The sequence below is a fragment of the Lepidochelys olivacea genome, assembly GCF_965140295.1.
Source record: "Lepidochelys olivacea isolate rLepOli2 genome assembly, chromosome: 1".
Taxonomy (NCBI): Eukaryota; Metazoa; Chordata; order Testudines; family Cheloniidae; genus Lepidochelys; species Lepidochelys olivacea.
In genome coordinates, this window is record NC_140411.1 from 34053802 (window position 1) to 34114788 (window position 60987).

General features: G+C 42.8%; 1 protein-coding gene across 1 annotated transcript; it reads right to left on the bottom strand.

Moving 5' to 3' along the window:
* Nucleotides 1-32106: 32106 nt before the first annotated feature.
* ANGPTL5 (angiopoietin like 5) lies at nt 32107-53294 on the bottom strand. Its single transcript, XM_084651847.1, has 8 exons — nt 52952-53294; nt 50825-50972; nt 49932-50035; nt 49409-49502; nt 48714-48814; nt 42575-42695; nt 36143-36328; nt 32107-33304 (listed from the first exon to the last, which is right to left on the bottom strand). Exons 1-8 carry the CDS (start codon nt 53048-53050, stop codon nt 32985-32987), a joined length of 1173 nt encoding a protein of 390 aa, XP_084507973.1. The 5' UTR covers nt 53051-53294; the 3' UTR covers nt 32107-32984.
* Nucleotides 53295-60987: the final 7693 nt, after the last annotated feature.

Consider the following 60987-nt stretch of genomic DNA (forward strand, 5'->3'; position numbering starts at 1 on the left):
TGGGTTAGTGGTTCTGTTGTGTGGTATGTGGTTGCTGGTGAGTATTTGCTTCAGGTTGGAGGGCTGTCTGTAGGCAAGGACTGGCCTGTCTCCCAAGATTTGTGAGAGTGATGGGTCATCCTTCAGGATAGGTTGTAGATCCTTAATAATGCATTGGAGGGGTTTTAGTTGGGGGCTGAAGGTGACGGCTAGTGGCGTTCTGTTATTTTCTTTGTTAGGCCTGTGCTGTAGTAGGTGACTTCTGGGAACTCTTCTGGCCTATCAATTGTATTTGGTATTGTAGTTGTAAGAATGCTTGATAGAGATCTTGGAAAACGGAATCTTCTGAAAACTGGAAGAACCAAGAAACAACATTTTACATTTGTGTTCTTTAAGCAATAGATCAAGTGGAATGCTATCCTCCACATGGTGTACTTAAAGATCAGCCAAAACAAGGAGTGAACTCTGAAACGCCTAATGCCAACCTTCAGAGGTTTGGATAAATTGGGACCCACTTCCAAACCCCCATTGGTATTGGCTGTGCAAAACCAATAACCAACTGAAAAGTTTTGCAGAACTAAAGCCACTGTCAGTTTGGTCCATGCTGACTTGCAATGTAGTTGCATATCCAAAAAAATACTGATGTGGCCCTGAAGCTAGATGTGAGGAAGATTTATTTGCACCACTACAGTTTTCAATCAGGTTTAGTCCTGCCAACTTGTCTTCTGTTCGATTTTCTAGATGGGTCTCCATCCAGGCTTACACTACAGAATGCATTATTATTTAAAAGAAACATTTGCACTGAGGCTTGGATACTGCAAAGCAAAATGCCATATAATGACCCCACATCAGCTCCTCAAATGTACTGGAAATAAAAGCAGCTGTGTCTTATGAATCAATAAAGAACACTGATACTAAATAAAATTAACTATGTGGTTGTATTTATATAAAACAGTTATAACTGAGGGAAGCAAATAACTCAGTGTTTTTGATTCTAAGGCTACTAAAACTCAGATTTAAAGTGTCTCAAGTTGGGATTTCAGATATCTAAGCACACTACATTAATAGACACTTTTGAAAATTTTGATTTAGGTCTGGGCGGCACCAGCCTCTTCTGGTGGTGGGGGCTGAGGTGGGCTAGACAGAACATTGGCGGGGGCTGTGCTATATTGACACAATTAGCAAGACTGCTGTGGATAGATGGGGGCGCTGTTTACAGGTACAGCCCAGCATGGCTGCAAGTTCCGTTTGAAGAGACAGTGAGAGGGGAGGCCAGCCAGGGAGGAGCTGGCCACTGGGAACTGGAGGAGGTGGAGCGAGAGGGGAGAGTTTGGAGTGATGGCCTGGGGAGCTTCAGAGGAAGGGTGCTACAGTCTCAGAGAGAGCTCAGCCCACTGAACACTCCCCCAGCATTGCTCTCCGGCTCTGCCCTTCAGTGACACATAGTAGGGGGGAAGCACAAACCCTGCAGTCGTGGCTCAATTGTGCGTTTTATCATGAGGATCCCCAATAGCTCCCCTGTCAATTGCTGTGCCCTGGGGTGCTTGGAAAATCCCTGAGCTGGGTGCCATCTGGCAGGCCTTCTCAGCAGAACTAGGTCTGGTTTGCTTCCTCTGACTGTCTCTTCTCCACTGCTGCTGGCGGTGGCGTTGCCTTCAGAGCTGGGCAGCCAGAGAGTGGCGGGTGCTGGCCGGGCACCCAGCTCTGAAGGCAGCACCGCCGCCAACAGCAGTGCAGAACTGCGGAATTAAGGGTGGCAATGCCATACCGTACCACCCTTATTTCCATGCTGCTGCTGATGGTATCGTCTGCCTAATATTTGACCTTTGCACTGGGAGGGGTGGCTACTGGGGGGCTAAGTCAAATTTTGGGTTGGCTGGAGCCCCCCTAGAGCTGGCTCTGGTTTAAGTCCAATATCACACACAAAGTCTCTGGCAGAATCCATGTCTCTAGACTCCAAATCCCATGCCTAAAAAAAATTAGTATCCAGCGTCACTCCTTGTAAATGTTAGCAAGGTAATTTATTAATTTTAATGTAACCTTTTCTCTCTTTTATTCCACTTGTTACTGTTGCTCAGCATTCTGGCTACGTTCATCCAATTCTCTTTTAAACCAATTGCTTGGTCGTAGCTTACTATCTAATTACTAATGTATGTGGTTGTGCTGCCACCATCTGGTTCATTTCTTATAGCAATGGAATTGTACATGGTAAAGAGAGTTGGGGAAACTATTTGCATTAAAAGAGGCAAACAAAGTGAAACATGTTACCAATCAAAAATTGATCCAGGTTTTCTGGGATCTATCAGCTTTGGGAAAACCTGGACAGACATTCCAATTTTGGTCTACTCACTCCTTCCTCATTCAGGTCCTCCCACACCCTTTACCTTCTGTTGACTTTTTGGGTGCCCAGTGTCCTGTAGCTCTTCTCTGCTGCTATCTTAAGAGGCAATTAGCTGACCCACTCGCAACCTCTTCACCATCATCAGCCTTCGTAGAGCTAGTGCAGCCTGCCTGGAGGATCTTCAGGGAAACAGTCTGTTTTTTCACTTCAAGTAGGCAGCAGTGGCAAGACCTAAAAGGGGCTTCAGAATGTACTGTGCTATCATGGTCCTATGATAAGTTATTAGGTCCTATGATAAGTTATGAAGGGAATGGGTGATTTCCCCCACCCCCCACCCCACAACAAAATAATCAAGAGATAGTGGGGAAAGCTTGGGCCTATTGAGGAGATACAGGGGCCTTATGGAGAACAGAGTTGTTTTAATAGACATGAATGGTGTGACCAGCACACAGAGGTGTAGGAGTATATTGAATGGCCAGTGCTACAGGCTGGGGTCCTACAATTTGAGACAAAGCAGCTTGATACCGGTTTGCATTCCTGAGGGTCCTGGTATCACAGCAAACTAGGTCCGTCTTCAAACCTGACCCCCTTCCTCCAGTTCCACTCATTATACTACAATCCTGGCTATAGATTTGTGTAGAAGCCATGCAGAGCTCCCCAGCATCACATTAAATTCAGCTTTTCACTGCTGCTGCTTAGGAAACAGGGGAATATGAGCTGTAGGACTAGGAGGAAGAGATTTTTAAGGTTTATAGACATTAAAATATTCCTTGAAAATCGGTTGTTGAAATCTACAGTTCTCTCTCTCTCTCTTTTAGCTATCTGGTGGCAATCACTCCCAAGAAGTGGGACATCTTGACTCGGGAGCATTAATGAAGCTAAAATATACAATTCCCAGGAAAGGAACTCACTGATGCTTGACAAGTAAGTTTCCCACTATTGTTATTTTCTCAAACTAAAGACTCCCATAATTTACTTATGGGCAAAATTTCCATCTCCCTTAGTCTAGAAAGGAGAACCACTGCAAGGCAACAGACAAGAATACCAGCTCAAATTCCTGTGTAGACCCCTACTATTTCCTATATGTTAATTAAGAACCAGAGGAGTGGAAAAACAAAATGTAGGTTTAAACCAGTTAGGAGTTGGTGACCCAAAAACCTGAAAGTTCCAAAGGTCAAACTTCCTGATACCTCAAGAAGTCTCTGTGTATCATAGAATCGTAGAATCGTAGAATATCAGGGTTGGAAGAGACCTTAGGAGGTCATCTAGTCCAACCCCCTGCTCAAAGCAGGACCAATCCCCTACTAAATCATCCTAGTGAGGGTTTTGTCAAGCCTGGCCTTAAAAACCTCTAAGTATGGAGATTCTACCACTTCCCTAGGTAACCCATTCCAGTGCTTCCCCACCCTCCTACTGAAATAGCTTTTCCTAATATCCAACCTAGACCTCCCGCACTGCAACTTGAGACCATTATTCCTTGTTCTGTCGTCTGCCACCACTAAGAACAGCCTAGCTCCATCCTCTTTGGAACCCCCCTTCAGGTAGCTGAAGGCTGCTATCAAATCCCCCCTCACTCTTCTCTTCTGCAGACTAAATAACCCCAATTCCCTCAGCATCTCCTCATAAGTCATGTGCCCCAACCCCCTAATCATTTTCGTTGCCCTCTGCTGGACTCTCTCCAATTTGTCCACATCCTTTCTGGAGTGGGGGGCCCAAAACTGGATGCAGTACTCCAGATGTGGCCTCACCAGTGCCAAATAGAGGGGAATAATGACTTTCCTCAATCTGCTGGCAATGCTCCTACTATGGTAGCCCAATATGCCGTTAGCTGTCTTGGCTACAAGGGCACACTGTTGACTTATATCCAGCTTCTTGTCCACTGTAATCCACATGTCCTTTTCTGCATAACTGCCACTTAGCCAGTCGGTCCCCAGTCTGTAGCAGTTCATGGGATTCTTCTGTCCCAAGTGCAGGACTCTTTATCTTTCATCCCAGTATAGAAGATACACATTTTGTTTGCCTGTTGAATCAGATAGACATATCTCTTTGTTCAATTATCTGTCTTGTTCCTCTAATATAGTGTCTCAGTCTATCGTAAGTCTCTAAGGTGCCACAAGTACTCCTTTTCTTTTTGCGAATACAGACTAACACGGCTGTTACTCTGAAGGACACCATCACAGGGCCTAATAACATCAGCCACACTATCAGAAGCTCGTTCACCTGCACATCTACCAATGTGATATATGCCATCATGTGCCAGCAATGCCCCTCTGCCATGTACATTGGTCAAACTGGACAGTCTCTACGTAAAAGAATAAATGGACACAAATCAGATGTCAAGAATTATAACATTCATAAACCAGTCGGAGAACACTTCAATCTCTCTGGTCATGCGATTACAGACATGAAAGTTGCGATATTACAACAGAAAAACTTCAAATCCATACTCCAGCGAGAGACTGTTGAATTGGAATTCATTTGCAAATTGGATACAATTAACTTAGGCTTGAAAAGAGACTGGGAGTGGCTAAGTCATTATGCAAGGTAACCTATTTCCCCTTGTTTTCCTAACCCCTCCCCCCCTCCGCCCCCCCGATGTTCTTGTTAAACCCTGGATTTGTGCTGGAAATGGCCCACCTTGATTATCATACACAGTGTAAGGAGAGTGATCACTTTAGATAAGCTATTACCAACAGGAGAGTGGGGTGTGGGGAGAGAAAACTTTTTGTAGTGATAAACACCCATTTTTTCATGATTTGTGTGTATAAAAACAAACATCTTCTGTATTTTCCACAGTATGCATCCGATGAAGTAAGCTGTAGCTCACGAAAGCTTATGCTCAGATAAATTGGTTAGTCTCTAAGGTGCCACAAGTACTCCTTTTCTTTTTGTTTAAAAAGAGGGATCCCAAATAATAGTTAGGGAACGTGAACTACAATCCATTAAATGAATTAAACCTTCGATCTAAAACAAGCATTAAAGAAGTTTGTTATACACTGGCACCATCTACTGGATAGCAACAGAAACAGCACAAAAACTGAGAAACTTGAAAGCTGAGAGCCATTTGGCAAATGGCCAATAGAAATCACAGGATACCCCCATCCAATGAACCCTGATATCAGGGTATATAAAACTGAGGAGTCAGTGAAAATCCACCCAGTATTCCCCATCCCACTACTCAGTCAGGCCTAAGTAGACGATAAAGGTTAGAGAGATTTCAGTCACACAGAAGGAAAATAATTAGGGCTGCCTATTTATCACAGTTAACTCACTCGATTAACTCAAAAAAATTAACGGCGATTAAAAGAATTAATCATGATTAATCGCATTGTTAAACAATGGTATACCAATTTAAATTTATTAAGTATTTTTGGATGTTTTTGTACATTTTCAAATGTATTTATTTCTATTACAACACAGAATACAAAGTGTACAGTGCTCACTTTACATTATTATTTTTATTACAAATATTTGCACGGTAAAAATGATATACGAAAGAAATACTATTTTTAATTCACCTCATACAAGTACTGTAGTGCAATATCTTTATCGTGAAAGTGTAATTTACAGATATAGATTTTTTTTTGTGACACAACTGCACTCAGACAAAATGATGTAAAACTTTAGCGCCTACAGGTCCACTCAGTCCTATTTCTTGTTCAGCCAATTGCTAAGACAAACAAGTTTGTTTACATTTATGAGGAATACTGCTGACTGCTTCTTATTTGTCACCTGAAATGTCACCTGAAAGTGAGAACAGGCGTTTGCATGGCACTTTTGTAGCTGGCTTTGCAAGGTATTTACCTGCCAGATATGCTAAACATTCATATGCCCTTTCATGCTTCGGCCACCATTCCAGAGGACATGCTTCCATGCTGAGGATGCTCATTAAAAAAATGCATTAATTAAATTTTTGACTGAATGCCTTGAGGGAGAATTGTAAGTCTCCTGTTTGTTTTACCCACATTCTGCCATGTATTTCATGTCATAGCAGTCTTGGATCATGACCCACTATATGTTCATTTTAAGAACACTTTCACAGCAGATTTGACAAAACGCAAAGAAGGTACCAATGTGAAATTTCTAAAGATAGCTACAGCACTTGACCCAAGGTTTAAGAATCTGAAGTGCCTTCCAAAATCTGAGAGGGGCAAGGTGTGGTGAATGCTTTCAGATGTCTTAAAAAAGCAACAGTCCGAAGCAGAAACTACAGAACCCGAACCACCAAAAAAGAAAATCAACCTTCTGCTGGTGGGATCTGATTCAGATGATGAAAATGAACATCATCGGTCCACTCTGCTTTGGATCATTATCAAGCAAAACCCATCATCAGCATGGATACATGTCTTCTGGAATAATAGCTGAAGCATGAATCTTTAGCACATCTGGCATGTAAATATTTTGTGATGCTGGCTACAACAGTGCCATGTGGAAGCCTGTTCTCACTTTCAAGTGACATTGTAAACAAGACGTTGGCAGCATTATCTCCTGCAAATTATAACCAAACTTATTTGTCTGAGCGATTGGCTGAAGTAGGACTGAGTGGACTTGTAGGTTCTAAAGTTTTACATTGTTTTATTTTTGACTGCAGTTAAATTTAGTACTTAATTCTACATTTGTAAGTTCAACTTTCATTATAAAGAGAATGCACTACAGTACTTGTAATAGGTTGTAATCAAAAATAAATATAAAATAAGCACTGTACACTTTGTATTCTATGTTCTAATTGAAATCAATATATTTGAAAATGTAGTAAACATCCAAAAATATTTAAAGAAATGGTATTCTATTATTGTTTAACAGTGCGATTAATCACAATTCATTTTTGTAATTGCTTGACAGCCCTAAAAATAATCCAATGCTGATGAATCCAGGGTGTAGATTCAAACTAGCTTATGTTGGAGATCATGACATTTTTTTAGAAATCAGGTTGTGACAATCCAGCTGCCTTTTTTCTTCAGAGCCATAACACCTCAGCTAAGGGCAGGCAGCAGACAGGCAGCAGAGATCCCATGATCCCCAAGGACTTTCATTAGAAGTCAGGGAATGGGCCCTTCCTTTTTAGGCACCGGTGTTTGATAAACTCTTTTTCTAAAGAAGCTCCCAGGCTTTTAACCTTGAGGGCTTCTTTTCTCACCATCCTCACAAGGAGAATGATATGTGAAGGGGGATCCTGCCCCTTTATCCCAGTTCCTATTCCTCACCTTTCTCACTTCCTTACCTGTATTCTAGGCTGCAGCACAGATCCCATGGCCGAAGGGGATGCATCACCTCAACTGAGTCTAGTACCTCTTTGCAGGCTGACATTTTGGAAGACTATGAGCAATATTATCTGCTCCTTCACACCAGAGATTGCCACCATCACCATGTATCATTCCCATGCACAAGGAATGCATTTTGCAATTATCTCTGAGCATTATTTGGTCCATTTCAGATCTTTTTCCCCATCAGTAACATGAGAGGCTGATAGGAAAGTTGTGAGTAATACCAAGTGTAGTTACAAAACAGAAATCCTGGGTTGTGGATGATGCTTCTGGACCAAATGGGTTACTCAGACATTCAGGAAAAAATCTGCAAGAATGACATCAAATAGACTTCAGGGCAAGTTTCTCCTTCAATGTAAACGCTCATGTAGCACCCCCTATCCACCTGGTTTCCTCCTTTAGTGACAATCTCCTAACAGGTTTTGATGGGCAAGCCTGGGTTCATCTGGATCCAGCCTCCTGCTCAGCAGGGTGTAATTTGTTTATTGTCTTCCCAAGTGAATTTATTTATCGGTACCTCCACCCCCATCATTCCTTCCTGGCAGGGTCCCCAGGGCAACTTGGAAAGAAAATTCTAACCACAGAATAACCCCCACTTGCTTGCCAGAGAATTGGAGACTCCCAAGAAATAACACAAACACACACAATATATTCAACAAAGCAATTAATATTAAACAGGAGGTAACTATGACATAACAGGGTAAAACTCTATTCTCAGGGTCAGCTGTCCGCTGTCTGACTCAGGCACCATGAGGGCAAGTAGTGAGGGCAGTGGCTTTATGAAAGACCATTTGTCCTTTGTGGGGTGGGAGAAGCTGAGCCATAGGATCAGAAAGCAGGCTGTTTTCTCCTAACTTTAAAGCATTTTGCAGCAGGAGCTTTTAACTCTGTATACTTAACTGCGTGGTTGGTTAATTAGGTAGCTGACTTTACTATCTGGGTGATTTCAGCAGAGGAGGAGGGAGAGTCCGCTTGGATTCCAGCTGAAGATTTCTACGAGGAAGCTGTGGGAAGATGTTGTTGTAGTGCATTTGGCTCAGCAGACTGTATAGATTTTGGTGATCAAACACTGTAACTGAGACTCAGGTGAACTCAACCTCAGCTTTTGGGAACTCCAAGTTACAGCTCAGTGTGTTTCTGTGGGGACTGACCTGTTCAGATTTAAATTGTTTTCTTTATTTCTGTTTATATACACCTGTGACGATAATGTATGTGGATTATAAAGTAGCCATGTTATGCTGTAGAAATTAAGTAGTTATTATTACTATTATTGTTATTATTACTATTATGTTTCTTTATCTTTATAAAGTTGGTACTTAAGAATTAATTTCATTCCTTTTGTTCTCTTTGAACCTGAATGTGGGGAGGTTGACTCTGTGCAATACTTGCTGAAAATCCTCAGTGACTGAATTCTGAGTCTCCCAGTGATTTTCTAGGGGAGTTGGGTTTTATTTTAGGCACTGGAGAAGGGGAGTGAAGTAAAGTCTAGCCCACCCAAAGGTTACACAGATATGCCTGCTATCCTCCCCCGAGCTGGCAGGGGCCCTTTTGCTTCTAAATAGTGTCTCTCCTCTCTCTCTCTCTCTCTCTTGGTTGCCTCCAAGACTCTGAATCTGCCCTGGGCTCCCCTTTCCTACCAGGGATGGTGCACCTCTCCCTGAGCTACCAGCGCAAGGAGTTTCAGGGACGTAGGTGAGCTCCTTGGGGTTACACTCACCTGATTCTGAAATATGTTAGGGAGCATCCTCAAACTTACTATGCCTTGAGACACCTCACACGACTAGCTGTAGTTGTACTGCAATTGTAACATCAGACCCAAGTTCAATTTTTCTCTCCCCTGTGTTATCCTTTTGAATTTGAGAGAATGAATGAGTGCTATGGAAGAAAGAAAACACAATCAGCCTGTCCTGCCAAACCAAAATCACAACAGACTCAGCTATTTCCAACTTGCCATTCTGCTGTCACTTAATTCCACCCAAGCTGCCCATTTCTATCAACAACCTAACAGTCTTTGTGGCTAATATCTGTGTCACAGAAATGCTTGCAGGTATGTCACCATTCTGAAGCTAACCTTAAAGTGATTATGTCAGAAGACATATTTTACAATATTATACACACACACAGACACACAAAGAGAGAGGAACAAACCAAAATTTTAAATACAAAACATTGCAAAAAAGCCTGCTTTATTAAATATATTCAATATGAAGGTTTTTTTAAAGGAATTGACATTTCTCACTCTTTAAAACATTATATCCAATTTTAATATATTTTAATTTTCAAAAACTCTTTTCATAGAATCGTAGACTATCAGGGTTGGAAAGGACCTCAGGAGGTCATCGAGTCCAACCCCCTGCTCAAAGCAGGACCAATCCCCAACTAAATCATCCCAGACAGGGCTTTGTCAAGCCTGACCTTAAAAACCTCTAAGGAAGGAGAATCCACCACCTCCCTAGGTAATGCATTCCAGTGCTTCACCACCCTCCTAGTGAAAAAGTTTTTCCTAATATCCAACCTAAACCTCCCACACTGCAACTTAAGACCATTACTCCTTGTTCTGTCATCTGCTACCACTGAGAACAGTCTAGATCCATCCTCTTTGGAACCCCCTTTGAAAGCAGATATCAAGTCCCCCCTCATTCTTCTCTTCTGCAGACTAAATAATCCCAGTTCCCTTAGCCTCTCCTCATAAGTCATGTGTTCCAGCCCCTTAATCATTTTTGTTGCCCTCTGCTGGACTCTCTCCAATTTTTCCACATCCTTCTTGTAGTGTCAGGCCCAAAACTGGACACAGTACTCCAGTAGCATTCAGACTAATTTTATTCTACTGAGCTTTTCTGTTCTAAAGTCTCAGTATGTTGGAATGGAAATAGGGCTGCATCAATTAACACAGGGATTCTCAAACTTCATTGCACCACGACCCCCTTCTGGCAACAAAAATCAAAATCCTAAAAAAAAAAAAAAAGCCCCTGCCACTTTTGTCTCCAGACAAATGGGTAGAACACCCCCCCTATTTACTTTTAGGAAAAAAAAAAACTTCTGGTTTATCAAGACTGTGAATTTCCCTGCAAGAGGTTAAGTACCCTGCCTCCAGGCAAAGAAAACCGGCAATTCACAAAGATAATCCCCTTTTGTCTCCGCTCTGGCCCCAAAGCAGAGAAAAAACAAGCTGCTTTCCAACAGCTCCAAAGGAAAAAAAAATTTCCTTTTTAAAATCTGTATTTCAAGTTCAAAAAATCTCAAATTGATCTCAAAATGATTTCAGGTTAATCCCACCACTCTGCCACCATGTCAAGGTTCCTCCCCCACTCTGAACTCTAGGGTACAGATGTGGAGACCTGCATGAAAACCTCCTAATTTTACTTTTACCAGCTTAGGTTAAAACTTCCCCAAGGTACAAATTAATTTTATCCTTTGTCCTTGGAATATCCACTGCCACCACCAAACTCTAACTGGGTTTACTGAGAAACGTAGTTTGGACACGTCTTTCCCCCCAAAATCCTCCCAACCCTTGCACCCCACTTCCTGGGAAAGGTTTGGTAAAAATCCTCACCAATTTGCATAGGTGACCACAGACCCAAACCCTTGGATCTGAGAACAATGAAAAAGCATTCAGTTTTCTTACAAGAAGACTTTTAATAGAAATAGAAGTAAATAGAAGTAAAGGAATCACCTCTGTAAAATCAGGATGGTAGATACCTTACAGGATAATTAGATTCAAAACATAGAGAATCCCTCTAGGCAAAACCTTAAGTTACAAAATAGACACACAGACAGAAATAGTCATTCTGAAGAGCACAATGCTTTTCTCATCCATTTAAAGAAATCATAATCTAACACATACCTAGCTAGATTACTTACTAAAAGTTCTAAGACTCCATTCCTGGTCTATCCCCGGCAAAAGCAGCGTACCGACAGACACAGACCCTTTGTTTCTCTCCCTCCTCCCAGCTTTTGAAAGTATCTTGTCTCCTCATTGGTCATTTTGGTCAGGTGCCAGCGAGAATACCTATTCTCTGATAGTGATTGTCAGTCTACAGAAAAAGACAATTTCCTTTGTCTCTGCTCTGGCCCCAAATCAAAGCAAAAAACCTCCAACTACTTGGAAACCTGCTTACCAGCAGCCCAAAGGAAAAAAAGTTTCCTTTTCAAACTTTTGTAGTGGATCCAGTCCCAGAGACCCAGATGGAACCAGTCCCAGAACCGGAACCAGCGGAACAACCAGCACCAGACCATTTGCCAGCACTGAATCCAGTACTTGCAACCTCAACACCAGAGGGCCTCACTGAACCTGAACCGGCAGCAGCCAATAACCCTACACAAGAGGCTCAGCCGGAGCCTGAATCCCAACATAGTGCACCAGCGGAAAGCGGTTCACAGTCAACGGAAACAGCCCCATCCCCTACTTCGCTTCCAGAGGGACCAAGCATAGGTCCACAATCCAATGAGGAACTGATATCTCCAGCATCAAGGGAACAGTTCCAGACCGAACAGGAAGCAAATGAAAGCCTCCAGAGAGCTTGGACGGCGGCACGGAGCAACCCACTGCCTCTCAGCTCTTCTAATCGATCCAGGTTTGTTGTTTTATACAAGGAAACTCTTTTTGGTGGACACCAGGAAGACTGGCATCCTCAGAGACAGTTGGTAGTTCCAACTAAATACGGGGCCAAGCTCTTGAGCTTAGCCCACGATCACCCTAGTGGCCATGCTGGGGTGAACAGGACCAAAGACCGTTTGGGGGGGTCATTCCACTGGGAGGGAATGGGCAAGGATGTTTCTACCTATGTCCAGTCTTGTGAGGTGTGCCAAAGAGTGGGAAAACCCCAAGACCAGGTCAAAGCCCCTCTCCAGCCACTCCCCATCATTGAAGTTCCATTTCAGCGAGTAACTGTGGATATTCTGGATTCTTTTCCAAAAAAGACAGCCAGAGGAAAGCAGTACATACTGATTTTCATGGATTTTGCCACCCGATGGCCGGAAGCAGTAGGTCTAAGCAACACCAGGGCTAAAAGTGTGTGCCAGGCACTAGCAGACATTTTTGCCAGGGTAGGTTGGCCCTCCGACATCCTCACAGATGCAGGGACTAATTTCCTGGCAGGAACTATGGAAAACCTTTGGGAAGCTCATGGGGTAAATCACTTGGTTGCCACTCCTTACCACCATCAAACAAAAGACATGGTGGAGAAGTTTAATGGAACTGTGGGGGCCTTGATACGTAAATTCGTAAATGAGCACTCCAATGATTGGGACCTAGTGTTGCAGCAGTTGCTCTTTGCCTACAGAGCTGTACCACACCCCAGTTTAGGGTTTTCCCCATTTGAACTTGTATATGGGTGTGAGGTTAAGGGGCCATTACAATTGGTGAAGCAGCAATGGGAGGGATTTACACCTTCTCCAGGAACTAACATTCTGGACTTTGTAACCAACCTACAAAACACCCTCCAAACCTCTTTAGCCCTTGCTAAAGAAAACTTACAGGATGCTCAAAAAGAGCAAAAAGCTTGGTATGATAAACATGCCAGAGAGCGTTCCTTCAAAGTAGGAGACCAGGTCATGGTCTTAAAGGCGCTCCAGGCCCATAAAATGGAAGCATCGTGGGAAGGGCCATTCACGGTCCAGGAGCGTCTGGGAGCTGTTAATTATCTCATAGCATTCCCCTCCTCCAACCGAAAGCCTAAGGTGTACCATATTAATTCTCTAAAGCCCTTCTATTCCAGAGAATTAAAGGTTTGTCAGTTTACAGCTCAGGGAGGAGAGGACGCTGAGTGGCCTGAAGGTGTCTACTATGAAGGGAAAAGTGCTGGTGGTGTGGAAGAGGTAAACCTCTCCATGACTCTTGGGCGTATGCAGCGACAGCAGATCAAGGAGCTGTGCACTAGCTATGCGCTAACGTTCTCAGCCACCCCAGGACTGACTGAACGGGTGTACCACTCCATTGACACAAGTAATGCTCACCCAATTAAAGTCCAACCTTACCAGGTGTCTCCTCAAGCTAAAACTGCTATAGAACGGGAGATCCAGGATATGTTACAGATGGGTGTAATCCGCCCCTCTGGAAGTGCATGGGCATCTCCAGTGGTTCGAGTTCCCAAACCAGATGGGGAAATATGTTTTTGCGTGGACTACCGTAAGCTAAATGCTGTAACTCGCCCAGACAACTATCCAATGCCACGCACAGATGAACTATTAGAGAAACTGGGACGGGCCCAGTTCATCTCTACCTTGGACTTAACCAAGGGGTACTGGCAGGTACCACTAGATGAATCTGCCAAGGAAAGGTCAGCCTTCACCACACATCTCGGGCTGTATGAATTTAATGTACTCCCTTTCGGGCTGCGAAATGCACCCGCCACCTTCCAAAGACTTGTAGATGGTCTCCTAGCGGGATTAGGAGAATATGCAGTCACCTACCTTGACGATGTGGCCATATTTTCGGATTCCTGGGCAGACCACCTGGAACATCTACAAAAAGTCCTTGAGCGCATAAGGGAGGCAGGACTAACTGTTAAGGCTATGAAGTGTCAAATAGGCCTAAACAGAGTGACTTACCTTGGACACCAGGTGGGTCAAGGAACTATCAGCCCCCTACAGGCCAAAGTGGATGCTATCCAAAAGTGGCCTGTCCCAAAGTCAAAGAAACAGGTTCAATCCTTCTTAGGCTTGGCCGGTTATTACAGACGATTTGTACCGCACTACAGCCAAATCGCCGCCCCACTGCAGACCTAACCAAAAAGAAACAGCCAAATGCTGTTCAGTGGACCGAAAAGTGTCAGAAGGCCTTTAACAAGCTTAAAGCGACACTCATGTCTGACCCTGTCCTAAGGGCCCCAGACTTTGAAAAACCGTTCCTAGTAACCACAGATGCGTCCGAGCGTGGTGTGGGAGCAGTTTTAATGCAGAAAGGACCTGATCAAGAATTCCACCCTGTAATGTTTCTCAGCAAAAAACTGTCTGAGAGGGCAAGCAACTGGTCAGTCAGTGAAAAAGAATGTTACGCCATTGTCTACGCTCTGGAAAAGCTACGCCCATATGTTTGGGGACAGCGTTTCCACCTGCAAACCGAGCATGCTGCACTGAAGTGGCTTCACACCGTCAAAGAAAATAACAGAAAACTTCTTCGGTGGAGTTTAGCTCTCCAAGATTTTGATTTCGACATCCAACACATCTCAGGAGCTTCTAACAAAGTGGCTGATGCACTCTCCCGTGAAAGTTTCCCAGAATCAACTGGTTAAAATCGTCCTTGAGATGTGGAAAATATTGTTAGTCTTTATGTACTTGGTAGTATATTTAGAGATGCATGTGTCTTATTAACTCTGTTTTTCCTAGAGCTCCAGGAAGAAATCCCAGCCAGTGTTTCACCCTAGCTGCGATTTGGGGGGCGTGTCATAAATATAAAGGGAAGGATAAACCCCTTTGAAATCCCTCCTGGCCAGGGGAAGGCTCCTCTCACCTGTAAAGGGTTAAGAAGCTAAAGGTAACCTCGCTGGCACCTGACCAAAATGACCAATGAGGAGACAAGATACTTTCAAAAGCTGGGAGGAGGGAGAGAAACAAAGGGTCTGTGTCTGTCGGTACGCTGCTTTTGCCGGGGATAGACCAGGAATGGAGTCTTAGAACTTTTAGTAAGTAATCTAGCTAGGTATGTGTTAGATTATGATTTCTTTAAATGGCTGAGAAAAGTATTGTGCTGAATACAATGACTATTTCTGTCTGTGTGTCTATTTTGTAACTTAAGGTTTTGCCTAGAGGGATTCTCTATGTTTTGAATCTAATTATCCTGTAAGGCATCTACCATCCTGATTTTACAGAGGTGATTCCTTTACTTCTATTTACTTCTATTTCTATTAAAAGTCTTCTTGTAAGAAAACTGAATGCTTTTTCATTGTTCTCAGATCCAAGGGTTTGGGTCTGTGGTCACCTATGCAAATTGGTGAGGATTTTTACCAAACCTTTCCCAGGAAGTGGGATGCAAGGGTTGGGAGGATTTTGGGGGGAAAGACGTGTCCAAACTACGTTTCCCAGTAAACCCAGTTAGAGTTTGGTGGTGGCAGTGGATATTCCAAGGACAAAGGATAAAATTAATTTGTACCTTGGGGAAGTTTTAACCTAAGCTTGTAAAAGTAAGCTTAGGAGGTTAACACAGGGATTCTCAAACTTCTTTGCACCACGACCCCCTTCTGACAACAAAAATTACTACATGACCCCAGGAGTGGGGACCGAAGCCTGAGACCACCTGAGCCCCATAGCTGAGGGTTGAGAGGCCAAAGCCCAAGCCCCACCACCCTGGGTGGGGTTCGGGGGACAAAAATGAAGCCCAAGAGCTTCAGCCCCAGGCACAGGGCCTGCAACCTGAGCCCCGCCACCCAGGGCTGGAGTCTTTGGGCTTCAACCCTGGGTGGTAGGGCTCAGGCTTTAGCTTTAGCCCCCGACCCCAGCAAGTCTAAGACAGCCCTAGTGATCGCATTAAAACAGGGTCGCGACCCACTTTGGGGTCCTGCCCCACAGTCTGAGAACCACTGATTACATCATTTGGGGCTGGGCCTTTCTGCATTTGGAATGTCTTGCTATTCTTATTTGTATATCTCCACCTCTACCCCTGCGCACCCAGTGTATTCTGGCATCTATGGACCTCTGCCCAGCCTGGGTGGAGACATCCTTACGTAGATCCCACCACCCATGTGCAGCAGAACTGCCCTGGCTCCTGTCAAGGGACTGAATGGTGGAAATTTGATGTCATTTATCTGAACTAACAACTTTGACAAAATGTTTTGCTTTTGTGGAAAGAGAGTCCCTCAAATTTGAATGAAAGTATTCACAGGGGTTTAATGCAGTTTAACTAATTACTTTAAATTCACACCTTTAGTTAATTTGGATTAATTGTCCAAAGTGTCTCCATGTAGACAATCCCCTAGACACTTAAATGGAAGTGGTCTGATTTTCAGAGGTGTGGCAGTTCCTGTCAACTCCACTGGGAACCAGACTTGGTCAGCACCTCTGAAAATCTGGCCTCTTTTGTTTAGGTTCCAAAATATGGATTTCAGTGACCCACATTCAAATATTTTGACCCAAAAGTATGTAGGGTCCAACCTCTCATTCTTGCAGTTCACCTCCCACAACCTCCCGAAGGTCCTACCCTCTCGCCTCTTCCTGCTAGTCCTTTTTACATGGAGCTTGTTGCCATAAGCATCACTGAGCAGACAGCAGGCCAGGTGCCCCTCTGCATCTTTTGGGGACATCTCCTCACACTTACTCCCTGCTGTGGGTGAGGACTTCCCCTTCTAGCTCTTCCCCAAGGGAGATTAGGAGCTTCTTCCCTCTCTCTGTCCTTTTAGGTAGTCTGGAGCTCCAGGGGCTTTTCTTTCACCCTTTGTCTCTCCACTTATGTCCCCACTCCATGGCTATGGTAAAGGAGCTTCTCCTCTCTCACTCTCTCTCTTTGTTGGAGGGGGTTCCCCCCACATTTCTTGCTCATGGGTATAGAATCATAGAATCATAGAATATCAGGGTTGGAAGGGACCTCAGGAGGTCATCTAGTCCAGCCCTCCTCAAAAGCAGGACCCATCCCAAATTAAATCATCCCAGCCAGGGCTTTGTCAAGCCTCACCTTAAAAACTTCTAAGGAAGGAGATTCCACCACCTCCCTAGGCAACGCATTCCAGTGTTTCACCACCCTCCTAGTGAAAAAGTTTTTCCTAATATCCAACCTAAACCTCCCGCACTGCAACTTGAGACCATTACTCCTTGTCCTGTCCTCTTCCACCACTGAGAATAGTCTAGAACCATCCTCTCTGGAACTACCTCTCAGGTAGTTGAAAGCAGCTATCAAATCCCCCCTCATTCTTCTCTTCTGCAGGCTAAACAATCCCAGTTCCCTCAGCCTCTCCTCATAACTCATGTGTTCCAGACCCCTAATCATTTTTGTTGCCCTTCGCTGGACTCTCTCAAATTTATCCACATCCTTCTTGTAGTGTGGGGCCCAAAACTGGACACAGTACTCCAGATGAGGCCTCACCAATGTCGAATAGAGGGGGACGATCACGTCCCTCGATCTGCTCGCTATGCCCCTACTTATACATCCCAAAATGCCATTGGCCTTCTTGGCAACAAGGGCACACTGCTGACTCATATCCAGCTTCTCGTCCACTGTCACCCCTAGGTCCTTTTTAATCCAGAGACACTCAGGTTTTTCTGCAGTATCGTACTGGAGCTCTGAGCAGTCATACTGCTCCCTTACATACAGTGCTACTCCCCCACCTTTTCTGCCCTGCCTGTCCTTCCTGAACAGTTTATAACCATCCATGACAGTACTCCAGTCATGTGAGTTATCCCACCAAGTCTCTGTTATTCTGTAGAGATGTAGAGATCTGTAGAGATGCCCCTTTCTGAAGTTCTCTCCACTTTCGTGAGGTGCAAAGCTTCATCTATTCTTGCGTCCACTGCAGAGGATCAAAGGGAAACGAAGAACAGACTCCTTGGCTTTAGGTCCATTGGTCACCTCTTCTGCTCTGCTGGGAGATTGGGAGTAGTGATTAGTTCAGGATGTGTTAACTACCAAGCCCCCCATTTTACCATTATCCCCAAGTGTTATTAAGCCATGTTGCATCTTGTGCCTCCTCCGTAACATGGAGGGCAGACAGGATCACAAAGTTGGGAAATCCCTTTCACCTCAGTGTTAGCTGTGTGTGTGGCTTTTGAGTCAATGTATTGTCAGACAAACCGGAACAGATCATAGAATCATAGAATCATAGAATATCAGGGTTGGAAGGGACCCCAGAAGGTCATCTAGTCCAACCCCCTGCTCGAAGCAGGACCAATTCCCAGTTAAATCATCCCAGCCAGGGCTTTGTCAAGCCTGACCTTAAAAACCTCTAAGGAAGAAGATTCTACCACCTCCCTAGGTAACGCATTCCAGTGTTTCACCACCCTCTTAGTGAAAAAGTTTTTCCTAATATCGAATCTAAACCTCCCCCACTGCAACTTGAGACCATTACTCCTCGTTCTGTCATCTGCTACCATTGAGAACAGTCTAGAGCCATCCTCTTTGGAACCCCCTTTCAGGTAGTTGAAAGCAGCTATCAAATCCCCCCTCATTCTTCTCTTCTGCAGGCTAAACAATCCCAGCTCCCTCAGCCTCTCCTCATAACTCATGTGTTCCAGTCCCCTAATCATTTTTGTTGCCCTTCGCTGGACTCTCTCAAATTTATCCACATCCTTCTTGAAGTGTGGGGCCCAAAACTGGACACAGTACTCCAGATGAGGCCTCACCAATGTCGAATAGAGGGGGACGATCACGTCCCTCGATCTGCTCGCTATGCCCCTACTTATACATCCCAAAATGCCATTGGCCTTCTTGGCAACAAGGGCACACTGCTGACTCATATCCAGCTTCTCGTCCACTGTCACCCCTAGGTCCTTTTCCGCAGAACTGCTGCCTAGCCATTCGGTCCCTAGTCTGTAGCTGTGCATTGGGTTCTTCCATCCTAAGTGAAGGACCCTGCACTTATCCTTATTGAACCTCATCAGATTTCTTTTGGCTCAATCCTCCAATTTGTCTAGGTCCCTCTGTATCCTAGCCCTGCCCTCCAGCGTATCTACCACTCCTCCCAGTTTAGTATCATCCGCAAATTTGCTGAGAGTGCAATCCACACCATCCTCCAGATCATTTATGAAGATATTGAACAAAACCGGCCCCAGGACCGACCCCTGGGGCACTCCACTTGACACCGGCTGCCAACTAGACATGGAGCCATTGATCACTACCCGTTGAGCCCAACAATCTAGCCAGCTTTCTACCCACCTTATAGTGCATTCATCCAGCCCATATTTCCTTAACTTGCTGACAAGAATACTGTGGGAGACTGTGTCAAAAGCTTTGCTAAAGTCACGATACAATACATCCACTGCTTTCCCTTCATCCACAGAACCAGTAATCTCATCATAGAAGGCGATTAGATTAGTCAGGCATGACCTTCCCTTGGTGAATCCATGCTGACTGTTCCTGATCACTTTCCTCTCATGTAAGTGCTTCAGGATTGATTCTTTGAGGACCTGCTCCATGATTTTTCCGGGGACTGAAGTGAGGCTTACTGGCCTGTAGTTCCCAGGATCCTTCTTCTTCCCTTTTTTAAAGATTGGCACTACATTAGCTTTTTTCCAGTCATCCGGGACTTCCCCCGTTCGCCACGAGTTTTCAAAGATAATGGCCAATGGCTCTGCAATCACAGCCGCCAGTTCCTTTAGCACTCTCGGATGCAACTCATCTGGCCCCATGGACTTGTGCACGTCCAGTTTTTCTAAATAGTCCCTAACCACCTCTTTCTCCACAGAGGGCTGGCCATCTATTCCCCATGTTGTGATGCCCAGCACAGCAGTCTGGGAGCTGACCTTGTTCGTGAAGACAGAGGCAAAAAAAGCATTGAGTACATTAGCTTTTTCCACATTCTCCATCACTAGGTTGCCTCCCTCATTCAGTAAGGGGCCCACACTTTCCTTGGCTTTCTTCTTGTTGCCAACATACCTGAAGAAACCCTTCTTGTTACTCTTAACATCTCTTGCTAGCTGAAGCTCCAGGTGCGATTTGGCCCTCCTAATTTCATTCCTACATGCCCGAGCAATATTTTTATACTCTTCCCTGGTCATATGTCCAACCTTCCACTTCTTGTAAGCTTCTTTTTTATGCTTAAGATCTGCTAGGATTTCACCGTTAAGCCAAGCTGGTCACCTGCCATACTTACTATTCTTTCGACTCATCGGGATGGTTTGTCCCTGTAACCTCAACAGGGATTCCTTGAAATACAGCCAGCTCTCCTGGACTCCTTTCCCCTTCATGATAGTCCCCCAGGGGATCCTACCCATCCGTTCCCTGAGGGAGTCGAAGTCTGCTTTCCTGAAGTCCAGGGTCCGTATCCTGCTGCTTACCTTTCTTCCCTGTGTCAGGATCCTGAACTCAACCAACTCATAGTCACTGCCTCCCAGATTCCCATCCACTTTTGCTTCCCCTACTAGTTCTTCCCGGTTTGTGAGCAGCAGGTCAAGAAAAGCTCCCCCCCTAGTTGGCTCCTCTAGCACTTGCACCAGGAAATTGTCCCCTACGCTTTCCAAAAACTTCCTGGATTGTCTATGCACCGCTGTACTGCTCTCCCAGCAGATATCAGGAAACTTAAAGTCACCCATGAGAACCAGGGCATGCGATCTAGTAGCTTCCGCGAGCTGCCAGAAGAAAGCCTCATCCACCACATCCCCCTGGTCCGGTGGTCTATAGCAGACTCCCACCACTACATCAGTCCTGTTGCTCACACTTCTAAACTTAATCCAGAGACACTCAGGTTTTTCTGCAGTATCGTACTGGAGCTCTGAGCAGTCATACTGCTCCCTTACATACAGTGCTACTCCCCCACCTTTTCTGCCCTGCCTGTCCTTCCTGAACAGTTTATAACCATCCATGACAGTACTCCAGTCATGTGAGTTATCCCACCAAGTCTCTGTTATTCTGTAGAGATGTAGAGATCTGTAGAGATGCCCCTTTCTGAAGTTCTCTCCACTTTCGTGAGGTGCAAAGCTTCATCTATTCTTGCGTCCACTGCAGAGGATCAAAGGGAAACGAAGAACAGACTCCTTGGCTTTAGGTCCATTGGTCACCTCTTCTGCTCTGCTGGGAGATTGGGAGTAGTGATTAGTTCAGGATGTGTTAACTACCAAGCCCCCCATTTTACCATTATCCCCAAGTGTTATTAAGCCATGTTGCATCTTGTGCCTCCTCCGTAACATGGAGGGCAGACAGGATCACAAAGTTGGGAAATCCCTTTCACCTCAGTGTTAGCTGTGTGTGTGGCTTTTGAGTCAATGTATTGTCAGACAAACCGGAACAGATCATAGAATCATAGAATCATAGAATATCAGGGTTGGAAGGGACCCCAGAAGGTCATCTAGTCCAACCCCCTGCTCGAAGCAGGACCAATTCCCAGTTAAATCATCCCAGCCAGGGCTTTGTCAAGCCTGACCTTAAAAACCTCTAAGGAAGAAGATTCTACCACCTCCCTAGGTAACGCATTCCAGTGTTTCACCACCCTCTTAGTGAAAAAGTTTTTCCTAATATCGAATCTAAACCTCCCCCACTGCAACTTGAGACCATTACTCCTCGTTCTGTCATCTGCTACCATTGAGAACAGTCTAGAGCCATCCTCTTTGGAACCCCCTTTCAGGTAGTTGAAAGCAGCTATCAAATCCCCCCTCATTCTTCTCTTCTGCAGGCTAAACAATCCCAGCTCCCTCAGCCTCTCCTCATAACTCATGTGTTCCAGTCCCCTAATCATTTTTGTTGCCCTTCGCTGGACTCTCTCAAATTTATCCACATCCTTCTTGAAGTGTGGGGCCCAAAACTGGACACAGTACTCCAGATGAGGCCTCACCAATGTCGAATAGAGGGGGACGATCACGTCCCTCGATCTGCTCGCTATGCCCCTACTTATACATCCCAAAATGCCATTGGCCTTCTTGGCAACAAGGGCACACTGCTGACTCATATCCAGCTTCTCGTCCACTGTCACCCCTAGGTCCTTTTCCGCAGAACTGCTGCCTAGCCATTCGGTCCCTAGTCTGTAGCTGTGCATTGGGTTCTTCCATCCTAAGTGAAGGACCCTGCACTTATCCTTATTGAACCTCATCAGATTTCTTTTGGCTCAATCCTCCAATTTGTCTAGGTCCCTCTGTATCCTAGCCCTGCCCTCCAGCGTATCTACCACTCCTCCCAGTTTAGTATCATCCGCAAATTTGCTGAGAGTGCAATCCACACCATCCTCCAGATCATTTATGAAGATATTGAACAAAACCGGCCCCAGGACCGACCCCTGGGGCACTCCACTTGACACCGGCTGCCAACTAGACATGGAGCCATTGATCACTACCCGTTGAGCCCAACAATCTAGCCAGCTTTCTACCCACCTTATAGTGCATTCATCCAGCCCATATTTCCTTAACTTGCTGACAAGAATACTGTGGGAGACTGTGTCAAAAGCTTTGCTAAAGTCACGATACAATACATCCACTGCTTTCCCTTCATCCACAGAACCAGTAATCTCATCATAGAAGGCGATTAGATTAGTCAGGCATGACCTTCCCTTGGTGAATCCATGCTGACTGTTCCTGATCACTTTCCTCTCATGTAAGTGCTTCAGGATTGATTCTTTGAGGACCTGCTCCATGATTTTTCCGGGGACTGAAGTGAGGCTTACTGGCCTGTAGTTCCCAGGATCCTTCTTCTTCCCTTTTTTAAAGATTGGCACTACATTAGCTTTTTTCCAGTCATCCGGGACTTCCCCCGTTCGCCACGAGTTTTCAAAGATAATGGCCAATGGCTCTGCAATCACAGCCGCCAGTTCCTTTAGCACTCTCGGATGCAACTCATCTGGCCCCATGGACTTGTGCACGTCCAGTTTTTCTAAATAGTCCCTAACCACCTCTTTCTCCACAGAGGGCTGGCCATCTATTCCCCATGTTGTGATGCCCAGCACAGCAGTCTGGGAGCTGACCTTGTTCGTGAAGACAGAGGCAAAAAAAGCATTGAGTACATTAGCTTTTTCCACATTCTCCATCACTAGGTTGCCTCCCTCATTCAGTAAGGGGCCCACACTTTCCTTGGCTTTCTTCTTGTTGCCAACATACCTGAAGAAACCCTTCTTGTTACTCTTAACATCTCTTGCTAGCTGAAGCTCCAGGTGCGATTTGGCCCTCCTAATTTCATTCCTACATGCCCGAGCAATATTTTTATACTCTTCCCTGGTCATATGTCCAACCTTCCACTTCTTGTAAGCTTCTTTTTTATGCTTAAGATCTGCTAGGATTTCACCGTTAAGCCAAGCTGGTCACCTGCCATACTTACTATTCTTTCGACTCATCGGGATGGTTTGTCCCTGTAACCTCAACAGGGATTCCTTGAAATACAGCCAGCTCTCCTGGACTCCTTTCCCCTTCATGATAGTCCCCCAGGGGATCCTACCCATCCGTTCCCTGAGGGAGTCGAAGTCTGCTTTCCTGAAGTCCAGGGTCCGTATCCTGCTGCTTACCTTTCTTCCCTGTGTCAGGATCCTGAACTCAACCAACTCATAGTCACTGCCTCCCAGATTCCCATCCACTTTTGCTTCCCCTACTAGTTCTTCCCGGTTTGTGAGCAGCAGGTCAAGAAAAGCTCCCCCCCTAGTTGGCTCCTCTAGCACTTGCACCAGGAAATTGTCCCCTACGCTTTCCAAAAACTTCCTGGATTGTCTATGCACCGCTGTACTGCTCTCCCAGCAGATATCAGGAAACTTAAAGTCACCCATGAGAACCAGGGCATGCGATCTAGTAGCTTCCGCGAGCTGCCAGAAGAAAGCCTCATCCACCACATCCCCCTGGTCCGGTGGTCTATAGCAGACTCCCACCACTACATCAGTCCTGTTGCTCACACTTCTAAACTTAATCCAGAGACACTCAGGTTTTTCTGCAGTATCGTACTGGAGCTCTGAGCAGTCATACTGCTCCCTTACATACAGTGCTACTCCCCCACCTTTTCTGCCCTGCCTGTCCTTCCTGAACAGTTTATAACCATCCATGACAGTACTCCAGTCATGTGAGTTATCCCACCAAGTCTCTGTTATTCTGTAGAGATGTAGAGATCTGTAGAGATGCCCCTTTCTGAAGTTCTCTCCACTTTCGTGAGGTGCAAAGCTTCATCTATTCTTGCGTCCACTGCAGAGGATCAAAGGGAAACGAAGAACAGACTCCTTGGCTTTAGGTCCATTGGTCACCTCTTCTGCTCTGCTGGGAGATTGGGAGTAGTGATTAGTTCAGGATGTGTTAACTACCAAGCCCCCCATTTTACCATTATCCCCAAGTGTTATTAAGCCATGTTGCATCTTGTGCCTCCTCCGTAACATGGAGGGCAGACAGGATCACAAAGTTGGGAAATCCCTTTCACCTCAGTGTTAGCTGTGTGTGTGGCTTTTGAGTCAATGTATTGTCAGACAAACCGGAACAGATCATAGAATCATAGAATCATAGAATATCAGGGTTGGAAGGGACCCCAGAAGGTCATCTAGTCCAACCCCCTGCTCGAAGCAGGACCAATTCCCAGTTAAATCATCCCAGCCAGGGCTTTGTCAAGCCTGACCTTAAAAACCTCTAAGGAAGAAGATTCTACCACCTCCCTAGGTAACGCATTCCAGTGTTTCACCACCCTCTTAGTGAAAAAGTTTTTCCTAATATCGAATCTAAACCTCCCCCACTGCAACTTGAGACCATTACTCCTCGTTCTGTCATCTGCTACCATTGAGAACAGTCTAGAGCCATCCTCTTTGGAACCCCCTTTCAGGTAGTTGAAAGCAGCTATCAAATCCCCCCTCATTCTTCTCTTCTGCAGGCTAAACAATCCCAGCTCCCTCAGCCTCTCCTCATAACTCATGTGTTCCAGTCCCCTAATCATTTTTGTTGCCCTTCGCTGGACTCTCTCAAATTTATCCACATCCTTCTTGAAGTGTGGGGCCCAAAACTGGACACAGTACTCCAGATGAGGCCTCACCAATGTCGAATAGAGGGGGACGATCACGTCCCTCGATCTGCTCGCTATGCCCCTACTTATACATCCCAAAATGCCATTGGCCTTCTTGGCAACAAGGGCACACTGCTGACTCATATCCAGCTTCTCGTCCACTGTCACCCCTAGGTCCTTTTCCGCAGAACTGCTGCCTAGCCATTCGGTCCCTAGTCTGTAGCTGTGCATTGGGTTCTTCCATCCTAAGTGAAGGACCCTGCACTTATCCTTATTGAACCTCATCAGATTTCTTTTGGCCCAATCCTCCAATTTGTCTAGGTCCCTCTGTATCCTAGCCCTGCCCTCCAGCGTATCTACCACTCCTCCCAGTTTAGTATCATCCGCAAATTTGCTGAGAGTGCAATCCACACCATCCTCCAGATCATTTATGAAGATATTGAACAAAACCGGCCCCAGGACCGACCCCTGGGGCACTCCACTTGACACCGGCTGCCAACTAGACATGGAGCCATTGATCACTACCCGTTGAGCCCGACAATCTAGCCAGCTTTCTACCCACCTTATAGTGCATTCATCCAGCCCATACTTCCTTAACTTGCTGACAAGAATACTGTGGGAGACTGTGTCAAAAGCTTTGCTAAAGTCTAGAAACAATACATCCACTGCTTTCCCTTATCCACAGAACCAGTAATCTCATCATAAAAGGCGATTAGATTAGTCAGGTATGACCTTTCCTTGGTGAATCCATGCTGGCTGTTCCTGATCACTTTCCTCTCATGCAAGTGCTTCAGGATTGATTCTTTGAGGACCTGCTCCATGATTTTTCCAGGGACTGAGGTGACTCTGACTGGCCTGTAGTTCCCAGGATCCTCCTTCTTCCCTTTTTTAAAGATTGGCACTACATTAGCCTTTTTCCAGTCATCCGGGACTTCCCCGGTTCGCCACGATCTGGATCTGGAGGAGCAAGAGAAAAGAAATGTCAGGTCAAGTTTCTCTCAGTGTAACTTCTCATCTGCACCTGAAACAATCTGAGTGGCATCCTCAGGCCCCCTATGCCCTGACATTATACTTTTTAGATTACAAACTCTTCAGAGCAGGGATTTTCTCTTATCGTGTCTTTATACAGTACCCAGCACAATAGGGTCCCCAATTTTGATTAGGATCTCTGCATGCCACTTTAATAATAATGAATTTAATTAATGATGAATAATACATTACATTAGACTGTCATTAAATGACATTGCATAATTGTTGCAAATTATTGATTGTAACCAAATAAAAAAATTTTAAAATATCAAGAATTCTGCATCACAAAATGTATTTGTTAATTTATCTTTACAACTGTAGTTCTTTTGTAACACTTCATAATCTACAGGTAAGTGTACTATACAATATTGTGCAAAAATAATAAAGTCTCAGTATAATTTGCCCACCTTCATTGCACTACTTTATGAATCCTTAATCCAGCATAATATAAACATATAGGCCATTAATAAAGTCTTAAATGTAAATTCACTCTAATGGAATACATTGGATAATTCAAAATTATTTTATAATGTCTCAATTTACAGCAAAGAAAAAATGCTAGTAATCTAAGTAAGTTTGCAAATATTTTACTGTCCAGTTAGAAGCTTTCCTAAGTGGAAAATGAAATGCCTTTGATTATACTGTTATTTCCAGATGTTTAACACACGATGAATGCTCCACTGCCACGTCAGATGTATTCAAGCTACCTAGTTGCTATGGAATCCCTGTTGTCATTTTTTTATGACTGAACCATGCACGAATTGGGTCAAAACCTTTGCATTCACCAAAGGGAGATTTACCAGTTTAATTCCATTTGTTCATAGCAGCACAAACTACATGTCCTTTAAAGGTGATTTTTATAGTCTAGACTGTCGTTCCTGGAACAGATATTAAATATCATTACCAAGCTTCATTTGACTTGGAACATTAAAGCTGCTTTCTCTGAATGTGTCATAGTCTAGAAATGTATTTTACTTTCTGTTCAGGAGAAACAAATCAGTATGTGGGCTGATGGCCTTTTGGTCACTGGCTTTAAATATCTGGCTACCAAAAACTTGGGTATGGTTATTAGCCATCCTTTAAAATATTGAATACAAAACACTGGAATCAGTTTTGTGCCCCTTAATTCTCCATTTTAGATAAGTGCAAGAAAAACAGGCCAAGAATATTTAGAATGCATCTCATTTAGAATCGCTCATTTCTATTATGCTATCATTATGTCTCACAGTCCCAAGCAGTAATATTGGTCCTTGGTGCTTGATATGGGCTAATTTCCCAAATTTGAGGAAGACTATGAGCAAAACGGACTGGGAGAAAATATTTAGTCAGAAAAATGAGAATGAAAATTGGGAGTCCCTTAAGAAGAGTCCATTAGATGGCCAAAAAGCCACAATATCACAATCAAGAATGAGACAACTTTGGCTAAAAGCGCATCCTGGTACAGTGCCAAAGTTAAGGCAGCAATTAAAAATAAAAAAATATATACAGCAAATGGAAAAAAGGGGAAATACATAGCAAGGAATACAAGTTATGAGGTGTAGGAAATGAATAAGGTAAGCTAAAGACAGAGAAAAATCCATGGCTGACATGACTAAAACAATAAAATGGAGTTTTTAGTACATCAGGAACAAAAGAAATCCTAGCAATGGTATATGCCCATAGATTGAGATGGTAAAATTGCTAATAACATTGCAGAGAAGGGAGAAGTGTTCAATACATATTTCTGTTCTGTATTTGGAAAGAAGCAGGATGATGTTTTTTTATCACAGGAAAGTGAGGTAGTACTTTCTAGTGCATGAATAACCAAAGAGGATGTTAAACAATGTCTACTAGATTTCAGAGTAACAGCCGTGTTAGTCTGTATTCGCAAAAAGAAAAGGAGTACTTGTGGCACCTTAGAGACTAACCAATTTATTTGAGCATAAGCTTTCATGAGCTAAGTGAGCTGTAGCTCACGAAAGCTTATGCTCAAATAAATTGGTTAGTCTCTAAGGTGCCGAATGTCTACTAGGGATAACTTCTCCTTGGGCTGCCACCTTGACATGGTGGAGAAGCTTGTATATACTTGAGACCCTAAGAGCAATGCCATCTGGAGTCCTGTACTCCTGGGAGGGGTCACCCATGGCAGTAAGCTCAAAAGCGGGGTACTAGACAAAATGCAGCGCAGCACAACACAGCCCAGTATAAGACCTTAATGGCAGAACAGGCCGATGAAGCAGGATCACCTCTCAATGTCTAAGAAGGCAGACAAAGGCTGCAATGGAGGAGACACCCCCAGTCATCTTGGATCTCCTTGCCACTGGACACAGGGGCCTCTTCCACCACAATTTGTGTGGCTGTTGGTGCGCAACAGCTCCCCCACATTAAACTACTCATGAGCAGGCTTCTTTCACAGGAAGAACTTTTTCCCCACCTCTATCCATAAAAGTCCCGTGGTGACGAGTGAGTGGCGATGAGTATAGGTGAAGTGATCACCAGGAGTCCCTAGTCACAGACCCACATGCAATCTTGCCCTCCTCCGCAATGGCCCCAGACTCGTCCCTGGACTACAGTGGTATTAGCTCCTTAAATTTGAGCATGGAGTTCCATGAGATAAAATTATATCTGCTCAGGACTGACAGCTGATGAGCAATCCTGAGCTATAGGCCCCTCGTGGAGTAGACCTTTCTACCAAAAAGGTCACGTTTTTTAGAGTCCTTGGACTTAGGCTTGGGTCCCTGCTGCCCCTGCCTATCATGTTCATTAACTGCAGACACCACCGAGGAGCAGGGCTGAGGGTGGGAGTATAGATACTCGTAACCCTTGGAGAGAATGAAGTATTTGCGTTCTCGTCCCTTGGCCGTTGGCAGGATAGAGGCCGGGGTCTGCCACACAGTTTTGGTGTTGTTTTGAATGGTGCAAATGAGTGGCAGTGCCACTCGGGATGGACCTTCTGGGGCCAAAATGTCCACCATTGGGTCCTCCTGTTCCACCACCTTCTCGGCTTGCCCATGTTGCACGCCACTTTGTGGAGTAGGTCCTGGGGGCATGGCTATCTATGGGTGGTGGTCCTGAGACCGAAGTTCCCGCAACCTCCTCATCCGGGGAAGAGGACGAGGATGCAGGCAGGGGAACCGGGTCATCCTGGGCCTGTTGGTCTGGGGATCTCCTGCTCGACCTGCTGTTCTGGGTCAATGATCCCCTGTTCCACCATAGGGGCAGGGGTCTGTGCTGGTGAAGGTGCTATAACCGAAATCCCTTCATCACCTTTTGGTGCAGGGAGGCTGGCTGAGGCTATCGGCAGCCTGGGCTCGGATGCCACTGACCAGGAGCCCTTGGACAAGGTACTCTGGGGCTGGTGATATGCCAAGGGGGTCCAAAAAGACTATTGTGCCGGTCCTTGGTGGTCATGGCATATACCCCATTAGAAATGGCCTAGAACCCCGGCCAGGGTCTTCTCATGAACAAGGTGGCCCACAGAGGGGATAACATGAGCCAATGACGTGACTTTGCACCTATGAGGCCAGGGAATGAGGAGGTGTGACCAAAATTTCCCCATCTGTCAGTCTTTCTCCAGCCAGTACAGTAATTTTTCCTGGAATTCAAACCGAGGTGCTGCTCTGCTTGCTGTGGGTCTATCACTTACCCATTAGCCAATGGCAGCTGGTCATAAGCCCAGATCAAGGTTTCATCCTCCCTCTGATCCTTGATGACGTTAGTAACTCTAATTAGGATGTTCCCTTGGGAACATTTCATTTTTAGGTAAACCTTCTGAGGGAACTTCTCGTTGGCCCTCTAGCCAGGTCACTTTAAAGTCTCTCCCCTTACAGTGTTGTCCACAAACAAAATGCAAGGGGAATGAATACAAAAAACCTGAGTTCATAGGAAATAGAGGGGAATAATTCCTTCCCAGGAGGCAACAGAATCTGGTCCTTCCTCCCCTCATGGGTGTGGCCTTTGGGAAGCAGTCATCTGCAATGCTCCTGCCTTCAGTCAACCTTTTGCTCAGAAGCTGAGGGTTGGAGGTCTATTCTCTTCCCTGGTCTGCCAACAAGTGAGCTGCTCTGCTCCCCTTTAAAGCTCCTCCTCCAGCCTGTGTCCAGCAGGTATGGCAGGACGGAGCTGCCTGAGCCCAGAACAGCTTCTTAACCCTTTGTTGTTCATTCTAAAGTTAGTTTACTCCTTCACAAACCATATTCCAATATAAATGACCCTGGAAAAAAGGGAATTTCAATTACAAACTCAGTAGCTGTAGAATGGCCATGGAGTGCATGTAGGGTGGGCTGAAATCTCATTGGCTCTTGCCTGAACACCCATCTGGATGCCAGTATGGCCAAAACCATTGACATAATTATCACTTGCTGTGCACTCCATAATGTTTGTGAGGATAAAGGGAAGTGTTTACGTCCCGATTTGGCATAGGACAAGTATGGCTTACAAACTCTGGATAGGTAGCTGGATCCCACCTACGTGCACAGTGGTCCTGGTTCCCAGCAGGCATGGAAAATCAGGGATGCCATATGTGCACACATCATGGAACAGCAGGGAGGCAGAGGGTGGCATCTCTCTGTGCTGAGGAACACCTTCACATCCTGTGCTGCTACTGGAAAAGCACATAGGGGAACATTGGCATATCCATGTGGGGCTATATAGCATTATGAGGGTTTTGTTCTGTTGACTGATTTTAGGAGATGAATATTATTGTTTAGATAATATGGGTTATAGGCTCACCAATTAAGCTGATCAGAAGATAATAAGGGTCTTGTCAGAGACAAGATAGCACTGTAAGGTTAGGATTAAAAATTTATTGAAGATGACTGGCGTTTAGATGTGACTCTCTACACTTATAGGGCCTGATTTCCCTCCGCCTAGTCCCCTGTGTAGTTATCTACATCTGTGGAAAGAAAGTGTAAAACATGATCTTTATGAACTGATCATGTTTTACACCAGTGGTTCTCAAAGCTGATCCGCTGCTTGTGCAGGGAAAGCCCCTGCTGGGCCGGACCAGTTTGTTTACCTGCTGGGTCCGCAGGTTCGGCTGATTGTGACTCCCACTGGCCGCGGTTCACTGCTCCAGGCCAATGGGGGCTGCGGGAAAGACGGCCAGCACATCCCTCGGCCCACACCGCTTCCCGCAGCCCCCACTGGCCTGGAGCAGTGAACCGCGGCCAGTGGGAGCCATGATCGGCAAAACCTGCAGACCCGGCAGGTAAACAAACCGGTCCGGCCCAGCAGGGGCTTTTCCTGCACAAGCGGCGGACCAGCTTTGAGAACCACTGTTTTTACAAAAAGAAAAGGAGTACTTGTGGCACCTTAGAGACTAACCAATTTATTTGAGCATGAGCTTTCGTGAGCTACAGCTCACTTCATCGGATGCATACCGTGGAAACTGCAGCAGACTTTATATACACACAGAGAATATGAAACAATACCTCCTCCCACCCCACTGTCCTGCTGGTAATAGCTTATCTAAAGTGATCATCAGGTTGGGCCATTTCCAGCACAAATCCAGGTTTTCTCACCCTCCACCCCCCACACACAAATTCACTCTCCTGCTGGTGATAACCCATCCAAAGTGACAACTCTTTACACAATGTGCATGATAATCAAGTTGGGCCATTTCCTGCACAAATCCAGGTTCTCTCACCCCCTCACCCCCCTCCCAAAAACCACACACACAAACTCACTATCCTGCTGGTAATAGCTCATCCAAAGTGACCACTCTCCCTACAATGTGCATGATAATCAAGGTGGGCCATTTCCAGCACAAATCCAGGTTTTCTCACCCCCCACCTCCATACATTACACTTACTTTTTACAGATGTAAATGATAACCCAGGGTGCAAGATAGTGGAGAATGTGGCCCATAGACACCCTTCTTAGGTTTACAACATTGCTTATGACAGTTACTCCTGACTAAAACTGAAGCAAAAGATGGATGAAATAGGGACATATACTTTGTGCAACAAGGATGCCAGACTCTGAAACAACAATTGCTCTGACAATATTCATATTTTTATTGATAGGCCTGCATTTTTACTGACAGAAAAAAATACAAACCATCCAGATTACTTAATATAACTGGCACTTCTATAGAACGAGAGATGCAGGATCAAGTCCATAGTTCCAAAAATTACAATTTCAAAGACATTTTGAAATTCCTACAAGTTCTGTTGGTGATCATGCATGTCGTGCATGCATTCATTTTTAGTGAATTCATAATTTAGGCCATTCAAAAGCCCTAAATCTGTTTTACATATTAAGGACTCATTTGTTAACCCTAATGGGGCTTCTATTGAAGTCCATGAGAGTCTTGCTTAAATAAGGATTGCAGGAGTCTGGAAATTTATGCCAGATAAAAGAAATTTTCTAAATTATCTTAATGACAAACGTGTTTTGCTGCATTTTACTGATAATACTTTTTTTTCTCTGATTGTTTCTTGGTAACTCAGATATGCAGAGAAACTAATTTCAAAAGTCAGCATTACTGTCACTTTATTATTTTTAAAAAATGTGAAATGCAAAGACGTGTGTTTTAAAATGCTGCCACCAGTTCTGAGAAATTTCGTAAGAGGGAGCTGAATAGAGATTAATGAATGATAAAAGCCTTGTGCTCATATGATATATATTACACGTAGGACCTTCTCATTCAGAGGTGAGGGTGCTAACCCACTGAGCTATACTGACATACAGTAGTATAATATCAGGCATAATTTCATAATGGAAATAAAATTGATTAAGTAGTACTGCATGTAAATAGTTAAAATAATTCATAAGACTGCATTAACTACAAGTGAGAATCTTTAAGATTATGCTGATATATCAACCAGTATAATTGCTAGAAGAGCTATAATTCTATCCTAATAGGCTGCTATTTGAAATATGGATTATAGGTTCTTCTAATTTTCATTGAAACTGATTTAATTCTGATTGGTTTATTATTTTCTGCCCATGTATCCCAATGAATCCCTGTTGCAAGAAACTTTCCTGTGAAACGATGAACACCATTGAGATTTGCAAGGCCACACTGATTGAACCACCAGCCAGTGTTATCACTGAAATTACTGCAGCTCTTCACAGGCTGCTCTTGGAGATAGCATACTGGGTTGCATCCATCATTATCTACATCAAATGTGCTGAAGGGCATTGCATTCTGGTTATCTTCCTTTCTGTATCCTCGAAATGCATCACCTGAGTGAAACAGACCAGAAAGAAACTGCCATAGACGTTAAGATAATTATTTTGTACAAAAACAAAGCCCTCTAAATTAATGCATAAATTGCCTTTTTTATCCTCATTTGTTAGAAAGCTGTGCTTCTTCAAACATCCAGGGTGATGTGTTGTGGCATGACACCACAATTGTGTGTGTGAGAGAGAGAGGAGGAGAGGGAGAGTTATGTGCTGGAGAGAGAGGGAGAGAAAGAAATAGTTATAACTGAAACCAGGAGGGATACTGAGAAATGCTGGAGAAGTTGAAAAGAGACAGAACAGATTGTGGCTTTCTAACAATAAGAACTTAGCATGCATGTAATCTAGAGCTTTCTGTCCTGAAAGATAGAAACAAAAAATGGGGAAACGGGAAAAAAGAGAAAAGGAGTACTTGTGGCACCTTAGAGACTAACAAATTTATTTGAGCATAAGCTTTCGTGAGCTACAGCTCACTTCACCGGATGCATTCAGTGGAAAATACAGTGGGGAGATTTATATCCATAGAGAACATGAAACAATGGGCGTTACCATACACACTGTAACCAGAGTGATCACTTAAGGTGAGCTATTACCAGCAGGGGGTAAAAAACCTTTTGTAGTGATAATCAAGATGGGCCATTTCCAGCAGTTGACAAGAACGTCTGAGGAACTGTGGGGGGGGGGGAATAAACAAGGGGAAATAGTTTTACTTTGTGTAATGACAAATGGCCCACCTTGATTATCACTACAAAAGGTCACCCTCCACACACCCTGCACTCTCCTGCTGGTAATAGCTCACCTTAAGTGATCACTCTGGTTACAGTGTGTATGGTAACACCCATTGTTTCATGTTCTCTATGCATATAAATCTCCCCACTGTATTTTCCACTGAATGCATCCGATGAAGTGAGCTGTAGCTCACGAAAGCTTATGCTCAAATAAATTTGTTAGTCTCTGAGGTGCCACGAGTTCTCCTTTTCTTTTTGCCAATACAGACTAACATGGCTGCTACTCTGAAAGCTGTCAGAAAAAAGACGTTGTGATTCAGATTTTCAATGGTGGCCTCTAATTTTGAGTGCCCATTTTTAGACAGCTAAAGCCTGGTTTTCAGAGGTGCTGAGCAACCACAGCTCCAGGTGAGGACTGTTTCAAATTGGAATCTAAAATATGAGATCACTTTTGAAATCTGGTCCATTGTGAGTAGCTTCGGGCCCCAGAGAGAGTCAGTCTGTAAACTATGTTCATTACAACACAGGAGTTCTTGACAACCAGTCCTGTACATTTAACCTGATGTAGTAATATTTCCTGGTTAAAAAGACAAAGGACTGTCTACTGATGGCTACCAAGAGAGACAATGTGTGAAGAGAAGTGAGCAACCATCAGTATAGTTTTGGAGGAATACTGATACATTTTAATAAATGTGAGGGGGGGGAAGGTCTGAAATAAGAGGAAGTGTACTGTAGGATTGTTAATAGAAAATTGAAATACCTTTACCCATTTGGAATTGCCTTAACTCTTCTTCGATACAAGTACTTAAGTTGTGATTTCATCTGCTACTTTTACAGAACTGCCAGTGATATCAATGGAAGTTCTGCACACTCTGGGCTTGATTTGCTCTATTCAGTTTCTTTTTTCACCCTCATCAGCATGGCATCAAACCATCTTCCAGTAGTCCATTAAACAACGTGACTAACATCTGAAAGACTCTCACTGACTTCAGTAGGCTTTAGTTCAAGCCCAGAGCAACTAAAGAATCAGACCTTTATTGCATTATATATCTCACACTTAACTTGAATTTACTCAAATTCCTTCTTGGGGTGTATCATAAATATAAAGGGAAGGGTAAACACCTTTAAAATCCCTCCTGGCCAGAGGAAAAACCCTTTCACCTGTAAAGGGTTAAGAAGCTAGGATAACCTTGCTGGCACCTGACCAAAATGACCAATGAGGAGACAAGATACTTTCAAAAGCTGGGAGGAGGGAGAAACAAAGCCTCTCTCTGACTGTCCGTGTGATGCTTTTGCTGGGGACAGAACAGGAATAGAGTCTTAGAACTTAGTAAGTAAGCTAGCTAGATATGCGTTAGATTCTGTTTTCTTTAAATGGCTGAGAAAATAAGCTGTGCTGAATGGAATATAGATTCCTGTTTGTGTCTTTTTGTAACTTAAGGTTTTGCCTAGAGGGATTCTCTATGTTTTGACTCTAATTACCCTGTAAGGTATTTACCATCCTGATTTTACAGAGGTGATTCTTTTACTTCTATTAAAATTCTTCTTTTAAGAATCTGATTGCTTTTTCATTGTTCTTAAGATCCAAGGGTTTGGGTCTGTGCTCACCTATGGAAATTGGTGGGGACTTTTATCAAGCCTTCCCCAGGAAAGGGGGTGGAGGGTTTGGGAGGATTTTGGGGGGAAAGACGTTTCCAAACGGGCTCTTTCCCAGCTATATATCTCTTAGACGTTTGGTGGCAGCGATAAAGTACAAAGGTAAAATAGTTTGTACCTTGGGGAAGTTTTAACCTAAGCTGCTAAAAATAAGCTTAGGAGGTTTTCATGCAGGTCCCCACATCTGTACCCTAGAGTTCAGAGTGGGGAAGGAACCTTGACAGGGTGGGATGGGAGGGATTATGCCTACATAAAAAATAAACCTTGGTCCAACCAATCACCATAACATTAACAGTTACTCACTTTCACAGCTTTAAAATTCATCATGCGCAGAAATTTATTTTATAGAAAAACACAAATTAGAAATGGACATTTTTCATATTATCCTAACTTAATATTTCATCATCTCCACCTTTTTTAGACAGACTTATTTTAATACTTAGGAGTGTGATCTTACCAGCAGTTCCTGAATAACGGCCTAAATGGATTTTAAAGGAACATGCTTCATCCTCTAGCCAAAAGTTGTCATAAGATGCATAGGCATATGTGTCATCTTCAGATTCTAAACCCACATAAAGCATAAAGCTTGTTGTTTTCTGATTTAATATAAGAAACACTTTCCTCAGTCCAAGCCAAAAGTCCCCTGTGAAATAAAGAAAATACAAATCAAATAAACTTTGTAAAAAATATCTATAGAAGCAAAATTATCTCTTCCATTTTCCCTACTCTATTTCCCTTCCTGGACCAAAAGTAATGAATATTGTGCTGGTTGAAAGGAACATACTTACTTAAAAGGCTTAGGAAGGAGAAGAAGGTTCTCTAGTTCATCATGAAAATCCATGAACTGGATTCTCCTGCACACACGTCCTTACTTAGGGCTGGTCTACACTAACGCAGTTAGTTGACCTAATTTACGCTAGTTCAGATGCACTCCCATCGACATAGCTTCCGCCTCTCGGGGAGGTGGAGTACAGACATTGACAGGAGAGCGCTCTCCTATCAACTTAGTGTGTCTTCACCAGACCCGCTAAATCAACACTGCTCCATCAATCGCAGCGGTGCCCATTTAGCCAATAGTGTAGACATAGCCTCAGTGACACATATATATATAGAAGCAAGAACTGTCCTCAGTATACATTGCAGGTGTACAAAAAATCGGGTGGATTGTCTGCTTGGCCACACATAATCCAGTGTCAACCTTAACAGTAACGTTGCTAAATGTTAGAGCAGCATCAAATCTCAAACCATCTTGATGAGAACGTGTTTGAGGTTTGATGCATTTATGAGCTTCAAACCATGAAAGCTTGGCCAGCATGGGTTGTGATGGTTTCTGAAGCTGAAAAATTGAGAGCTTTCCTGCCTTTAACAAGACCTGGTACTCCTCTGAAGGAGGATCTGTCCTTAGCGATCTTCCATTTTCTGATCTTTTCATTTGCTCACAACTTTCAGAAACTTGCTGCTATTGGGATGAAATTTTACAGGGCCTCAGCTCTGCTTCAGGAGAAAAAAACCGGTGTATGAGCAAAAACAGTAGAGCCTTTTTAAGTATGAAATGAATTGGGGGGGAATACATTTGATCCTCCAGCCCTTTTGCAGCTAAAAATCCCATGGAATTCAGTGGGAGTTGTGACAGTGTGTGCCCCAAAGAGACACTCGGCACCCCAAATTCACCATATTAATACATAATTGTGATATATTTTGTACAAAGTAGGCCTTGTGAGATATCATTTTAGAAGTCTTAATCTGTTGAACATTAATATCCTGTTAAGTTGTATGTGCTCTCACTGTATATGAAGCTATGAAGTTTCGCTATGTATGTGTCACTGAAACATGTTGAGGTTGGGAACACTCACAAGCAGCCTTTCAGATACAACAATATAAAGGCCAAACAAAATGGCTGTCTCACTGAGGAGAATACAAACACTCACAAGGATTACCTCAAGAACTGTGTATAACAGGAAAGGATTTACCCCAAAAAATACCATGCCATGGCACGGGGCCCCCAACAACAGGGGTGCTGCAGCACCCCCACATTTTATGCAGGGCTCTGCTGCCACCCTGCGCCCGGGGTCCCAGCTGCCGCCCCACACCACTTAAGATAAAACATATTGTTAAGGGCACAGAACCACCCGGGCACTTGGGGAGACAGGGAGGTGCCCAAGCCTGGCCACTGGGGCTGCAGCGCGGCCACGATGGCTAAGGGGTATAGGCAGCCGCCTACTTTGCAAGACCCAGCTGCCAAGGGAGGCGAACAGAGATCAGCGTGCGGAGACAGTGGGGTGCTCAGGTGGCTGCCGATGGAACTGTGCCCCCGCCCCTCGCCTTCAGGTGGCTGTTCAGCCTACGCGGGTCTCTGCCTGCTTCTCCAGGCTGGCCAGCGCAGGACTGCCGGGGTGTCCGAAGCTGTCCTCAGCCATGAAGATCTTGGTGTCACCTTCTCCAGCCCCATGGTGGCTCTGCTCATGCACTGTGTCCGGGGCGCCCAGGGTTCCGGCTGCCGCCCCACACCCAAGGCTCTAAAGGGCTTTGCTGCCGCCCCATGGCCCATACCCAGATCTGGACCCGTGCCTGGGGCGGACAGGGGTCTGGCTTTCAGCACCCCTGCTATTAAAAATGTTCCAGTGCTACTGGCGTTAAACGTAATTGGGTGGTCCACGGCCCACACAGGACCACCTGTGGCTATGCCCTGGATCTTTCGGACATTTTTAATCTGCCTAAAATCAAGGTCAGTTTTTTTTAGCAATAATGAAGTGACACTATGAGTCTGGCAGTCAAAAATGCAAAAAAAATGAAGGCAAGGCAAGAAGACAAACCTAAGCAAAAAGACAGTTTGTCATTTTATTTTAAAAAGCTTGAAGTATTGAATAGTGGACATTCATCAAAAAGTATGGGCGAGGAAACATCTGAATTATCTGATCACTTGCCAAGTTATGGGGATACCACGACGACTGCAAAAGTTGAACAAGTGGACTCTGAAGTGACAATGGAACCACAAAATATTGGTAATTTTGTCAAAGTAAGGGAAGAAACCTTCCCTGAAGACATTGCATTTTGGCTAAAATCTGTTTCATTGGATATGACAGAATATTTCTTAGAAAATAAACCAAAAAATGTAGGTAATATGGAAAATTTGAGAAAAGAGTATGAGGTTGGAGGACAAAAACAATTTAGAGGTCTTCATGAGTCCCATTTTCTGAGGATGAAGAAAAATGGGATGACAGAAATGAGAAATTGGTTGTTTTTTTCGGAAACCAGTAAGGCAGTCTCCTGTTATGTTTGCAAATTATTCCCTAACCCTAGTAAAGGAAAGCAAACATTCGTCAACAGGCACTCTAATTGGAGAAACATTGCAAGACATATTGCTGATCATGAAACTCCCAAAGCTCATATTAATGCTATGTGTAAGTTCGTTCAAAGGTGTAAATTATCTGGAAGAATTGATTCTGTGTTGTCGGCTCAGTTTGAAAAGGAGTGTGCTTATTGGAGGAAAGTGCTGAGACGTGTTGTTGCCACAATCAAACTCCTGTCATCTTTGGGACTGAGTCATCACTGTCAAATCAAAAAGGTAATTTTTTACCCTGTCTTGAATATCTTAGTGAATTTGATGATTTTCTCAAAGAACATTTGAAAAATTATCAGTATTGTGGCTCAGGGAAGACCAACTTTTTAATGCACCAAACCTACGATGAATTCATCACTATAATGGCAGAGCGGCTCAGAAACCAATTCACTGATGAGGTAAAGGATGCCAAGTACTATTCCATAATAGTTGATTCAACACCAGATGTGAGTCATGTAAACCAATTAACATTAATTTTAAGATATGTGACCGGCAATGGTGAAGTTGTAGAGCGATTTCTTTGTTTTGTCCCGCTAAAATCCCACACTTCTGAATGTCTAGAGACAACTGTTTTGGAAATCATTGCAAATTTAGGTTTGGACATCAAACACTGTCGTGGGCAGAGCTTTGATAATGCCGCAAATATGGCAGGAAAATATTCAGGTCTACAGGCAAGACTGAACCATGAAAGCCCATCTGCTTTATTCATACCATGTTCCAGCCATTCCTTAAATTTAATCTGCAATGCTGCAGCCAAATCTTGTGAGGGAATTACACATTTTTTTGACTTTGTTCATAATGTGTATGCCTTTTTTTTGGTTGCCACACATCGGTGGAGTATGCTACAATCATGCTTGGAGCAGGCAAATGGAAATATTTGACAGTCAAAAGAATTTGTAACACCAGGTGGTCTGCTCATGCAGATGCTGTTTTGGCTTTGAAAATGAGCTATGATGATATAAAGAAAACCTTATTAGACATAGTCACACCAAATTCTGAAAAACCACCTATGAAAACTGAAGCAAAATCCTTAGCAGAAAAGTTTGAAAAGTATGATATTGCTGTTTTTAGTCTTTTGTGGAACCGTTTACTTCAAAAAATTAATGCCGTCAGCAAATTGCTGCAAAAGGTTGATACAAATTGATTGAATGAATGCTGCACAATTGTTAGCCTCAGTTAAAAGTTTTGTCATAGTAGTTTGAAATGACTATAGCTTGGTGGAAGCAGAACAGAAAATATAGGTTCCTCTAATATATCTGACGAGAAGCGTAAAAAAAACCCCAGGAAGTTATTTTTTGATGAAACTAGAGATAAATAAATCAATTTAAAAGGGAAAGAGAAGATCATCGTTGAGACGTCAATGTTATTTGGGACACAATAATAGTGCAATTGCAGAGTAGAGATGAATCTCTTAAAAAAACTGTTTTATTTTGCATGTTTTTTGACAGAAGTATGGATGAAAATGCTAAAAGCCACTACAGTAAAAAATTAAATGAATTCTACCCAGAGGACATAGACACAAATCTTTCTGAAGATAAAATGAATGAAATGTTTCACTTTATCGAAAAGTTGTAGAGCAATTTCTTTGTTTTGTCCCGCTAAAATCCCACACTTCTGAATGTCTAGAGACAACTGTTTTGGAAATCATTGCAAATTTAATGAAAAATGAAATAAAAAACTGTTTTATTTTGCATGTTTTTTGACAGAAGTATGGATGAAAATGCTAAAAGCAACTACAGTAAAAAATTAAATGAATTCTACCCAGAGGACATAGACACAAATCTTTCTGAAGATAAAATGAATGAAATGTTTCACTTTATCGAAAATGATGAGGTCTGTGCTTTGAGATCACCAGCTGATTTGTATAGACTTGAACGTGACGGTTTGCAGGCAACCTTTCCAAATATAGAAACCATTCTGAAAATATTTTTAACAATACTGGTCACAAATGCTTCTAGTGAACATTCTTTTTCTGTATTGAAACGAATTAAAAATTATTTGCGAAATATGATGAGTCAGGAACATTTGACAAGTTTGGCAATATTGACAATTGAAAATGCATCTTTACAAAATATTACTTACAATGACTTAATTGATGATTTTGTAAAGAAAGTGTAGAGAAAAAGCTATTCAAATAATTGTTTTTTTCAAATTTAATAAGTTTCTTCAGAGGAAGTTTAACTTTTATTTTTCCATTCATGTATCATCTATACTTTTTATTTTTACACATTTTTCACATTAGCATAATGCAAATTAAAGTTTTCATATAGACCAGAAGTTCTCAAACTGTGGTCCAAGAACTCCATTCAGGTGGAGTGAGGAAAAGTTAGGTTTTTTTTTTTTTATAAAGCACTCTTATCCGAAGCACTTGACAATAGTTAGCTAACGGTACAAACAACATTTGGGAAGATCATTAAGCGGTCCGCTGAGACCCTCAGCAATTTTCAAGTGGTCTGTGGAAAAAAAAGGTTAGACTACAAAAACAATCAAGGTACCTCACTTTATTTTCATTTACTTCCTATTACTTATAATATAGCAGGAAAGTGAAGGAAAAAAGAATGAAAAACAGGGGGAGATAAGAGAGAATGTTCTTTTTCTTGGCTGGGTCCCAGGGGGAGGGGCGAAAACGAAGCTGCGCACAGGGCCTCACTAACTCTAAATACACCACTGGCGTACAATGCAAACTTTCAGAGATAGCACATACTCAAGGGAGACTGTGTGACATATGTCACAGCAAAGGATCTTTCCAGTAAGTTGGAAGACTATATAAAAGGGGGAAGTGACATCAGGAATTGGCTTCACTCCTCTTACAACACAGCACCTGAAAAGGCCTCAGGAACAAAGACTGAACTGGGGAAGGGGGGCCCTAAGCCTGCCTCTGTATGGAAGCTTGGTGGGTTGTTTGTACTATCTAACAGGGTGAGTGAGACACTGCTTGATTCAAATCCTATCCAGTTCAGAGAATTTGGATTGTGTTTTTGTTTGTTTCCTAGGTGATCTTCTTTGATCTGTACACCTATCACTTATAATCACTTAAAATCTATTTATATTTTACATAAAAACAGTGTGGTTTGAGTGAAGTGCTTGAGGAAAAACCTCAGCTCAGTTAACAAAGGCTTTTACACATTCCTCTCCACATTCGGGGGCGGTGGGGGGTCAGACTGGGTAATAAATTTATACTGGTCAGGCTTTCAACCAGGGCAAGACAGTACAGCTCTGGAGTCCCAGGCTGTGGAGCTGAGGAGAAGCCTTCATGTAACTGCAGCTGGGTGGGGCCCTGCCTGTGTAAAGGTTTGTGAGAGTGCAGAACTTGGAGTGGTCTGCAGCTTGTCCAGTAGCACAGGGTGAGAGGGCACCCATGCTGGTGAGACAGAGGACTCAGTGGTACCCCAGTTCTAGGTTGCATCCCAGGCGGGGTCATCACAAGAGTGTCATCAGCATTAGGACATCATGATTGGGTCCAAAGCCCTTTTTTTCTTACAATAAGAAAATATATTTAGAATCTGGAAAATGTAGAACATTTATCTCTTTAACATATTAAATTAGTACCTGAAAGATCTCCAAATCCATCCAAGTATTCTGACCAATTTCTTTGGAAGTCAATTACCCCATCGGTTCTTTTCTGAATCACAGTCCATCCACCTCCTTTAAAATCCATATCACACAAAACCTAGAACAGAAACATGAATGGCTAGAGAATATCCTCTGATGAACCACTTACTGATGCAGCTGCAACATGGAAAATAACTTTTAAAAAGCAGGACATTCAGAATTTTCCAAAATAACATCCCTTTAAAATGTATCAGCAAAAGTACTCTAAGATAAATGCCTGGAACCAATAATGTTATAAGAATTTTCTATATTGCCTGTTAATTGATCGGAAGGCTTGATCAGAGAATTACTGAACAAGTGAAACCACCTTTCATATATATCAATAAATATATTATCAGATGTGTTGGGGGAAGTATGTATGTAGACACAGACACACACACCAATAAACATTCTACTACATTTGTATTTATCTCCGTTTGAATTGGAAATATTTGCCGTGGGTATGTAATAATTACATATATGTGCAAGAATATTCAGTATTACATTTCTACTTCAGCAGAACAAACTTGAAAAAAGGTTTCAGAGTAACAGCCGTGTTAGTCTGTATTCGCAAAAAGAAAAGGAGGACTTGTGGCACCTTGGTTAAACTTGAAAAAGACATTAAAGGCAACAAATATTTCATCACCATTTTGTGCATTTTTCTCCTTTGCTTCCTACTGGTCCTCTTAATTTAGTTTTCCAAACAACTTCTTATCTGAATTTTTTTTTCCTTTCCAGCATTGTTTGTTATGCATGGGAAACACAGGCTCCTAACTGAAGGACTCACCAGATATAGGAAGTAAAGAAAGAGCTTCTTTTCAGAGACATCAGAATCACACTAATTCACCCTAGTGGGATGGAAAACTCTGCATAAAATAGAACCTGATCCAATCAAGCACTTAAGTACATGCTTAACATAGGCAAGTGTGTAGTCCCATTGAATGCCATGGGACTACTCACATGCTTAAAGTTTTTTGCTGTATTGGGACCTTAGTAAAATTTATGTTTTCGGGTGTGTTAGAACTAGAGCCAATGCATGTGAGATCACATTCCCCAGTAGGGAATATCACATAGAATACCAGGGTTGGAAGGGACCTCAGGAGGACATGTAGTCCAATCCCCTGCTCAAAGGAGGACCAATCCCCAATTTTTGCCCCAGATCCCTAAATGGCCCTCTCAAGGATTGAACTCACAACCATGGATTTAGGAGGCCAATGCTCAAACCAACGAGCTATCCCTCCCACCTGCCTGTGCTTCACTTTCTCCTGCCATTCAAAACCTTTTGAACCCCAATATACCCTGACAATATTGGCACACTCACCCATTGTCAGGGCTTTTGTACACTAAAGACATTTTTCAAATATTTCCCACCATAGCCAATGCTAGTTCAGCTGCACAGGTGTTATCAACATTAGGAGCCCTAGTGCAGAATAGTGTACACCATTTTGGATACCACATCACCTAAACTTGTTCACAGGGCTTAAAATGATGGCTGCAGACAGTGACTTACATATTTCAAGACTCCCAATGTTACTAACACTAATGGAACTGAACGTCTCAGAGACATAAGTCAGTGGGTGTACTCATTACAACAAGGGTAAGTACTGACTACACTGTTGTTGCTCAATAACTGATAAGAAGATAAGTAAAGGAAAGAATCCTGGAGCGAGTTTAGTAAATTGTCTCCATTTTCTGCTGAGTGAAAGCAGCAGAAAGTTTATGAGCCAGATCCTTAGCTGTGCCACAGCAGCATCCAGCAAAGCAAAGGAGAGGAGCTGTAACGTTGGCCACCTTTGCCACTCCCAGAGCCTGAGCCTGAGCCTGAGTCTGGATGGGAGCCAGTTTGGACAAATTACAGCAGCCTCAGGGCTGCACTCTGCTGCACCCAGCTCTTATGGCCCCAACTGGGTTTTCCTGCAACCAGGGACTGTAGGAACACTGCAGCGCTCTATCCAGGCCCTCTTTCCTCTGGAAATGTCCCCTATGTGGGAGCCAGGAGGGGGATAGAGCTCATTATGCTGACTCTACACAACCTGGGGATTTCTGAATCCTCAAGTAGCTGAGTAAGTCAACTTCCTGGATGCTTTGAGCTGGCCCTAACCCTTGGAAAGAAAGCACAATGCAGGGGCTAGAGCAAGTCAGACCTGCTTGCTGGGAGAATCACAATGAACTACAGAGGCAGCCTAAAAACCCCAATCTGAAGAGAGAAGGATACAGTTCTCTACCCATAGAGAGGTGATGGCCTGAGAGCTTAATGGCATTCCTAGAGCAGACCACAGGAGGGAGACAAAGTACAGTCACCCCAAAACTGTGAGAAGACTAAAGATATTTTGTTTTCTATTTTCGTTCCTGATTGTTTGAGGGGCTTTTTGTTTATTGTTGTTGGATAACTGGTTACTGAAATTAATACTGTCATGCTGGCTTTGGTATTTTTTTTACTGGGACATACTGTCTTTTTTGTAATTTTTTCATTTAGTTATGTTTTACAAGCCTTCCACAGCTCTTGACTATGAGTCAAGCCTTAGAAATGAATTATTAGTTATTTTGTCTACAGGTTTATATCTTAATTTCTTGAGTCTTTTGTTCTTCTATATTTTAAGCTTTAATTACAAACACATGTTTGTCTTTTGCTCTTTTTATGCCTTATCCCATAGGCGGTTTTACATTAAACTCTTTTAATAGATTCATAGATACTAAGGTCAGAAGGGACCATTATCATCATCTAGTCTGACCTCCTGCACAATGCAGACCACAGAATTTCACCCACCCACTCCTGCGAAAAACCTCTCATCTATGTCTGAGCTACTGAAGTCCTCAATCGTGGTTTAAAGACTTCAAGGAGCAGAGAATCCTTCCCTTTAATATCATTCTTTAATAAAATACATACCCATACTTTTGGACATTCTCAGGGAGATCCTGTCAGCATGATCTGCATTCAGATCTGTGTGGCATCTATTAAACATGAAATGAGATACCTTTCTGTAAGTGAAGGTTTTGTTCTCATTATTTATTGTTCCTTCATGGTTATAATTAATTTATGACTATTTTTCCCTTTGTCTCCTGACTCTGTCAGTATTTTAAGGAATCTCCCCACTTACTTGATATCTCCCATATCTTCAGACATTGGCAGTAAGTGCCAAATGTAGAAAAGTGTCAAAAATGCTTTTGAAGTGAAAAGAACTTTTTCATTTCAGAAGGGTTTGCACTATGCTCTGAAACAGGTAATAATTTAACCACTTGAAGCCAAAAGTTACAGCAAATGGACTGAGCAATCTCTTTTCTCACTGAGAGATAATAGTTATATCTCCTCCAGTAAACACCTGATTTTGGAAAAGGCATGAATAGTTTTCTCAGCTGGAACCCTCTACTTCAGAGCCAAATCCTGACTCCCGAAGAAAGCCTGAAATACATGAAGAAAAGGAGTACTTGTGGCACCTTAGAGACTAACCAATTTATTTCGTGAGCTACAGCTCAGGAAAGCTCATGCTCAAATAAATTGGTTAGTCTCTAAGGTGCCACAAGTACTCCTTTTCTTTTTGCGAATACAGACTAACACGGCTGTTACTCTGAAACCTGAAATACATGAGTTTTGTGCAGTGGATCTGCCTGGAATTGGGACAGAAAGAATCCTCCTTGCAAGAATCTATGGAGCATTAATGCAACTGCTCTGTGGACACTACCTCTACTTTAGTAGCATCTGTGGCCTCTGCAGTCCACTTCCATGGGTAGAATTGGCTGGTGATTCTGGATAGATTTTTTTTTTTTGTGGTCCTAAGCCCTATCCCCTACATTGTGGTGAGAGAACTACTGAAGCACAGAGTTCTTCAGTATCAGGTGGAACCCAGATACGCTGTGTAGCCTCTGCAGCTTGGCCTCCCCTGCCCAGAAGAACCACAGTTCTGCTACTTTTGAGGGCTCTCAAGGTCCTCCTTTAGCCCTTTCATTAGATTTCACCATATATGACAGTTTTGTCTGCACAGGACTATGGGTTTGGGCTCTGAGTTTTCTGACTATTTTGTGGGATACAACAGTAAGGTCCTCAATGGGCTGGGTGGCCTAGTGGTTAGCATCCACTCAGTCATGGGGTAGTGGTAGGGGATGCCAGCCCACCCACTGCACCAAATCCAACCCAGGGCTGTAGGAGGGTCAGTAGCATTGACCCCTGGAGGTGGGGGGGGGGACTTTTTGAGTTATCCTTCCTGGGCTGCTTCCTACCATTTCTCCCTCCATTTCTGGTCCCAGATAAGGAAAAAGAAAAAGAAAACCGAACTGTCAGCCCCAACCAGGCTCATACAGTCCTGGTACTTCAGGGCATCTCTAGCCCCTTTTGGCATGAGCCTGCAGCGTAGGTCTGTACTCCTCTCCAGCCTTCTGAGCTGGGTTGTTCCCTTTTCAACCCTGTCTCCAGTTGGAGTATGCTCTGCAAGGTTGGAGGGGCAGGGGTAGCTGGACCAAGTGTTGTCTTTCAACCCCTTCCATCCCAGTGTGCGGTTTATATTCCCCATCACAGGTACCAATTGGCTAGGGATGGATGGGATGTTTCTACCTGCTTCCCCCATCCCTGTTTTGTTACAACAGAGAAATATCTATAATTAAGTATTATACTGTAGTATTTGTTTTGCCTTCCATTCTTCCAATAACTGACTATCCCAGGCATGTATATGCAAAATTAAAGTGGAAAGGCCTGTAGATGCAATGCCAAATCGCAGCAAACACATATGGACTTCTGCAAACAGAGCACCCAGAAGCAGAAACAAAAGAAAAACATTGGACATTGAATACTTTTTAAAAAAATAAGAATTTAGTCTGTCGTTTGGGTTCTGCAAGTTCCAATTTTACCTGGACTTTGTGGTCAGAATCAGAACTAAGATCATTATCCTCTCCCACTACCTCTCTCACTGACACAGAGGAGAACAAAAGTGTGGAAACATGTGGATTGGGACAGCTGTTTGCGTTGCATACCCAACCATACATAGGCTTCAAGGCACTGATGAGGTTTTAAAATTCACATTGCTGCTGGGAAAGGACAGTGCAGCTAGGAAACCACAGCCCTATATGCTCCCAAGGAAAGAAGCCCTAAATTTTCTAGCAAAAGGCCACATAGCTTAATGCAGCATTAGCTCTTTTTCTACTCCTGTACCCTGCCCTTAGATAAGAAAGGATTATGTAGCCACAGTGAGGAACCCAGTGTCCATGTTGCAAGAGAGCATCTCTGTCAGTTTTGAGAAACTAATAGAGGGAATAAAGATTACAAGAAAATGCCCTAACATCTATGGGTGTGAGGATAGAATTTCTTTCAGTTCCTTAGTCTTTGTGCAGGTGTGTGCCATTGTCTAGTCATGCTCCATGGCCCTTTTATTCAAACTCATAAGAGGAGAGCAAAAAAGCAATGGCTTTTCCACTCACTGAATGCTATGGAGTTTTATAGAGAAGAAGGATGATTCATTGGTTGATGGCACTAGCCTAGAATGTTCAAGATCAGGTTCTGCTCTACCATAGATTTCTGAGAGACCTTAGGCAAGTCACTTAGCATCTCTGTGCCTCAGTTCCCCACCTGTAAAATAGGGAGGATTGCACTTCCCCCACCTCACAGGTGTGTTATGAGGGCGACAAAGTCAGTGAGGTAATATCTTTTATTGGACCAACTTCTGTTGGTGAGAGAGCGCTGTGTAAACTCAAAAGCTTGTCTCTCTCACCCACAGAAGTTGGTTCAATTAAATATATTACCTCATCCACCTTGTTTCTCTAATATCCTGGGACTGACACAGCTACAACTACATTGCATACAAGGCGTGTTATGAAGCACTCGGCTATTATGCTGATGGGGCCATATAAAGTACCTAAAGTCTTCTTCCAGGTGGTTTTCATTGTATATTAAAAGACAGAATATGGTCTTGTATCAGATATTATATTTCTTTATAGGAACTGGGAAAGATTTCAAAATTGTAATTATGGCAGAGCCACTTAGATGGCTCTTAATATAATTCTTATTCACACAATGAGAAATATCCAAGGAAAATACTTTAAAATTATTCAACATATTCTAAATACATATTTTCCAGTAAAGTATGCCCAATATGTGAGATAATTTTATTACCTCATAGGGGTAATTTGATCCTTCTGGATGGATTATGTACAGACCGCTGGGAGTTTTTGCAACTGAACCTATGGTATCTTTAATATCGGTGCAATCCAGTCCTAGAGAACAAATTATTCAATATAATTTAGGTTAAACATTGTAATAACAAATACAGATTGTGACAAAAGGAAGGCACTCAGCTATAAATGTATGAATGATCTCAAATTAAATTTCGTTGTCAAGTAAAATATAAAGTTATCTTTTATCAGAGATTTATTTTGAAAATGTGTATTCTCTGGAATGTAGTAAGGTCAGAAATAGGCAGAGAATAGACAAAAAGGAAGTTTCCACACAAAAAAGCATTTCGTACAGTTGATCTTTCTAACCATAACTAGCAGGATTTTGCAAGGTGCTGAACAACCCTGCATCCCCAGTTCAGAAGGGACACAGCACCTGTGTGACAGCAAACCTGATATTTTCTACAAATATTATCCATCTGGCATAAATTTTCTTTAAAAAGAATCCAAAGTACTTTTGCAAAATTAAGATTTTAAAACAGTTCATAAGTTTTCCAAAGCTTATGCAGTACAAATCACTTCTGAGTAGCTATTATAAATCCCATATCTTCTTGACTTTGCTTTTCTCATTTCCTTATCAAGACACTTAAAAAGATAAAGAGAAAAGATGTAAAGGTTTGCAAGAAAAGTCCTTACCATGAGACTGAACTGCTTTGTAAGGAAGTGGATCCAAATGTTTTCTCAAAACTTCTGCATTCAAAAGAAGGACCCTGTTCATAAGTTCACTCACCTGTAAGTTTAGAAGTAAACAAGAGTTTAAATACACTCAGACTGGAGCACTGAGATTTGAATTCTTATGACTTGCTCCTTCCCTTATACAGATGTCTGTAGTTCATTTCTATGATGCAGGGTGATGCACACTTTACATATCCATAGGCCATGCTGAGTGCCTGATTTTCCACTGCCTTGTATTTGAGCAATCATTTAGGACTTGATCCAACTGCCACTTAAGAGAAATTTTTCAAAGGACTTCAATGGGACTTGGTTTGGAGCCTTATATGTGTGCAAAGTGAGTGCACAATGATTGTTACACACTAACAAAGAAGAATGGCAGCGTTTTACATGCCATAAATACTTACATTTACCACAGTAACCCAATAACTATTAATGTGTGACCTAAGTGAAAAGAAATTTTCATATTATAAATAAAAATTAGTACCTGATTAGAAAGATAATCCAAAGAAGATTGTTGGTCATCCATCATATTTCTTACCAGTTTTTTTGTACTTCTTGCATATTCAACAAGAGAGTTCTGCAAATTTCCTAAAAAAGAGGTATTGTCACCCACTATAATATTAAAACTGTAGAGCCATTTTAAGCTGTATAAACTTCATGCTTATTTTATGAAGTTTAAGTGAACACTGAAGATGTCTTATTTTAGAGTGCTTAAGTGAGACCTAAGTGGTGCATTAGCTCTGGACTAGGCCCTCAGGTGACATGAATTGGTATAGCCCCATTGACTTCAGTGGAGTTGTGCTGACTCTGTGGAAGATCTGTCCCCACAGAAAGGCTCTCTGCACAAGGATGAATCTCAGCCTCTTACAGCATTCTTAGGTAACAATGTGAATGATACCTTAAAAGTACAAATGCAAGTAAAAGACAGATAGATATCTAAGGTTTTTTGTCACCATAGCTTCAAATCTTTTGCTCATCTATCAACACTCATCCTTCTGGGCTTTGCTCACAAGCCAATAGACCTAAATGTAAGACAGACAGAAGATGAATAATGCATGTTAAAAGAGGCAGAGAAAAGATAAGAGACCTGTTAGAATATTCTGTGGCAGATTGCAGCAGGCTCTGCGGGGTTTGACGAGGCAGGGGAGAGAGCACAAGGAATCCTCTTCCACCTGGGTATCTGCACAAAGGATAACCACTGTCCCAGCCCTTTTATGCCCATCAGTAAATCCTTTGCATGGTGCCCAAACTGAGTCGCTAGGTGTGGTGCTGGCCCATGTGCTTGGGAAGAATCAAAGTAACTAAAGTTTGTTATAGGTACATAGAGCATAGGTGAGTTTGTTGTTGACCCAAAGGCTTTTCTTAATGAATACATACTGCACATATAATGTTTTTCTCCGCGTAACATTTTAGCTTGAATATCACATGGCACAAGGCATTGTTCCTTTTGTTTTGAAATAGCTGTTGATGTATTTTTCTCTGCAGTCTTGGGTGGTGTTTGCACAGCACTGCCATTGGGTGTATCCTGTTATACCAAATAATGGAAGACAGATTATATTTTGAATTTGCCTTTGTATCCTCTTCTTAAAAATTAAAGACAATAATTGCCAGCTAGTAACTCAAAGCTAAGACCATAGAGGTTTGAGCCCAGTCCTGCAAGGTACTGTTGAATGTTTCCTGCTCAGCAGCCCCTCAGAGGATTGAGCCAGAAGTAAGTTAGACTTTTAAAAACAATCTTAAAAGGCTCCTAAGAACTGGCTGGTGAGCTGCTTCCACCTCCTGGCATTGTTAACCTAAGGCCTGAACTCGCAAATACTTACTTGCTATATTGCGAGCAGACCCATTGACTCTAATGGGACTGCTCATGACATCAAGCTCTAAGCCTAGCTGCTACTCTGAAATAAGCCTAGCAGTATCACATCCAGTAGTCCTTGTTAGCAGGATCAAGCCCTGCTTCTAAACAAAATTATTTATGTTGTGGTGAAGAAGCAGGTCTTCAGGCTTATCCCTTATTATTCATAATTGTAGTCCCACTCTGCCTAGTACATAGCACAAATGCATCAGGTAGACCCCGACCTGGCAAATACTGATATACATGCATAACTCTACCCAGCTAAGAAGTCAATAAATTCTACCCATATAGTCAGCTCATATTTACAATCACATACCACATCAGCAAAATGTCTTTAATTCCCCTGGAGCAGAAAGTTTAAATGGACACTATCAACTTGAAATCTAGCCAATTCTAAAGAAAGAAAAGGGTCAAAAACAGTTTCAAGGCACTGCCCCCACTGTGGTTATATATTAACATTTTCACACTTTTAAAATGTTTTTCATTCCCCTGTTGCTGTGTGGAACCCACACCATCAACAGGGGGAACTGATTATTCACAAAGTTCTGTCAAAGTAAACACATTGAAACATGTTCTCTCTGATCCCTTTGGGCTCTGATAATGATGGGTGTTACTTGTAACAATAAAGGTAAAAACTCTGAACTAGTTTCTGCCTTGCAGAAAGGACAACATGCAATTGACTTTCCAAATGTTTTCTCCAGATTCGTTTTTTGCCCTCTAAAGATTGTTGTTGTTAAAATGTTATTGTTTTGTTACAACACTGCATAGTGATTGTCTATTGTGTTATTCAAACTGAAGCATAACTCGAAGTATTAGGATTTTAAAAGGAAAACTTAATTTATTCCTGAATATTTCTGCAGCATATTTGGTTCTCCCTTCCTGCTCCAGATTCCTCCCTTTGGCACTAGGACAGCAGTGGCATAAAATTGAACACGTTTTTCTTTGGCACCTGTTTTTCATTTTTAAAAGTGAAAGCAAAAATTACAAAAGATTGTGAACTGACAGATTTTAGAAAATCTCTTGAATTACTAGTTGTATCTTGAGTCTCCTAAGCAGATACATTTGTAGCTTTCTTGAACTGCAGATTCCACTCTCTTAGTTGAAAATAATCACAAAGTGAAGCAGGAAATTTTATGTAACAGTTAAAACCAGACCACTTGAAATAGAGTTTCGGTCCAGGGTTTCATCCTGACTACCAACCACGCTGTTGGAATTAACCAGCATCCATGTTCAATTACACAGGGTCAATCTATTATTTTAACCAGTATTTATATAAAAACAAAAGCAAAACAATTATTAAAAGACAAAGGGTCAGATTCTGATCTCAATTATATAGGTATAAATATGTATAATTCTAGTGAAGCAAATGGAGTTACTCTGGATCATGTAAATGAAATCAGAAACTGGCCCAAAGATTCAAAACTCAGATAACACTCCTTAAGAGGAATGTCTCTGTGTTCCACTGTTAATGAACTAACTTTGTTGCTGCCATTTTAACAGTTTTTTCTTTCTCTGAGGAAATTTAACTTTTCTATACATCATAGTCCATCTAGGGTAAAACAATATACATTTTAAAAGCATCACTCACTGTTCAGAACCTCTATTCAGTTGCATTAACTATCTTATCAAATCAATGTAATTGAAAACCTTACCTTAGTAGAACAGGGTCTGACATTACCTAGCACAGTCTCACCCCCAAAGAAAAAAATGATATTTAGACAGATCAATGAAGTTCCACTAAACTGGATCATCTTTTACTTGAAGAAATGCAAACACTTCAACGGGTTTCAAATTTCTGTGGAAAGGCTTGTTCACTATGAAGTCCTGAGTCAAGTATTTGGGAATGTGTACAGCACAAACAGCAGCCAGCACATTAGTCCTTTTATGCCTCGATTTAACAAAACACATTTTATTCATAGAATAGAAGATTGATATACTGCACTTAAAACAGTGTTTTGACCCTGAAAGCAATTACTGCTTAGTACCTGCATATGACACAACTAATGTATTAACATTTACACTGTAATAGGATTGGGACAGGTCTTGGGAAACGTTGCCTTCAAATATGTTTATTTGTGTTTAGTGGGCTGGACTGGTTGAAAGAAAAAATGATTAATTAGTGTTTAAATCCTTTTATAAACCCTTTAACCTAGAAAAAAACTGTCCATATTTTTGCACTAGCAGTGCTATATCTATGGTTAAGGAGGCAGTTTCAGAATACAGTATGTAGGTTTTCTGGTTTTAAATTAAAACTGATAAAAATGCACTGCAGTTAAAAATCTGAGATTGGCTTTTTATAAAAACTTACCATTTGTGCTATATTGAAAATTGCTTATAGAGGGGACTAATGGACTTTAAAGATCTCTCAAACTCAGTGACAGCACATCTCCAGAACTCAAGGGACTTTGAATGGACTAGTTTTTAAAATAATTCAAGGAAAACAATTTTTATTCCTAAAAAATTTCCCAGTAAATGTGCGTAAAAATCTGAAAAATAGGAAAACTAAGCACCTAAACAATAAATCCCTAATTATAAGCCTTATATTCAGGTACTTACATCTTTTACATAGAACAGTACAATTTGGGCCTGAAATTCCTCATGCTTGATTTCACCTCAAAGCTGAACTGTTTTTGAAAGTTTAGTGAAGATCCACTTGACTGTTTTTGTGTGATCCAGGTACACGTGAGGATTGATATTTGGTATGATATCATAGAATCATAGAATAACAGAGTTGGAAGGGACCTCTGGAGGCCATCTAGTCCAACCCCCTGCCCAGAGCAGGACCAATCCCAACTAAATCATCCCAGCCAGGGCTTTGTCAAGCCTGACCTTAAAAACTTCTAAGGAAGGGGATTCCACCACCTCCCTAGGTAACGCATTCCAGTGTCTCACCACCCTCCTAGTGAAAAAGTTTTTCCTAATATCCAACCTAATTAGGAAAAAAAATTAGGGGTATTAGGAAAAACCTAAAAGTTTTTCCTAATACCCCACTGCAACTTGAGACCATTACTTCTTGTCCTGTCATCTGCTATCACTGAGAATAGTCTAGATCCATCCTCTTTGGATCCACCTTTCAGGTAGTTAAAAGTAGCTATCAAATACCCCCTCATTCTTCTCTTCTGTATACTAAACAATCCCTGTTCCCTCAGCCTCTCCTCATAACTCATGTGTTCCAGTCCCCTAATCATTTTTGTTGCCCTTCGCTGGACTCTCTCCAATTTCTCCACATCCTTCTTGTAGTGTGGAGCCCAAAACTGGACACAGTACTCCAGATGAAGCCTCACCAATGTCAAATAGAGGGAAACGATCATGTCTCTCGATCTGCTTGCAGTTCCCCTACTTATACACCCCAAAATGTCATTGGCCTTCTTGGCAACAAGGGCGCACTGTTGACTCATATCCAGCTTCTCGTCCACTGTCACCCCTAGGTCCTTCTCTGCAGAACTGCTGCCTAGCCATTTGGTCCCTAGTCTGTAGCGGTGCATTCGATTCTTCCGTCCTAAGTGCAGGACTCTGCACTTGTCCTTGTTGAACCTCATCAGATTTCTTTTGGCCCAATCCTCCAATTTGTCTCGGTCCCTCTGTATCCTATCCCTACCCTCCAGCATATCTACCACTCCTCCCAGTTTAGTGTCATCCGCAAACTTGCTGAGGGTGCAATCCACACCATCCTCCAGATCATTAATGAAGATATTGAACAAAACCGGCCCCAGGACTGACCCTTGGGGCACTCCGCTAGATACCGGCTGCCAACTAGACATGGAGCCATTGATTACTACCCGTTGAGCCCGACAATCTAGCCAACTTTCTACCCACCTTGTAGTGCATCCATCCAGCCTATACTTCTTTAACTTGCTGACAAAAAGACCGTGTCAAAAGCTTTGCTAAAGTCGAGGAATAACACGTCCACTGCTTTCCCTTCATCCACAGAACCAGTTATCTCATCATAGAAGGCAATTAGATTAGTCAGGCATGACTTTCCCTTGGTGAATCCATGGTTCAATACATGAAAATCCCCAGTCTGAGGTATTGTATTAAGAGAGTATCATGGCTAGTGAACAATTGGTATATGCTGTAGTAACCCTGACTGCAGTAAGGTTTGAAAATAGCTATTAAAAAATCTCACTTTGTACCAATGATTTTTTTTTCAGCATGAAAAGCAAAAATATACTGTATGTGGCCTGATTCTGACAGGAGAATCTATAATTCTCACTCAAGTCAACAGCAGCTGTGGATGCTCAACATCTCTCAAAATCAGACCCTAATTTGTTTTAACGGGCTTCATAACATCCCTGTAACAGTGTCAATAGGATACAATAATATCTAATCAGAGCACCAATAACTTACTTGCTCATGGTTTACAGAGCTAAATTGTGCCCCACAGGACATGCCCACACAGGAAAATAAGGGGGTGAAAGACTCTGTCTTACTCCCCTGCACCAGCTAATTACAGAGAATGTTACTCCTGCGGGAATTCTGTGCCACTTCACATGCAGAATTTGCACAGAAATGAATGGGTTTTGCACAGAATTTCCTTTTCCTCCACAGAAATGAGCTGCAGAACTGCTGACTGCCACTAGGGGCTGTTAGACCTGGCAGAGCACACTGCCAGGGGAGGGGGAGGGAGCCCTGAAGGAAGGAAGTGGCATGCAGGAATCGCCACACAAGCCTGGGACCCAGAATCAGGCTGTTTCTCCCTCTGGATCTCTGGGGGGTACGAAGTTCAAGTGTCTGGGCAGGGGGACTGCAGCTGGGGCCTGGGGGGAGGAGGTGCGGGTGTCTGGGCTAGGGGGCACCTTGCAGCTGGGCTCTGAGGGATAGGGGAAGGGGACGTGCATATCTGGGCTTGGGGGTGCCCCACAGTTGAGCTCTGGAGGAAGTGTGTGTGGGTTTCAGGCCCTGCTGCTGGGCTCTGGAGGGAGGGGGCAGAGAAGTAGGAACTGGTTTGTCATAGATGTTTCCTTAATTCTCTACTCCTGGAGGAATTTTTTTGTGTCTGTATTGTTACAGACATAGTTGCTGATAAGTATTTGAAATAAATTACCAAAATAATTGAAATTGGCGTGATTATATAGTGTTATTTTGACAAATAAAAATGCAGATTTTTAAAATATTGTGCACAGAATTTTTAATTTTTGGCGCAGAATTCCCCCAGGAGTAGAATGTGTGGAGGGAGACAGCAATGTCTACTCCTTCTTCTGTACACGTGGGTGAGAAGTAGAGGGGAAGTAGGCAGAGCCTTTACTCTACCTCCCCTCCCCCACTCCAAGCACCAGTCACCACCGCTGAGCTGGAGCATAGAGACAAGTAAGATACACAGGTAAAGGGCTGCAACAGATTACTTCCCCATGGAGAAAGGGGGAACCAGACTGGTCTGCTCTTGCAGCAGCAAAGCTACCTCTTACTCAAGGCTTGCTGAAAAACCACAATCTATAAGGACTTAGGCCTTCATCTTTGCTCTCAACCAGGCAAAACTCCCACTGACTTCATTGGGACAGAAAAGTATTGAAGTACTGACCCATAACTTAAATTCATTATTTAATAAAAGAGTTGACTAAGTTCCAATGGATTCTTGGAGACATGTTTATTGGAAAATATGTATTACAAGCATATATATATAAAAAATATATATGAAAGATGTCTGATATTTATAACATGTTACATACAAAATTTGAAGTTAATTAATATATCATTAAAGTGATGGAAGTGTCTGGAAGTTGAAGTTATATAAGGTCAGAATGGATATGAGGCATACATTTTTAATACTGAGGGTAATTAACAATTGGAACAGTTTACCAGGGTTGTGGTGGATTCTCCATCAGTGGCAATTTTAAATCAAGATTAGATGATTTTCTAATACAGGGATTGGCAACCTTTGGCACGCAGCCCGCCAGGGTAAGCCCCCTGGGAGGCCAGGCCGGTTTGTTTACCTGCTGCATCCACAGGTTTGGCCAGGGCGCCGCTTCCCGCATCCCCCATTGGCCTGGAGTGGCGAACGGCGGCCAGTGGGAGCTCCGATGAGCCGAACCTGTGAACGCAGCAGGTAAACTAACCGGCCCGGCCACCGGGCGCTTACCCTGGCAGGCTGCGTGCCAAAGGTTGCTGACCTCTGTTCTAAGAGATATGCTCTAGGAATTATTTTGGGGAAGTTCTATGGCCTGTGTTATACAGGAGGTCAGACTAGATGACCTTCTGGCCTTGGAATCTATCTATGAAATGAAGTTGCAAAGTAAAGAATTCAGTAGTTAGGAAATGCCAGAATTAAAAGACAATCCATTTTGTCTTGGACAGGGGTTTGGGGCTAGTCTATGTGGCTGATTCAGAGTACTGGAAAGCATGTTCAATGCAGATGCAATATTCAGAGATTTTGACATCCAGCCTCCAACAAGCTCCAGTGCATGTGTGCAAATGTGATTTACTGTGGCTGTTATATCTGACCCAATCAGAATGGATTTTCATAGATACAGGAAAAGGACCTCTTGGATCCTAGGACAAATGTTAAGTTCCTGATGAAAAAACCTGAGGCACTATAGGTTTTCCTTAAAAAAAAAATTAACCATCTATTTTCCCTTAACCTCAATCTAAAAAAAGGATAAACCATTTTTGCCAAAACGTAAAAATAAATAAACCTGAGACCCTGAGACAGAGACCAAGCATGGACATTTTTAGTCTGAATGGTTTAAGTTTAGTAAAGTTATAAGCAATTGAAAATAGAGGGTTATAATTGGCAGTGTTAGGCAACCTCAGTAATGGTGATTGCCACCAGCCTCATTGCAATGATAGATAATTAGATTTAATAAAACAATAAAACTAATAGATTATTAAATAAACAATCCTTGAGTTTTAACAATTATAAGTAAATAAGCCCTGCTGGGTTTGATTCATGTGGGTTACACAAACTGCATCCTGTAGCTCCTTTCATAGGGTTGGACAATGAAACAAATCCTGCCAGTTCACTTGAAGGTTGAAGTCCTAGCAATCACACTAAAATTTATGGGGACTGTATCTTCCAATGACTTATTATAGCTACTGCAGGAAGATTGGGAGTATTTCCCTATTCCTTCTGTTTGTGGAGGGCTGGGATTAGGCTGCTTCCTATCCCTGAAGAACTATATGGATTTGGTGAGAGTCCTCCCCTCCACCCCCACCAAAGCTAATCAATGTGGGAGCAGCCACCTGTGGGAGACCCTGAAGACCCTCTAGAAGGGAGCATCCAAGCCATTAGGAAGTAGGAAGGGGAGGCCCAGAAGACATCTAAATCCTCACCATTGCTCTCTCCAGCAATCCCCAGAAGATATATAAGTTAAAGCTGGGGGTCCTGCGGGCTGGGACAGCTGTTTCCCAAGAGGCTTGGGATGTGCAAATTTTGTCAGTTCAGGTCTGTGAATATTCACAGATCTAGGCTGATATTTTTATGGACAGGATTAGAACTTGAATTTTCCCAGATTTCAGATAGATTTAGGGTTCTAGCCAGACGGTTCTACAGCCCCGTTAACAACTCTGTTCAGATGAAACATGTTGATTAATGTCTCATAAAGCTTTTCTGAAAGAATACCCTTTATGAAACAACAATAAATATATGGATTAAAGAAGTGGACTGTGGGTCAAATCGTAAGTGGAGATACCTCACAAAAGCAACAAGTAAACAGGGGCTATTCAGTATTACACTTTATTTAGTCACAAATGTTATATTTGGACCCAGCAGAGAGGGACATAGACACAGGCACAGAGGGAGCTGATAGAAATACAGATGTCTACCATGCTCACTTTATTGTTCAGGCTGCAAAACTGAAATTAATATAAAGGTGAGGCTTTGCACTGGGGAGGGGGGAGTGCTCAAAGATTTAAAGAGACAGGACATAACATTTCTTCATCCTACTTTTAAAAGCTTTCTAAACACATATACATTATCATTTAGATGGCTAATATGAAACACCATATAGCCTAACTAAAAGTTGCAGGTGGACTATCACAGACTCCTAAACTGCAAGGGATTATTCTCTCTGAAAAGCAACTCACTAACTAAACAATTTATAAATTCAGTTGGACAACTGGTTTTTCCACTCTCTTGGGATAACATGGTGACCATAGTACTGAAGTGTCCTGAACAACAGGAATCAACTGGACTGGTACAGTATTAAATGGATTTGGTACCAAAATTTCTCCCATTGGTTTCTCCATGCCATTAGAAAAAACATGGGAAAGAACTGAACACACTCTGTATGGTGAACCATCGTAAGCCAATTGTAATGGTAGTGAAGCATCAAAGAGCATAAAAGTTTTGGTTGATGTCAACAGTTTCTTTGCTTTTCTAAATTCACATTCTTTAGTCCAGTTCCATTTTTTCTTTGCTTGTAAGAGTTTATGTAACAATGCAAATTGTAACAAAGCTCTGTCCTTGCCTCCGTGGGTCCGCATTTCCTGGCAGATTTCGCTAGCCTCAGAGGCTCACTGTGACCCTCCACGTAACCCTTCTCTCTCTAGAGACAAGGGTCACAGTCTACTGAGTCATTTTCATCATAAGCCAGCAAGGGAGATGAGAAGAAATTATCCTTCCTTGCACAGTCTCTGTTGTCTCCCAGTCTCAGTGATTAATCAGAGGGCAAAGATCAGGGGGGAGCCCGGGCCCACCCTCTACTCCGGGCTCCAGCCCAGGGACCCTAATAGTATCAGCTATGGTAGCTGACCTTTTAGAAACATGACATGTGCAATTCCCTGGGCTACTTCCCCCACAGCAGCCCTCACTTCCTCAAGCTCCACTTCACCCTTACCTCAGGGCCTCCTTCCTTGTGCCTGATATGGTGTGTACTACTCAGTCTCTCCAACAGCACAACTTCCTCCCACAGCTCCTGACATGCACACCCACCTGACTGGCTGGGAGGCTTTTAACTAGTTTCAGCCAGCCCCTGATTGGCTTCAGGTGTCCCAATCAACCTAGCATTCTCCCTGCCTTCTGGAAAGTTCTTAATTGGCCCCAGGTGTCTTAATTGACCTGGAGCAGCTTCCATTTCACTTAACCTGGTACAAGGGATTTGTTTAGCCTGGAGCTAATATATCTATCTCCCACTACTTTTCTATAGCCATCTGGCCTTGCCCTGTCACAAAATACTGTCACCAGATTAGGCAGAAATTTGCTGTAGTAATGAAGCAATCCTAAGAATGAATGTAATTGTGACACATTTTCTGAAGTTGGCACTTCAAGAGCTGCCGTCTCTTTCTCTGGTGATTTTCTTAAGTCCGTGGCATCAATGACATGTCCAAGGTATTCAGCTGAAGTTTTGAAAAACTCACATTTGTTTCGACATGCTTTCAGTCCATGATATTCCAAATGTTGCAAGACACAGTCCAAATTTCAAACATGATCCCCTTGAACCTTTCCTGTAACAAGAATGTCATTCAAATAGCACTGAACTCCATTCAGTCCCTTCAGGATCTCATCCATGGCTTTCTGGAACTGGGCAGGTACTGATGTGATACCTAAAGTCAACCTGTTGTAACAAAATTAACCTTATTCTGTACTGATTGTGAGATATTTGCAAAATGCTGAATCAAACTCCATTTGTAGGTATGCATTGAACAAATCTAATATATTGAAACACTGTCCTCTACTAAGAGTAGCAAACAAATCTTCCATACGAGGTTGTAGACACTGATCTTCAGATAAAACTAGATTCAGTGTCATTTTGAA

Coding starts and splice junctions, on each gene's coding strand:
- ANGPTL5 (XM_084651847.1), bottom strand. CDS start 53,050: ATGATCCAGTTTAGTGGAACTTCATTGATCTGTCTAAATATCATTTTT. Junction 50,973..52,951: donor TCAGACCCTGTTCTACTAAG/GTAAGGTTTTCA, acceptor TTGGTATAACAG/GATACACCCAATGGCAGTGC. Junction 48,815..49,408: donor CAAAGCAGTTCAGTCTCATG/GTAAGGACTTTT, acceptor TTTGTTCTCTAG/GACTGGATTGCACCGATATT.